The sequence below is a fragment of the Tachyglossus aculeatus genome, chromosome 2 (assembly GCF_015852505.1).
Source record: "Tachyglossus aculeatus isolate mTacAcu1 chromosome 2, mTacAcu1.pri, whole genome shotgun sequence".
NCBI lineage: Eukaryota > Metazoa > Chordata > Mammalia > Monotremata > Tachyglossidae > Tachyglossus > Tachyglossus aculeatus.
The window spans coordinates 117,916,115-117,988,203 of record NC_052067.1 but is presented as its reverse complement, the minus strand read 5'-3'; the positions used below and the strand labels follow the sequence as shown (position 1 = coordinate 117,988,203).

At 40.3% G+C, this 72,089-nt stretch overlaps 1 pseudogene; it reads right to left on the bottom strand.

The window, feature by feature from the left end:
• Positions 1-20,124: 20,124 nt before the first annotated feature.
• On the bottom strand, positions 20,125-47,111 carry LOC119942268 (annotated as a pseudogene).
• Between the last annotated feature and the right edge of the window lie 24,978 nt (positions 47,112-72,089).

The window sequence follows — 72,089 nt, the reverse complement described above, 5'->3', positions numbered from 1 at the left end:
GATTATGGACTTTAAATTCCTCCATAGAAATTCAAGGCAGCCCTTTTCCTGCAGCCAAGAAAACCTGCTTATTGTTCAATGCATGTTCCATGCTTTTATCTCTGCCTTGCATAACCTTTCCCTTGCCCTTCACAAAACATGTGCTTTCCATGCTTCATAACTCCATCTCTTCCCAAAACACTGTCTCCACATAGCCATTCTTTAATTTAGTTACTCATTTTTCCTCAGCTCTTGAGAATAATTCTGTCCAGAATGGTGAATATTTAGATGTTTCATTCATATAAACAAACACATGCACACATTTGTTTCTGTGTATTCAGGTTTGCAGGTCTGCTAAATTAAAAAACAAAACTAAATTATACTCAGAACATGGATTGTATTAAACTATACAAAAGGGCTATGAAGAATAGTATATAGAAAAAGAATACAACTGAAATGATAAAAATTATGATACAGAGAAGTAAAACAGAAAAACAGGCAGAAAATAAAAACAGAGATGTCAAGACAGAAATAAGTAAAGTAAGAAGTAAAAGTACACAGGTAACTGAAACCAAACAATGAAATGAAGATGGAAAAATAAAAAGGGAAAACATACTAGAAAATATTTTTTTTCTACCGGCACTCACATAACTGGATCAAAAAGTTTGAGATGAGTAAGTTTATTAAACCAGAAACACAAATGATATTTATGATGATGGAATTTGTTGAGTGCTTACTATGTGCAAAGCACTGTTCTAAGTACTGGGGTGGATACAAGGTAATCAGGGTGTCCCACATAGGGCTCACAGACTTCATCACCATTTTACAGAAGAGGGAATTGAGGCCCAGAGAAGTTAAGTGACTTGTCCAAAGTCACACAGCTGACAAGTGGCAGAAGCGGGCTTAGAACACACAACCTCTGACTCCCAAGCCCGGGCTCTTTCCATTGAGCCATGCTGCTTGATCCCACAATTCCAAAATAGCATTGGGATTATTTTCCAAACTACCTCAAGATGTAATGATGTGCAAAAGAAAGAGAATATGCATTATAGAATTGTGTTACTCAAGCTACATAGAAAGAGAATCCTGGATAATGAAATGACAGGTAACCTTTCTAGCATTTGAAGATGAGTCTAGCATAGCTAGCTCCAGACTGAACAGCAGTAACGATAGTGTTATGTCAGACACAAGGAATATTTCCCAATAGTGAGCCTATTTAACAGAAATACAGCCTATATGTCCCTTTTTATATCTGGCAAACCAGCAGGTCATATAAACTATTTTAGCATCAGTGAGCATCTAAGACAAACAGAACCTGAAATATTGAGTGTATTTCTGGTCACTGCTTCTTGAGAAAGATATAGCAGAGTGAGAAAGGTACAGAGAAGGAGAACTATAGTCTCTATTTCAGGATAGACTGGAGCATCTGACGGTATGGGGTAGATGTAAGACCAGAAAAGCAAGGGGGGCAACTGAAGCTTAAAAAAGGGAAAAAAAGGAAATATTTTCACACATAAAATTGAAACCATTTGAATTCATTCATTCATTCAATTGTAATTACTGAGCGCTTACTGTGTGCAGAGCACTGTACTAAATACTTGGGACGTACAAGTTGGCAACATATAGAGACGGTGCTACCCCAACAGCGGGCTCACAGTCTGGAAGGGGGAGACAGACAACAAAACAAAACCGATTAACAAAATAAAATAAATAGAATAATAAAATAGTAAATATGTACAATTGTTACAATTGTTACAGCTACAACTGTTACCTCATGAAAATTGTACAGCCACAGAAGATTCCTAGAGAGAAGGATTTGGGTGTTTAAGGCATAGCTCTCATAGTGAGAATGGGTAACTAAGATATCCGCCATCACTTTACCCCATTCCTTTCCAATCTTGCATATTTCTCAGCCATTACTCAAGAAATCTACTACCTATTCTCAAAACTACCCCTCATTCATTTAATCATATTTATTGAGTTCTTGCTGTGTACAGAGCACTGCCCTAAGAGTTAAGGAGAGTACAAGACAACAATAAATAGACACATCCCCTGCCCACAACAAGCTTACCATCTAGAGGTAAGAGCAGAAAGTGAGAGCAGTATGTATAAATTACAGATATATATACATAAATGCTGTGGGACTGGGAGGGAGGAAGAACAAAGGGAGTAAGTCAGGGTGATGCCGAAGGGAATGGGAGAAGAGTAAAAGGAGGACTTAGTTTGGAAAGGCCACTTGGAGGAGATGTGCCTTCATTAAGGCTTTGAATGGAGGGAGAGTAATTGTCTGTTGGATTTGAAGAGGAGGGTGTTCCAGGTCAGAGGCAGGACATGGGCGAGGGTTCGCCAACGAGATAGGTGAGATCGAGGCCCATTGAGAAGGTAAATGCTAGAGAAGCGAAGTGTGTGTGGGTTGTAGAAGGAGAGTAGTGAGGTAAGGTAAGAGGGCACAAGGTGGTGGGTGCTTTCAAGCCAATGGTGATGAGTTTTTGTTTGATGCACCATACAAAGTAAGGCAAAGTGACAGTTTTCCTAGCACTGGAAAAAGAAGACACATGATTTAAGGCCAAACTGGGCTTGAACCTATTTTAAGCTAAGCTATGCTTTGGGGGATTATGTTTCACAGTGCATGCCAAACGTGCTCTTCTGAGGGTAAGATAATCACCTATGTGAGATAAAATACTGATTTTATGTCATGAAAAAGATTTTTTTTTAATTTAAAAATCCTTGTAGTTTGATCCTAATTACCAAAGAGATGGGCTTGCAGACAAAATACGCTTGGTAGTGGAGGTCATCTGAACTGCCCTTGCTAAAAACTATCAAGATCTGACTATAGGGGGGTAGCATATGAACTTCATAGAACTTTGAGATTATAATTATCCCCTCCCTTGAAACAGAAGGTTACATCTTATTTTATTTGAGAATGTTTCTTGTATATTTTCTTTTTGATTTTATCAAAATGCATTTTAAGGATCAACTTAGTCTCAGTGAGGCTATTCTGGCCATTGTAGTTTTGTCTGTCTTTTATGGTTATAGCATAAATGTATTTTGAAAATTTTCTTGTGACTCAAATTACTATTAATTTAAAGATAATCCCATGGTTCAAGATATATAAACATTACTGATAAATAAATACTCTAAAATCAGTGAGCGACATTCATTCATGCATTCAATCATATTTATTGAGCTCTTACTGTGTGCAGAGCACTGTACTAATGGCTTGGGAAGTACAAGTCAGCAACATATAGAAACAGTCCCTACCCAACATGAAAATTCTGTCCTGTACTATGACAGGAAGCATCTTGAATGATTATGCCACAGGTATAAACAAAAAACTTCCCACTGACACAAATGCATAGACTGGGTGAGCTTTGAATTGGAATCCGAAGACTGGACTCTCCTGATCTGATTATCTTGCATCTCTACCAGCACAGTGCTGTGCTTGGCACAGAATAAGGGCTTAACAAATATTTTTTTTTAATTTTACATGCTTATATGTATTAATGATAACAATAATAATAGTATTTGTGAGGCACTAGCTATGTGCCAGGCACTGTATTAAGTGCTGGGGTGGATAAAAGCGAATCAGGTTGGGTATAGTCCCTGCACCATGTCGGGCTCACAGTCTCAATCCCCATTTTACAGATGAGGCCCAGAGAAATGAAGTGACTTGCCTTTGGTCACACAACAGATAAGTGATAAAGCTGGGATTAGAACTCATGACCTTCTGACTCCCAGGCTTGTGCTCTATCCACTAGGCCATGCCACTTCTCATGACCATGTTGTGTTCATGTGACTATGACTGAGGCCATAAAAGAAGAAAATAAAGCAAAATTTACTGGTAAAAATCAAAAAAAGCCTAATTTAGGCATGTACGTGGTTGTGTGTGCGAGCATGTATGTGGAAGTCCAACTTTCCCACAATTTAATCCCGTCTTTTTCTTTTTACCTCCTTTCTCTTGTCACCCTCTACTCTAAATTATCTATCTGCAGTACTAAATCCCTCCAGTCTATTTTTCCCATTTTGCTTGTTCTTTCTCTTTAACTTTTCATCTTGGGCTGTGACAGAGAAGTAGTAACGGTTACCAAACCAAAACCAAAGCAGTTTATAGGTTTTGAAACAGAAAATGCAAACTTCTAACAGAGAAAGTCAATTTATATTTCAAGGCCTACTGTGGGATGAGAACAGCCCAGTTATTACTGAAACATCCCTATCCTACCTTTAGCAAGACAGGACTATAAAATTTGGAGGAAAGAAGCTGCCCAGTGCAGGTAACGGCTTCCCAGTTCTAACTAAGCATGATTTTTGGTATTGACTAAAATCAATAATCTAATATATTTATTGAGCATTTACTGTGTGCAGTGTACTGTACCTAATTGTTGGGGGAGTACAAGACAAAAGAGTGGGTAGACATGTTCCCTGTCCAAAAGCTACTCACAGCCTAGATGGAGAGACAGTCATTTATAGAACTAAATGCATATATATATACACACACACACACACACAAATATACACATAACTACTTGAGGCTTGGGTGTATGAATATCACTAACCCACTGCCCTGTATCACTTGCACAGTCCTTCTCCCTCGATCTTGTGCCCAAGCCACAGAGTGCTGCTGGCAGAAATGTAAACATCAGGCCAAGTTTGTCCACTTCAAGTATATCCTTGCGTGTTTTAACTCTGCCCTCTTTTCTCCCTAGCAAAACTGTTTCTCCACCTTTTCTGACACCCATACCCATCACACTTGCCAGCTATACCAGACATTTAACTCTCTCCTCAGGCTTCCCCCATTCCTTGCCCACATTGACCTGGCCACATACCTTATTAAGAAAAGTGATACCATTGGGTGTGGGCTCCCTAAAATTACTCCTGCTGCTCCTCAGTCCCTCCTGAATCAGGTCCCCTGTTCAATTATCCCATCTTTTCCAGCAGTATCTCTAGAGGAGATCTCCTGCCTCCTCTCAAATGCTACACCCTCTACCTGTGCATCTGACCCCAATCCTTTGCACTTTATCAAAACTCTTGTCATCTCCCTTCTTCCCTTCGTAACAGCCATCTTCAACCATTTGCTCTCTAATGGCGTCTATCCCAATGCTTTCAATCATGCCCATTTCTCCTCTATCCTAAAAAATCCTCCCTTGACCCCACGGCTCCCTCCAGTTATCATCCCATTTCCATCCTACAATTCCTCATGGCCTAGTGGAAAGAGCACGGGCTTGGGAATCAGAAGTCGTAGGCTCTAATCCAGGCTTTGCCACTTGTCTGCTGTGTGACCTTGGGCAAGTCACTTAACTTCTCTGTGATTCAGTTACCTCATCTGTAAAATGGGGATTGAGACTGAAACCCATGTGGGACTTTTATTGTGTCCAACCTGATTTCCTAGCACTTACAACAGTATTTACCACTTAGTGCCGGTCTCAGCTCCGCAACATTGCCAAGATCCGCCCTTTCCTCTCCATCCAAACCGCTACCCTGCTCATTCAAGCTCTCATCCTATCCCGTCTGGACTACTGCACCAGCCTTCTCTCTGATCTCCCATCCTTGTGTCTCTCTCCACTTCAATCCATACTTCATGCTGCTGCCCGGATTATCTTTGTCCAGAAATGCTCTGGGCATATTACTCCCCTCCTCAAAAATCTCCAGTGGCTACCAATCAATCTGCGCATCAGGCAGAAACTCCTCACCCTGGGCTTCAAGGCTCTCCATCACCTCGCCCCCTCCTACCTCACCTCCCTTCTCTCCTTCTACTGCCCAGCCCGCAACCTCCGCTCCTCCACCGCTAATCTCCTCACTGTACCTCGTTCTCGCCTGTCCCGCCGTCGACCCCCGGCCCACGTCATCCCCCGGGCCTGGAATGCCCTCCCTCTGCCCCTCCGCCAAGCTAGCTCTCTTCCTCCCGTCAAGGCCCTGTTGAGAGCTCACCTCCTCCAGGAGGCCTTCCCAGACTGAGCCCCTTCCTTCCTCTACCCCTCGTCCCCCTCTCCATCCCCCCATCTTACCTCCTTCCCTTCCCCACAGCACCTGTATATATGTATATATGGTTGTACATATTTATTACTCTATTTATTTATTTATTTATTTATTTTACTTGTACATTTCTATCCTATTTATTTTATTTTGTTGGTATGTTTGGTTCTGTTCTCTGTTTCCCCCTTTTAGACTGTGAGCCCACTATTGGGTAGGGACTGTCTCTATGTGTTGCCAATTTGTACTTCCCAAGCGCTTAGTACAGTGCTCTGCACATAGTAAGCGCTCAATAAATACGATTGATTGATTGATTGACTAGTGAGTGCTAAACATATACCACAATTATTACCATAATTATTATTCCTCTCCATACTCACTGAGCGAGCTGTCTATATCTTTTTCTAAAATTCCTTTGCTCCGATTCACCCCTTGACCCCTTCAAATCTGGCTTCTGTCCCCTTCACAGAAACCAGCCTCTCAGAGGTCACAAACATATTTATTCTATTTATTTTATTTTGTTAATATGTTTTGTTTTGTTGTCTGTCTCCCCATTCTAGGCTATGAGCCCGCTGTTGGGTAGGGACCGTCTCTATATGTTACCAACTTGTACTTCCCAAGTGCTTAGTACAGTGCTCTGCACACAGTAAGTGCTCAATAAATACGAATGAATGAATGAATGAATGAATCTCCTTCTTGCCAAATCCAAAGGCCACTACTCCATCCTAATCCTCCTTGACCTCTCAGCTGCCTTTGACACTATGAAGTACCCCCTTCTCCTGGAAACTTTATCCAACCTTGGCTTCACTGACCCTGTCCTCTTCTGGTTCTCCTCTTATCTCTCTGACCATTCATTCTCAGTCTCCTTTGTGGGCTCCTCCTCTCTCTCCCACCCCCTAATTGTGGGGGTCCCTCTCAAGGTTCAATTCTGGGTCCCCTTCTGTTCTCCCTCTATACCCACTCCCTTGGAAAATTCATTCGCTACCATGGCTTCAACTACCACCTCTTTGCAGAAGATATCCAAATCTGCATTTCCAGCCCTGATCTCTCTCCCTCTCTCCAGTCTCATATCATCTCCTGCCTTCAAAACATCTCTACTTAGATGTCCTCCTGTCATCTCAAACTTAACACATCCAAAACAGAGCTCCTTTTCTTTAAACCCAAACCCTGTCCTACCCCTGACTTTCCCATCACTATAGGTGGCAGCACCATCCTTCACAAGCCCATAACTACTGGCCTTATCCTTGACTCCTCTCTGTCATTCAACACACATGTTCCCTTGGTGAACCCATTTGGCCTCATGGCTTCAACTATCATCTCTATGCTGATGACACCCAAATCTACATCTCCGCCTCTGCACTCTCTCCCTCCCTCCAGGCTCATATCTCCTCCTGCCTTCAGGACATCTCCTTCTGGACGTCTGCCTGCTATCTAAAACTCAATATGTCCAAGACTGAACTCTTTATCTTCCCTCCCAAACCCTGCCCTCTCCCTGACTTTCCCATTACTGTAGATGGCACTACCATCCTTCCTGTCTCAAAGCCTGCAACATTGGTGTCATCCTCAACTCCGCTCTCTCATTCACTCGACACATTCAATCCATCATGAAAACCTGCCAGTCTCACCTCCACAACATCACCAAGATTCACCCTTTCCTCTTCATCCAAACCACTACCTTGCTGGTTCAACCTCTCATCCTATCTTGACTGGATTACTGCATCAGCCTCCTCTCTGATCTCCCATCCTCCTGTCTCTCCCCACTTCAGCCTATACTTCACTCTGCTACCTGGATTATCTCTATACAGAAATGCTCTGGGCATGTCACTCCCCTCCTCAAAAATCTCCAGTGGTTGCCTGTCAAGCAAAAACTCCTCGCTCTGGGCTGCAAGGCTCTCCATCACCTTGCCCCCTCCTACCTCACCTCCCTTCTCTCCTTCTACAGCTCCGCTCCTCTGCCACTAACCTCTTTACTGTGTCTCATTCTCGCCTGGGCCCACGTCCTCCCCCTGTCCTGGAATGCCCTCTCTCAACACAACCACAGCGGACTGTGAGCCCGCTGTTGTGTAGGGACCGTCTCTATATGTTGCCAACCTGTACTTCCCAAGTGCTTAGTACAGTGCTCAGCACACAGTAAGCGCTCAATAAATATGATTGAATGAATGAATGAGAGGAAAAACGGGGCTTAGTCTGGGAAGGCCTCCTGGAGGAGGTGAGCTCTTAGTAGGGCTTTGAAGGGAGGAAGAAAACTAGCTTGGCAGATGTGGGGAGGGAGGGCATTCCAGGCCAGGGGCAGGACGTAGATTGGGGTTCGACAGCAGGACAGGTGAGAATGAGGTACTGTGAGGAGGTTAGTGGCAGAGGAGCAGAGGGTGCAGGCTGCACTGTAGAAGGAGAGAAGGGAGGTGAGGTAGGAGGGAGCGAGATAAGGTTTAATAAAACTGCACTTTGACAAAGCTGCATCTGTACAATATCTGCAGTTTTGCAATCTACGCAGCAATAAAGGCAAAAACATAAAAGACTGAGAGAAGGAATGAACTCTTTGAGAATTGAAAAAGAGAAAACCTGTGCTGTGCTGCAAGTGAGCAGTCTGTTTCTGAAATGATGTATTCACCTTTCTATTTAACACAGTGGTTTGCACATTCGTTCATTCAATCATATTTATTGGGCGCTTACTGTGTGCTTAGTATAGGACAGCACATAGGAAGAGCTAAATAAAAAGTATTGTTGATAACTTCCTTCCATGCGCAGTGTGCTTCTATGTGGGTCCTGGAAAGCATATCCACAAGAGTCATCACTCATATCCCCTAAGGTACCACTCAAAGAAAGCAATGTGTTTTGGGGATACAGGCATAGCAATCAAGCAATGGTATTCCTTAGGTGGATTGTGGTTCACTGGAGGGCCATTACGGTGCAGTTTGCTGAGTGAGTGGACAAACAGAGCTGGTGGGTGGTGGAAACATTATTGATACTTGATATTGTACTCTCATGGTTCTCCTATCTCACTGCCACTCATCCTCTGGCTAATTCATGAGCTCCTCCTCTGCTTCCCATCCCCTAGCTCTAAGAGTCCTGTAAAGCTCAGTGCAGGTCCTATTTTATTCTCTATCTACACCCACTCCCTTGGACAATTCATTTACTTCATTCATTCATTCAATAGAACTTACTGAGTGCTTACTGTGTGCAGAGCACTGCATTAAGCACTTGAGAGAGTACAATATAACAATAAACAGATACATTCCCTGCTCATAACAAGCTAAAAGTCACTCCCAAGGATTCAGCTACCATCTCTATGTGGATGATTCCCAATTTACATCTCCAGCCCTGATCTCTCTCTTTCTCTGCAGTCTCATATTTTCTTCTGCTTCAGGATATGGATTTCTTGCCGCTTCTTCAGCTTAACATGTTCAAAACAGATTTCCTTATCTTCCCTCCCAAACTCTGTCCTTTCCCTGACTTTCTTATAGCGGCAGTTAAAAACACCATCCTCTCTGTGAAAACAAAACCATAAACTTGGCATTATCCTTGACTCATCTCTCTCATTCAACCCACATACTCAATCTGTTATCAAATCTTGTTGGTTCAACCTTCACAACATTGCTAAAATCTGTCCTTTCCTCTCCATCCAAATTGCTACGACCACATTAATTGAATCACTTATGCTATTTTGCCTTGATTGCTGTATCAGCCTCCTTGTTGACCTCCCTGGCCCATCTATACCCACTCAAGTCCATTCTTCACCCTTCTGTTTGGATCATTTTCCTCCCAAACTTCAAGTCCATGTTTCCCTACTCCTCAAGAACTTACAGCGGTTTCCCCACTCCTCAAGAAATTCCCATGCTCCCCCACGTCAAACAGAAATTCCTTGCCAATGATTATGAAGCACCCAACAACCTTACATCCTTACAACAGCCTTACAACAACCTCCCATCATACCTCCCTGCTCTCCTTCTACAACCCAGCCTGCACACATCACTCCTCTTATACCAACATACTCAGTGAACCTCAATCTCATCTGTCTCATCACAACCTCTCACTTACATCTTGCCTCTGGCCTGGAATGTCCTCCCTCTTCATAGTCAACAGACTATCATGCTTGCCACATTCAAAACCCTATTAGAAGCACATCTTCTCCAAGAGGCACCCTGACTAAACCCTTCTTTCCTATCATTCATTCATTCATTCTATCCTCCTACTCCCATCTGCATCACCCTCACTCTAGTACTTGCAACCTTCATTCGTCCCTCCCTTAGTCCCACAGCACTAATGTATATATATATATCAAATGCTGTCAAGTCATTTTCAATTCATAGTGCCTTTATGGACAAATTTTCTGCAGAATGTCCTATCCTCTGACATAATCTATAACCTTGCTAATGACTCTTCCATTATTGTTGGTATTTTTTTTACCAAGAAAACTCTATGAATATACTTATGTATGTATACATAATTTATGTATATTAAAGTTTGTTTCCCCCTATAGACTGTAGGCTTATTGTGGGCAGTGAATATGTCTATCAACTTTTTACTGAACGTTCCCAAGTGCTTAGAACAGTGGCCTGCACACAGTAAGTGCTCAAAAAATATGATCATTTGATTCCAATGCATTTGAAATTTAGAATTTAGAGAAGCAGCATGGCTCAGTGGAAAGAGCAGGGGCTTTGGAGTCAGAGGCCATGGGTTCAGATCCTGGCTCTGCCAATTGTCAGCTGTGTGACTTTGGGCAAGTCACTTAACTTCTCTGTGCCTCAGTTCCCTCATCTGTAATCAATCAATCAATCAATTGTATTTATTGAGCTCTTACTGTGTGCAGAGCACTGTACTAAGCGCTTGGGAAGTACAAGTTGGCAACATATAGAGACAGTCCCTACCCAACAGTGGGCTCACAGTCTAGAAAGGGGAGACAGACAACAAAACCAAACATCTTAATAAAATAAAATAAATAGAATAGATATGTACAAGTAAAATAAATAAATAAAAATGGAGGAATAAATATGTACAAACATATATGCATATATACAGGTGCTGTGGGGAAGGGAAGGAGGTACGACGGGGGGATGGAGAGGGGGATGAGGGGGAGAGGAAGGAGGGGGCTCAGTCCGGGAAGGCCTCCTGGAGGAGGTGAGCTCTCAGTAGGGCCTTGAAGGGAGGAAGAGAGCTAGCTTGGTGGATGGGCAGAGGGAGGGCATTCCAGGCCAGGGGGATGACGTGGGACGGGGGTCGACGGCGGGACAGGAGAGAATGAGGGATGGTGAGGAAGACTGTGAGACCCCCGTGGGACGACCTGATCACCTTGTAACCTCCCCAGCATTTAGAACATTGCTTTGCACATAGTAAGCACTTAATAAATGTCATTATTATTATTATTATTATTATTATTATTATTGTTATTGTTATTAATATTAATATCCTTTAAATTGGAGACTGACCCTTTGATTGTAATTTATCAAGCTTGGAAGCACAGTTATCAAGTGGTAGTGGCCAGTGTCCTCAAATCACAGTTAACGTCTGTTGAGGTTGGAACCAAAGACTCAGAAATACCAGCGTCATTCACAGATGAAGAAGAAAATAAAGGAATAGAAATGGAAGAGAAGATTGTGAGTACACGCAGCTTTTATGGACTAAAAACAAACAAGCCAAGAGCCAGCGTGTTTAGAGCTCAGGTCTCTTGATTCCTAGGCTTGTGCTCCTTCAGTACACTCTGCTGCACTATGAGTCCAGGACCTGCCAATGGCTGGACCTGCCATCCCTTAGAGTAATACCCTGTGAAACAGATGTCTGGAAGGCACTGTGAATGGCTCAGGGCAAGTATTAATTGCCTTGGTCTGCATCCTATAGAGGAGTCAATATTCACACTCATATAGGAATTTAATTCAGAGTACAGACATTAACAGAAAAGAGAAAAATTAGCAACTATCCCCAAGAAGCCTAGTGTTTTGACTAAGCACCACCTACAAGAGCTATAAATTGAACAATATATTAAATTACTCACCCACATAGAGATCTTTTAGAGAGAGTATGGCTTTCAGCATAACCTCTCTCCAGGCACCAGATGAAGAGAGGAGCAAGAGAAGAAGCAAATATCCCATCACACCTGCTTCTAAAGAGCCTCCCCTCAGGGGCAACCAGAAGGAAGCAACTGGAAGGCCCTGTAATCAATCAATCAATTGTATTTATTGAGCGCTTACTGTGTGCAGAGCACTGTACTAAGTGCTTGGGAAGTACAAGCTGGCAACATATAGAGACAGTCCCTACCCAACAGTGGGCTCACAGTCTAGAAGGGGGAGACAGAGAACAAAACCAAACATACTGAAAAAATGAAATAAATAGAATAGATAGGTACAAGTAAAATAAATAATAAATAGAGTAATAAATATGTACAAACATATATACATACTTAGCCCTGCAGAGGCTAGGAGTTCAAGAAAGAAAGTCCTAAGCTGAAGCAGCTGAAATGGAGGGCCCAGAGGAGAAGTCCAGGATTAACCACACAATAGGAACATGGTTTAGGACAGACCCATTTTATTAAAACAATCCACTAGTCCCCTATGCCAGGGAGTACCATCCCAGCACAATCTGGTAGATGCACACCTTTACAACAAAGATCTATGCCTTTCATAGTCAAAGAAATCCAAACTCCCAAAAGCTTCTCGGATTCCTCAACTTAGTTTCCAGTCCAACAAAGAGTCCTTCACCATGAGCAATTTTCTCCTTTCTTTTGCTGATAGTTATGCAGGAACATGAGGTAATATCTTCTAAAATGAAATTCCTTCAGGGAATCTCAGAGGAATCTCAAAGGAAATTCCTCTCCTGTTGAGGCAAACAGTTCTAATTCCTTCCTTTGTGTTGATAATATATAGGGATGCTTTCCTTGAGACATCTTTGTTTTGATGCTAGTATGTATGAACCTTCTCTGTGAGCCTTTCCAGAGGTGACCAGATTGTAAGTGTGGGTATTTTGCTGTGATTATTATGCAGCTAGCACAGAATGTGCCCAGTGGCCCCCTGAGCCACTAGTAACAGATAGTACAGGATGGAATAATAATAATAATAATAATGATGGCATTTGTTAAGCGCTTACTATGTGCAAAGCACTGTTCTAAGCATGGGGGGGATACAATGTGATCAAGTTGCCCCACATGGGGCTCACAGTCTTCATCCCCATTTTTACAGATGAGGTAACTGAGGCTCAGAGAAGTTAAGTGACTTGCCCAAGTTCACACAGCAGACTTGTGATGGAGCTGGAATTCGAACCCATGACCTCTGACTCCAAAGCCCATGCTCTTTACACTGAGCCATGCTGGAAGTGAGCCATTTAAGAAGCGTAAGTCAGGGCTTGGAACTATGCTGCCTTGGAAATGTAATTCATGGAAGTTTAGAGATGGGAGGGTGGCCACAAGGGCAGCTCCATGGCAGTTGTCAGGGCAGACCAGTAGTGGGCATAGAAAAACCCTCTCTAACTAGAACAGTGTTTTGCACGTAGTAAGCACTTAACAAATGTGATTATTATTATTATTAAATGGACTTCTACAAAATACTGGGTAGGATATCATTGTGTTACACTGTGTGTGCATGGAGGAAAATATAATGCTTTAAAAATGAAACAGTAATTTTTTCCATGCATTGGGCTGGCCAAATTCTTGTAGTCCTGTAGAGAATTAAGATTTCTCATTAAATAGTTTCTAAGTACTGATGATTCTACAAGAAACCAACCCTTGTCTAGATGTCAACCTCTCTTCACTTCAGATGTAGAGCCCAAACTCCCAGCAAAATGAAAGTTCATTAAAGTTACTTAAAGGGACTGGAAAGGAGCGGGGAATCAGAAAAATGACATTAAATAAGGGATAATTAATGTAAAGATGGAGTGGCACCTGAGCTATAGCAGGTGAACTATTCCACAGACTGATATAGGTGTTAAATGAGGCACCTTCAATTGCCTACAGTAGGTCACTCCAAGAGACAGAGCCTTTAGAGGAACTGAGAAACATGAGGAGAACTGAGAAACATGAGAAACATAAACAAGCGCTTAGTATAGTGCTCTGCACACAGTAAGCACTTAATAAATATGATTGAATGAATGAGGAGAGGAAGAGGATTGAAGAAAGGCAAGGAGTGGAGAGTGAGGTAAAGCAGCATGAATAAGCAGTGTGGCTTAGTGAAAAGAGCTTGGGACTTGGTGTCAGTGGATCTGGGTTCTAATCCCAGCTCTGCCATGTTCCTTGGGCTGTGTGACCTTGGGTGAGCCACTTAACTTCTCTGGAACTCAATTGCTTCATATGCAAAAGGGGGATTCAATATGTGTTTTTCTCTTTTCTCCCTTCTTGGACTGTGAGTCTCATGTGGGACATGATTATCTTGCAGCTATCCCAGGACCTTGTGTACATATGTGCATGATTCATTTCTCCAGTGCTTGGCTATTGTAAGCACTTAACAAAAACCATTATTGTTATAAGCAACAGAAGTAGCAAAACCATGATACTGCGTTAACAGAATAAAACTGGGATAAACAAAACAAATCTATACCTTATTGAAATATAGAAGCAAAGTTATATTCTCCCCACATATTCTCTTTTCCCAATGAACATATGAATTATCCTTGAAGATTTGTGTTAGTCTGTGGGGGTCAGGAAGAAAGAAAGAGTCTGATTGTTCAAATCTTTTAAGTATACTTTTAAATTATCAGTGGGTAGTCAAGGTCATTTGGAATTTATAAAATGCTCATAAAGCATATTTTTAAATTAAATAATTATCTTCTCATTAGTTTATTGAACTTGACCTAACAGCAATTCAGAAAGCTACATCTTCTCAAACAGTGAATATGAACAAGGGCAAATGAGTAGGGCAGGGAAGAGCTTGTTCTAATATGAAGAGGATATAATTCAATAAAAATCTATGGAGTCATTTCTATTTTGGATTCCAGCAAAGGTTTAATATTTTGGAATGATGTTTGAGGATAATCTAAAAATAAGTTGTACTCAACAGGACTTTTGCTCTTCAAGGTCATGTGTCCTCCAGCCTGGCAAAATTCCAATCTTGGCAGACCAAAATCAGAACTCTGACGCTATTGCTTCATTAGCTGCTCCACAAAGGAATGAATGCCCTTTTAGAAGAATTAAATGAAAAGTCAAATAAAACTAGGGCAGACATTGCTGCCATGGATACAAACTTGGACCACATACAGTAGTTGCATATCTGAGAAGCTGATGTACCAAACTAAAGGAAAACACAATGCGTGGGCTTCAGATAGAAATGAACTTCCAAGGGCACAACATCAAGCATATATTCAAGTTTGATTTAGCTGCATTCCTGCCTCCAAAAGAGAAATAAAGTCAGAATAACTCAAAACTGAAAAGTCACATGCCATTACCCAATGCCACCGGACATCTACGATATCATGAAACATTGAAAATGTATCAATTCATTCCCAGGACAATCCATACTCTTTTTCAACAAATATTAAATAAAAATGAAAATCAATGCCATATAGAAAGGTACATACATTCCCATACAAGAAAAAAATAGACCGGGGTGCCAGAAGGGGTAAAGCAATTGCACTGCTTGATTTAAAAGATAAAGATAAAAAAGAAAAAGGACACACAAGAACAAGAGGAGCCAATATAAATCATTTTTTAGCCTGCAACCTAAATCTCTCTATTCAAGCAAAGGCGGCACTCTGGTACTTGTAGAAGCCCTCTTAAAGAAGTGAGAGAAATCACATTTTCTTTACTGCAGAAAGTGACACAATATAAAAGTGTATTTGCTTTAGGAGACAAAAGCAGTTCCAGCAGTTCCAAGGTTGCTGAGCTAGTAAAAAAGGAACTTAACACCTGGAGCCACCTTGGAGACAGACAGAAACTATCAAAAAAGAATAAGGGCATTATAAATTATTGCAGGGCACCTGAGTGAAGCATCTTTTTAGAGTCACTAAAATTTGGTTAAAATGACAAGATGTAGTAAGGCACATTTATCAAGGCTATGAACTCTGTACTCAGTGGAAATGGAATGTTTGACCATCTCTGGAGCATTTCTCTAAATTGTGTGATTGTGTGTGTTGACTAGTGGCAAGTCCTACACACTTGGAAAGGCTGCTAGAGATGATTAAGGACTTGTGCTTCGATTTGAAGAAGTCAGAACTGATGATTAATTTCAACTAAAAGCGCCTGTGTGGCCTAAAAGTCCAATGTAGCACCAACAGTCCTTGCCGCAATGTGTGCATGCAAAAAAAGGCTGTCCCTTGTGTTGTTTTATGTGATGCTTTCAGCATCTGGTGCTGATTCTTTTTTCTCTCATTTCTTGTGCTTAAAATTTAAGAAAAAGGAATTAGACACTTTGAAGACCTGGCTCTACCCTACCACTGGCTTTCTAGGACTTCTGCTTCACCAGCTCAATTTAAGTACGGTCTCCTTCCTGTAATGTGGGCATTCAAGAAGTTTAATTCATTAGCTATGAAATGCCTTTTGTTCATGAAAAACAACATAGTAAATGATATCCAGTGAATGTAAAAGGAGATGTTAACTTTAAAGAAAGCATAAATGAAAGTGTATAACATTTTTAAAATTTTGAAAATGGCCACAGTGTTTCCCCTTTTCAAGTCAGTAGAGAAAAGGCCTCAAATATTTGCCTGTGGCTTCAGATGTTTGAGTACACATAGGAAGATTTGCTTGGCAAAGTGACAGTATCCTCTGCTTTTGGCTTATTCTAGCATTGAACTTTTAGCACTAATTTTAAGTATGGAGCATAAAGAGTAATGACAATTTTATTATCAAGAAACAAACTATTTTTAACTAAAAAAGGAGACATTCTTTATTACATTACATTAGTAATAACTTCTATAACCAAATGGCATACAGATTGAACTAAAATAGAATCATAGCAAGTAACTTGCATTTTACTGACAAGAATTCAATTATAGGCAGACAGTTGGAGTCATATAGTCTGCCAAAGAAGTGTTGTGAGAAGAAAAATAAATAGTAATATGTAATGTACTGACTTGTCAAGTACTGCATGAAGATGAATATCTGCATACTGAATGCCATGTTTTTTTTGGTGTCAGGTCATACTCTACATTGAATTTCACACAGAGACTAAAATGCAATTGATTGCCTAACATTTTATATTTTCAGCTATAAAAGAAATGGTGGTACAGGCTATGTATATAAAGAAGCTCATCTATGAGTTAACTTTAATCTCAGCTTTATCAATTGGTTCCATGTGACCTTAGGCAAGTCACTTAATTGCTCTGTGCCTCAGTTTCCTCAAATGTAAAATGGGGATTAAATACCTGTTTTTCCTCTTATTTAGACTGTGAGCCTTATAATCAATCCTATTTATTGAGCACTTACTATGTGCAGAGCACTGTACTAAGCGCTTAATAGAGACAGGAACTCCAATCTGATTAATTTATATCTACCCCAGCACTTAAAACAGTTCCTGACACATAGTAAACATATAACAAATACAATTACAATAATGACAATGATAATAATAATCTATATATAAGAGATGGTGATCAAGTAAAAGATCTGCAAGTTTCATGCAGAAGAATTGGTGTACATGATTAGGTATTGGGTCAGTTGTGCGTCATAATTTAAAAGCTTGTTTCTACAGATTTTTAAAACTCTAAAAATTGTCACAGACCTTTGAATCTTCAAGTGGTTCACAGGATGATAAATGGCTTGTGAAGACGAGAAGCAACTCAGGAACTCAGAGCCATGGGGGTGGAGCTAAACCATTTTCATGATTTAAAGCATCCATGGTAGGTGGACCTATCCCAGCAAGGGCACAAATCCAGACAGCTCCAGAGTGACTACTCTAATTCATTACAATGATCCCAGATTGGTCAGAAATGAGAGAAACCCCGCTGGTGTTCAGATTCCATCTGGGAGCAGGTGGACATTGTACACTGGAAGTAGCGTAGCACAGTGGATAGAGCATGGGCCTGTGAGTGAGAAGGTCTAGGTCTTCACCACTTCTCTGTTTTGTGGCCTTGGGCAAGTCACTTCACATCTCTGTGCCTCAGTTACCTCATCTGTAAAATGGTGATTAAGACTGCTAGCCCTGTGCAGGACAGGAACTGCGCCCAAACCAATTTGCTTGCAGCCAACCCAAAGCTTAGTACAGTGCCTGGCACATAGTAAGCACTCAAATACCATTATTATCATTATTATCATCATTATTATTACTACTACAGGACCAATGCCACTAACAGACCAAGATTCACCTGAAGGCAGCAATGCAGTGGTGGATTAAGAGCTAAGAACTCACAGCCCTCAGTGTGTTCTTCTGGTGACATTCAATAATCTATGCTACTTATTGAGTGTTTTCTCTGTGCAGAGCACTGTACTAAGAGTTTTGGTGAGTACAATAGAGTTGGTAGACACGATCCTTGTCCTCAAGGAGTTTACAGTCCAACATGGGATTTAGAAACTAAAATAACTACAGATAGAAAAAGCATCAGATTATAAGGGTATGGAGCTTTGGTTTGGGGTTATGGATTATAAGGATATGTATATGGGGCTAGGGTATGGGGATTGTTTGGAGGAAGAGACATGACAAATTTAGTAAACAAATTATTAGTAAAGACATATATACCTAGGGCTTTTCCCACTAGGCCATACTGCTGTATTGAAGTGCCAGATCTGGTCCAAAATAACTATAATTGCAATAGTAATACCAAATAAGCAAACAACATTTTTTTCTGAGATTCTGCTTGAGTTGGTAATTTTTCTTTTCCATTCATTCATTCATTCATTCATTCATTCATTCTACTGTATTTACTTGAGCACTTAATGAGCAAAGCATTGTACTAAAGTGCTTGGGAGAGTACGATATAATAATAAAGACATAATCCCTGCCAGAGTGAGCTTGCATTGTAAATCTAGATGTTTTTCCTGGAAGATTTCCACTTCTGAAAGATTGAGGTGTTCATTTTGTCATGTTTATCCAGATCTTTCATATCTGATAGAGTTTGATGTCAAATTATCCAAAGTAAAAAGACAAGCAACAATACACCTATTTGGTAGACATAATAAAACTAACATCAAATTAATGTGGTTCAAAGAGTAGTCAGTATCTGATCAAACTCCAAATAGTGAGTGGTGGGAGATAAATTACAATAAAGGCATTGGAGGATATAGGGACCAACTGTTCTCTAACTCAATCAATCAATCAATCAATCAATCAATGATATTTATTTGGTGCTGACTGCTGCAGAGCACTATACTGAGCACTTGGAAGAAATCAATACAGTGGATAGACACAATCCTTGCACGCAAGGCGCTTACAATCTAGAGGGGCAGACTAACATTAAAATACATTACATATAGGGTAAACAAGTGAGCTTAAGGATATACACATTTGGGCTATGGGAATGGGGGTCAGGTGAATATCAAAGTATTTAGTGGTTATAGACCCAAATGCATAGTTACTATGGGAAGATGAATAAAGAGAGGAAATGATTAGTTAGGAAAGTTTCTAGGAGGAGATCTGATTTTATTAGGGCTTAGAAGATAGGGAGAGTGGTGATCTGATGAATACAAAAACGGGGGAGTTCCAGGCTGAAGGGAAGTTCTAAACAATGAATCTATGGCAACAAAGATGAGATAGAGGTCCAGTGAATAGTTGGGGTTAGACGAATACTGGATGTTGGTTGAGTTTAGTGGGAAATGAACAAGCAAAGTAAGAGGGGGAGCTGAACTACACTGGAGAAAAGATTTAACTTGTAAGAAAGGATTTAAATGAGTCATAAAGGAGAATTTCTTGACAATAGAAAGTGTAAAGCTACTCAGTGGTAAAACTCACTAACTCTAATTCTTCCCTTAACATCCAGAAAGACTTTAAAATTTAGGCTTCTTAGCTACAAATGGGATAAAAGGGAGGTATACATTGAAAGAAGGAAGGGGTGAGTAGGAATGGGGAGCAAAGAAGGAGTGAGTAAAGAAAAACTAGGGCAGCAGACACATGGGGCTGGGGTTTGTTTTTTTGGGTTTTTTTTTTTTTGTAAGTGCATACCCCTGAAATAAAATGGAAGAGGAGAGAAATCCTAACAGAAATTTAATTTATCTTCTGATGGACCATATCTAAACAAAAACTTTTATTGGCTTCCTTCTCAACACACAATGAGGTTAGGAAAATTTCTTAATTTTGTTTGTATGAATTTCCTCATCCATAGCATTGAATTAATCTAGACAATTCTCAAGCTTGTCTTGATCTGAAACTTTCCTGAAATTCAAAAGGAATGCAAAGATTACAAGAAATTAATGGAATGTGAATTCAAAGCTTAATTCAGCTTCATTTCCTACTAGGACTGCATGAAACAAAGGAAAGGGAAATGTCTAAAATTGTCTTATAATCTGTTGAGTGAAAATTGTCAGTATTTATTCAATTGTATTTCATTCAGTCAGCCATATTTATGGAGCACTTACTGTGTTCAGAGCACTTACTAAGCACTTGGAAAGTGCAATTCAGCAACAAATACAAACAATCCCTGCCCAACGACAGGCTCACAGTCTAGAAGAGGGGAGACAGACATCAAAACAAGTAAACAGACAACAGTATATATGTCAGACCCTAAAGTCCTATTTTTTTTAGGCAGAGCTAGTCATAGAAGTTTTTCTTCCCGAAGTATCTGGATTACTGGGACTAATGGTTTGCTCTAGTCACCTCTTTTTATATAATGTTGGTCAAAATATATAATACAAATCACTAAATAAAAAAGTGGCAACTTGTAAATTTCTTCAGGTGCTTCTTTCAACATTTCATTTCATCATTATTATCTTTATTTTTATTATAATGGGATGAAAATGTAGCTTTCTCTACTTCTAAATCATCTCCAATCATTCAGATATAGTTGCAAATAATGTAGTGAAGTAGTAAATAAAGTATGATGCTTTTCATTTACTACTGCAGCATGTATGAGATAAAACATTACATTAGATTTAGATAAATTCTGGAAATTATACCTGGATAAATTATGTCAAAGAGAAATGATAATGCATTAAATTTGTATTTTATTTTTTAACACAGGCACCAAAATACACATATAGCTATCCACATTACCTAAAGTATAGATAAAAGTGAGCAACTTTTACATTTTTTTCCATTTAAATCTCACCTTATACTTTTATGTCCCTGATGAAGAGAATAAGAGAGATGGCCTGCTCCCATGTCTAATAATGGTGTGGGGTCCAGGGATGTCTTCTTTGATTGATGTCATAATTAGAAAGTTGAAATGGCGTAATTTCTAATGACATCATTGTTGAAACATCCAGATCCACTCTGTCCCCTGTCATTTTGTCTCTGGGTTGGGAGGACAGACTGCCTAGGATCTAGGGTAAGTTCATGGAATTCAGGCAGGCTAACAATAGAAGAGCTCCCACAGCACACAGCAAATGCAGCTCACAAGACAATACTGACCAAGGGAAATAGCATTCAACAAACTAGACGATTTTATGAAACATTCCTACATCACTATGATAAAAGGTTCCACACTTTTACAAAGCTTTAACACTTAATTCAGCATTTAATTTAAATTGAAGCATTTATTGTACAATACATGATATTTTAATAATGTATATAAGTAATAGCAGGTTTATCTTATTGCCACATAATTAACCCAACTAAGCAAGCAATAATGTGCTATTGCATACTAATTGATGCATTAAACTTGCAAAGACTTTGAGCATCTAACTGGTGTTTACTAGAATAACCATTTTTCCATGTTGATTAGCATTTATTTTACTATAGTGAAGCTCATCAAACCTACTAGTCATTAAAGCCTTAAAACATTTCTTTCAGTATTCAAGAATGAAATGATTCATTTATTATCCCCTTATTTCTTTAAGGCAACTAGCAACTAGATTTATGCCTGACACATATTAAAATCTCAGTAGCTGGTATCTCAGCTACTAATATTTTTCAACATTAAAAGCAGTTTTATAAATTTAAATTAAGTATGTGTTCAGTCCTCTAAGATTTTAGACAGTCTTTGTCAGTAAAAAAATATTTTTGATGACAATTCATAAAAGGAGAACATTAAAATTGCTTTGTAATAAGGTCAGTTGTCCTACAGCCCTACAACCTTCTTAAAAGACCTTTACATAAAAGAAAAATTGCCACATAGTTACCTCTTCACTGTGCCCACAGTTCTATTTAGGCAGAAGTGAGGTGTTATAAAATCATTCCCTAATTATGCAACAGTATTTTATCAAAAAAAATTAATGAAAAGATCACTGGTAGGAGAACTGTCTTTAAATATCAACTATAATATAGTGCTGATTTACAGGTATTCAGTGTTTCAGTATGTTCTGCTCTATCTTACTTAAAACCTGCCTTTTCCTGTAGTCACCCTTCTCATTTCCTTCAGGCATACTTGAATAAGCATGGCTACTACAAAGTCACTCCATCTATTATCGCTTCACCCTTACATTTGCACTCATATACAGTCTATATATTCCATCTTAGACTACTGAAAAAATGGACTCAAACAGTTTGTAGGTATTTTAAAACAGTAACAAAAACACAATAATATGGCCACATGACCAATTTAGCACATTATGTTCCAATAATGAAAGAGTTTGAATTAGATATTTTGTTTTCATATGGAAATAAAGTGCTTATTTTTCCAGGTAATAGTTTCCAAATCCTATTTATCAGAAAGGTGTCTTGTGTTAACAGATCTGCCATTATTCATGTCAAATAGATATGTGGCCATTGACTAATGCAAAATAAAAATAGGCTTTAACTACTCTATTGTAGTCAGTCTAAATACTGTGAAGGCAAGGGAAGGGAATTGCTTAAACTGAGGTAAACATTTTAGGTTGTTGTGACAACCAGTTCCACAGATTCCCACACTTGAGAGGGAGGAAGCCAGAAAATTCACTTCTTCAGTCTTGAAGTGCAAACCAAACAAATCAGAGCAAAGGAAAGGGAAGGAGGAAGTAGAGGAGCATATTGGGAAGAAAATGGAGAACCTCAGCCTTCCTAAGTCAAGGAGGAATGAACTGAGGATGAAGGTGTGGAAGTGAATGAGCTCTCCAAGGGGGTGGATACAAATATTAATGGAAGGGACTCCAATAGTTAGGGGTGGCACCTGCAGAAGCGAATGAGAAGAAGTGGACAGAAAGATAGAAGAAGAATTAGGAAAGGACACTGTGACTGACACCAAGGTTGGATAACATTTCTAGGAGAAGGATGTGGTCCACAGACTTCTGAAAGACCTAGGATGATTGAGATGGATTAAAGGTTTTTGGATTAGGTAAGGAAGAGGTCGTTAGTGATACTGAAGAGAACAGATTTAGTTCATTCATTCATTCATTCAATCGTATTTATTGAGCTCTTACTACGTGCAGAGCACTGTACTGCTTGGGAAGTACAAATTGGCAACATACAGAGATGATCCCTACCCAACAATGGGCTCACAGTCAAGAAGGGGGAGACAGACAACAAAACAAAACAAGTAGAGAGGTGTCAATATCATCAGAATAAATAGAATTATAGCTATGTACACTCCATTAATAAAATAGAGTAATAAATATGTACAAATATACAGAAGTGCTGTAGGGTGGGGAAGGGGGTAGGGCAGAGGGAGGGAGTGGGGGCAATGGGGGAGGAAGAGGAGAGGAAAAAGGGGGGCTCAGTCTGGGAAGGCCTCCTGGAGGAGGTGAACTCTCAGTAGGGCTTTGAAGGGAGGAAGCGAGCTTGTTCGGCAGATGTGTGGAAGGAGGGCATTCCAGGACAGAGGTAGGATGTGGGCCAGGGGTCAATGGTGGGACAGGAGAGAACAAAGCACAGTGAGGAGGTTAGCAGCAGATGAGCAGAGTGTGTAGTCTGGACTGTAGAAGGAGAGAAGGGAGGTGAAGTAGGAGGGAGCGAGGTGATGGAGAGCTTTGAAGCCGAGAGTGAGGTGTTTTTGCTTCATTTGAAGCTTGATAGGTAATCACTGGAGATTTAGTGTAGTAGAGGGTATGGAAGCCAGATTTCAGGGGCCCAAGGAATGAGCTGGAGGAGAAGACTGGAGGCAGAGGGTGTAAACAACTCATTTGTAAAACTTGAAAAAGAGGTAGGGAGATGATAACTGGAGGGTGCAATGGGATAAAGGGAGGGATTTGTTTTGTTTATTAGGGGTTGTATTGTTCTTTTTTTTAGGACAAAGAATACATGGCATTCTTGAAAGCAGGTGGGAAGTAACCATGGAGAGTAAAGAGTTGAAGATAGAGGTCATGGAGAGAAAAAGAAACAGTGTAAGTGTTCTAATAATGTGAAAAATAATAAGGTAGAGAAGGTAGATTTAAAAAGTAGGTGGAAGGAATATGTGACAAGCATCAGTTTACCTAAGTGTTGTTTTTTGGAGGTTGTGTGTTTGGGTGTTGTACCACATTTATGAGTACCTAGTAGAAGGGGTTGAATTACAACCCAACATGGAGCATTATCCTCTATGATCAATCAATCAATTAACCAATCATCAAATACTGAAGAACAACCAGAACTACTGAGGGTCCTGGAAAAAAAGTATTCAACCAATCACATTTATTGAGTGCTTACTGTGCTTACACAGCACTGTACTTAACATTTAGGAGAGTACAATCTAACAGAGCTGGTAGATATGTTACCTGCCCACAATGAGTTTACAGTCTAGAGGGGGAGACAGACGTTAATATAAATTGATTATGGATAAGTACATGAATATTGTGGGGCTACAGGAGGGGTGAATAAAGGGTGCAAATCCAAGTGCAATGATGATGCGTAAGGAAGTGAGAGAAGAAGAAATGGTCTAGTCAGGGAACCCCTCTATTGACACTGACCATCTACTGTAAATTGGTCACTGCCAGAAACATAATGCAATCTGTCACCAGACTGGTGCCCACTCTGGTCTTCTCCCTGCCTCGCCAATACCCAGGCAGCCCAGTTGGGGAAAACTGTGTGCCAGAGACTCCCACCTACTGACCCTACAGTGGGGGTCAGCTCCAAGAGGACGGGACGCTGGCAGAGATATGAAAGACATAAACCAAAAGAGGATGGCTTCCTACTAATTCCTAAATAATGGGAAATGGAAAAAAGCATATTTTGAATGTTGTTAAATTACCTTTCTGGCCTGCCCTTTCTCCACCAACTCCACCTTTAATTTACTGAGGGGCCAGCCCCAATTCTCACGGCTGACGTAGAGGGAGATCTTCTTATAGTTGGCCTGGTTCCTGACTCTGGAACTAAACGTCCTACCTGCACCTTCCTGGACAACTCCCTCTGGTCTCAAGATCTGGAGATTTTGGAATTTAAAGTGTGATACAATCATTCAGGAGTAGATACACGGATAGATAGTAGATAGATAGACATAGATGTATATATATATATATATATATATATATATATATATATATATATATACAAACACATGTGAAAACCTGTTTGTTTATGGGATCATCTTGAAGGATTTCACTTGATCAGTCATAGCACAAAATGCCTTAAACTGTCATGGAAATGGTGGGAGAGCTCCTTTTGAGAAATGGCTGGGATGGATTAAATTGTCAATGCGGTAGGAGAAGGGAGAAAACAGGGATATATTGGGGAGATTTGGGAGACTTCTTGCCTGATAGTTTAAATTTTGTTGACAAAATAGATGATAGGGAGGGTAAAAAGATGGTGGTGGGCAGAGGATTTAAGGAAGGACTCAAAGGTCAGAAGCTGCGGGCATTGGTTATTGCTATGTGAGTCAATACATGAGAACTGGTGAATTTTCAAAAAGATTATTTAAGTAAGAAGTATACAGTTAATAAGAAGTATACAGTTTATATTGTGCTGGTTCATAAGGACAAACATCATGTTCCTTTCTGATCACACACCAAAGTCACACAGCTGACAATTGGTGGAGCTGGCATTTGAACCCATGACCTCTGACTCCAGAGCCACGGCTCTATTCACTGAGCCACGCTGCTTCTTTATTAAATCATATTTGCATCATTTTAATTTTCCGATGGTTTTTATTCATATCGGGATTTCTAATGGTGATTAAGACTGTCCTTATTAAATTAGCTCAGATCTGGTTTGTTTTCTTTCACACCTAAGTGGAAAGAACACATGAGTCAGGAGACCTGGGTGTTAAACCTGGCTTGGCAATTTTCTGTTTTATGACCTTGAAGACCATCCTCCTGTCTCTCCCCGCTTCAGTCTATTCTTCACTCTGCTGCCTGGATTATCTCTGTACAGAATAACTCTGGGCATGTCACTACCCTCCCCTCCTCAAAAATCTCCAGTGGTTGCCTATCAACCTTCGCATGAAGCAAAAACTTCTCACCATCAGCTTCAAAGCTCTCCATCACCTTTACCCCTCCTACCTCACCTCCTTCTCTCCTTCTACAGCCCCGCACACACACTCTGCTCCTCTGATGCTCACCTCCTCACTGGGCCTCGTTTTCACCTGTCCCGCCGTTGACCCCTGGTGCATGTCCTACCTCTGGCTTGGAATGCCCTCCCTCAACACATATGCCAAATTAGCTCTCTTCCTCCTTATTAATGACGTCTTTAATTGTGAATAATTTAAATGATACTACAAAACAAATTATTTGAACATTGCTAAATTCATAATTCAAATTTGGGAACGGCTAAACTGATTTTACTAACTCTATTCATTTGTAATTGTGGTGCCCTTTTTAAATTAGAAGGTTTTCACAAATAGTATTAGAACAAAAATCTACTATTGAGATTTTAGAATTTGTCATGGAAAATAGTCACGCCATATTTTAAATTGTTTCCATAAAATAGGATTATGCACCAATCAATAGCATTTATTAAGCACTGGCTGCAGGAGAGTATTGTATTAAGTGCTTGGGAGAGCACGAAAGAGTTAGAAGGTGTTAAAGATTTGGTTAGATCAACAATTTACTAATAAATTACTAAGAAATTCAGTTATGGGAATAAAGGTAAGAGACTGAAACCTAAATCCTAGGCTCTCTTCTATCTTGAAGGTGAGGAGATTAAGAGAAATGTTGGGAGAAAAAATGAGAGACTATCTAACCTTATTCTATTTTTCGGCATTGAAGTTGATATTCTAATGGTGATTAAGACTGTCTTTGCTGAATTAGATCAGCTCTGGTGAACCCTGGAAAGGAAACTACAGGGAAGGAAATCAGCTTCCACCTAAGTTGTAGTTGGGATTTCCTGTGGTTCAAGGTTTGGCACTTTGGATGTACAAATTTCGGATGTAGAGTATAATGAAATTCCACTCATTATTTGCCCTGAGATTCCTGACCCTTCTGCACTCCATTTAGAGGCAGATCTCCTGACATAACCAAGTCAGCAAAGCATTGGTTACAAGAAGATTGACAAAGTTAGAGCAAGCTCTAGGCCAACCTGCTGGGTCAATGGAAACTAATATGACTGATCATCAATCGTATTTATTGAGCGCTTACTGTGTGCAGAGCACTGTACTGATGCTCAATATCAGTCATATTTCTGGGTAGACAGGAGGGTATCAGGGTTGCTGGGCCTTAGGACAAACTACTCAGAATAGTCTGGGTCCCGGGCAGCTGTTTCACTCTTTAGCATGTGGGTTCTGGATATTAAAGGGAAGCAGGTCACATCTCTAAGTGTGCCAGCACTTGCTTTTGGGTATAGTTGATGGATTGGTTGCAGAGGAATTGCTCACGGTGAAGATAATTCACAAAGTCTAATGAAATTTTGGTGCACCTAAAAACTCCCTATGCTTTTGCAAAATTGAATTATGGGGATTTCCATGGATTGATGTATATCAAAGAAATTAGCTCCTTAGCCTTCTTTGGCACATAGGCAATCGATCACTTATAGATGACACTCCTTTTAGATTTTCAGTCAGATGAAAGTATAAACTGAAAATATTTGCAGAAATAAAATTATGTCAAGATGAGAGAAAACTTTAGGAAGGTCAAATAGCAATTATTAGTCTGTCAGGATTGGCAGTCTATCAATGTCTTCTCTATAGCCTAATATACAAAATTAAAGTGAATTTGACAGTATCAGATACACAGTGTATTAGTAATTTGCTTTAGTTCCAATCCCAATGATAATGTATAAACAAAAGCAATAAACTACAGTTCAATAATTTCAAATATTTCAAATATTTGAACATTTCAAATATGAAAAATTGCTTTTGGAATATTTCAACATCAGAATTCCAATAGAAAGTACTTTTGCCATGCTAGTTGAATTGTTTTATAATAATAATAATAATAATAATAATGGCATTTATTAAGTGCTTACTACGTGCAAAGCACTGTTTTAAGTGTTCTGGAGGTTACAAGGTGATCAGGTTGTCCCACATGGGGCTCACAGTCTTAATCCCCATTTTACAGATGAGGTAACTGAGGCACAGAGAAGTTAAGTGACTTGCCCAAAGTCACACAGCTGACAATTGGTGGAGCTGGCATATGAACCCATGACCTCTGACTCCAGAGCCAGGGCTCTTTTCACTAAGCCACGCTGCTTCTTTATTAAATCATACTTGCATCATTTTCATTTTCAGGTGGTTTTTATTCAGATTGATGTTTCTAATGGTGATTAAGACTGTCCTTATTGAATTAGCTCAGATCTGGTTTGTTTTCTTTCACACCTAAGTGGAAAGAACACATGAGTCAGGAGACCTGGGAGTTAAACCTGGCTTGGCAATTTTCTGTTCTATGACCTTGAATAACTGTGTCTCAGTTTCCTCATTTGCAAAATAGAGATTAGTTATCTGTTCTTCTCTATTAGCCTGTGAACTCCATAAGGGTAGTTTATCTCTATTATATAGATGAGAAAACTGAGGCCATGAGAGGTTAAGTGTCTTGCACAAGGGCACCCAGCAGGTCAGTGAAAGAGTTCTAAAGGCTGAAGTCCAGGTCTCCTGAGTTTCAGAGCCATGACCTTTATATAAGATAATCATGAGTACAATTTTCCAATCATGACATAGACAATCAATGTTATCATTATGATTGTAAAATAATTGTAAATCTATAAATCTTATGAAATAGCATGACTGCTACTGAAATTTGAATGATATGAATTAGTTATGTAGTCAACCTTGGTTTGCATACTTCTGTTGGGCTTTGCTTCTTATAATAAGGCATGCTAATAATATTTACTTTCGGTGTCAACAGCTAGTGAGGATACCTGAAAGAGTTTTTTTTAATCTCAAATCTACATCAGGAAAGAAATGACCTTTTATCGATTAGCAGTTAATTGACTTTGTCTTTCTATCAAATCTGTGATTCCTCTGACCTTTAGCAAATAAGGACTAACTGTCAAGCATGCCCTTAGCAATGTCCTTCAGAAAAATTCAGAAATGGAATCTCAGTTTCTCTTCAAACAAAAAGCAGCCAGCTAAAATATGCAATTAGAAGAAGTATTGATTTACTTTGTGTCATCTTAATCCTTGAACAATTTCTTTGTTTATGTCCTTGCAGGCATATGTGCTAAATGTCAAATCTTTTTTAACTAACTAGTGCTTAACTTTGTGTTGCTGCATGACCTGAAATTAATTTGTGGAGAATCAAACAGTCGCTACCTGCTGACTTCAAGGAAAGTGAGTAATTGGGTACTTGGTCTCATACTGCTGTTCTATTAATTTATGCAAGTATTAAGCAGGCCTTTTTCTTGTTTTTTCCTAGAAAAACGTGTTTTAAAAAAAATTAGGAAAGCTAGAAAAAATGATTTATCAAAGTCTATGTAATTAAAAGCCATTTAGGGAATTTTTAGTTCACAGATGATTGACTCAGTAAACTAGAGTCATTATGGTCTTAGAGTTCATTAGATTCCAGGCATGCATGGTAATGGCTCAATTCTGCCCTTCAAAATGAGTGGCTATATATGATCTCATTTCTGACTAAAATAGTGCAATGAATGAGAAATCAAATGGTTTCATAACACACAAGACTCTATACATACATGCACATGCATATACAATGTCTCCAAAAAATGAGTTTTGCACACAAAAGGACAGTATTGAAAGCGATTGTTTTTATCATAAAAAGTCACCCATTTTTTTCTTTCTCATTTTCCTCTGTGTCTTGACAGCACTAAGACTGCCATAATTTATCTTTTCTATTTTTATTATCAAATATTATTATTTCTATATCTCCACTTTCGCCCCTCAATTCTGTCCTTTCCTTTTTTGTTTGCAAATGCCAATCTATGTTCCTCTAGCATTTTTGCCTTTGAACTGGCTTCTTATGCATATCTACTTTCCCTATTCACCCCTTCTTTTCCTATTGTTATGACCTCAGCTATGTCTTTCTAGCCCTTGAATGTATAATGTTTTTTAGTTCACTTTTTATTTACTTATTTTTATTTTCTTTTTATTGTTTGTCAAATACTTCTTCCTTTGGGTTCCTCAATACAATTAATTGTTATTTTGCTTACAGGCTTCTTTAGCATTTTCTTAGTGGTTTCATTTTCCTGCAGTAAGCACTCTAATAGATTTCAAATGGTTCTAACATCCTTGTGCCTCACTGCATGAGCATCATTTCTTGCCTTTTATTCTACAAGGAGTTCAAAAAATTTGTGAATTTTTGGCAGCACTCCAAGTTTCCTACATTCAGCTCAATTCTAATCTTGAGCCTCAGGAACATCAACAGTAAAAAGAGAAAGAAGAGGAGAAGGAGAAGCAAAGATAGATTTGGTACTTTCTTAATAGCAGAATTGGGCTGGCAGTAAACTTTGGAGAAATATAAACAGGGTAGGCATTCATGCAATTGATTTGTTTAACAACTGGACTTTAAATACCCAGACAGAGAATTTTTTCACTTCATACAAATATGCCTTTGACCTCTGAGAATGTTCAGCTCCAACAATTATTTTCAATCTTCTAAATGTGTGGAGAGTAAAAAGGAAAGAGTAAGAAGGAAAATTGGAACTTTACAAAAACCACAGACTGAAAAAAAACAGGGAAATGAAAGTGGATAAAGAATAAGCACTTGCACCAGAAGAAGAAACCTGGATCAGTCTAATTTGTTAATGAATTAAACACTATAAATTCCGGGCTCACATTTGCAAGCACTCTCCTGGTTATAAAAGAAAGAACTGGTCGTACATCCTGAGATAAGTATGGTGTTGTATCTTTCTGTTAAATGTTAAAGTTCATTTGTGTTCTCTGAAATATTATTATATATAGGTCTGCTGTCTCAACCCACATCAATTCTAACAACACTGTTAATGAAAACCTCCAGTATCATTCATCACAATAAATTTGTTATAATGATTGAGCTCCACCCAGTGGTCAAGATAAATTTCAATTAAAGGGTGAGGCTATTTTATTTTAAATCTGCTTAATTGTTTACTTTAGAGATTGCAATCAGTATGTTATGTTCTATTACTTGTATCTGACAATTTTCCCTAGTGGAAATGCAAGTTCTTCTGAACTTTTGTATGTAAATCAAGCTAACTATAAAATGAATAGTAAATCAATAATGAGAGGGAAAGACATTCAGTTGATTATTCATTCAGTTGTATTTATTGAGCACTTACCATACCAAAAAGCACTGTACTAAGCACTTGGAAGAGTGCAATATAACAACAAACAGACACACTTCCTACCCACAACAAGCTCACGGTCTAAGGAATCCTCTCCTGGACCCCGATTTTGCCTGGTTTTGAGGAAACAATGGAATAGGAAGCCACATAAGTCAGACTCCCAGTTTTGTGAACCTAGAAAAATATTTTGCTCATGGGAAACAGTTACCTGCTCTCTGACCTGAACTTATTTTTCTAAAGCAATGTTTTGCGTATACATTTTCACTTATCAAAATCTGCACACTGTAAGCACTCAATAAATATGATTGAGGAAATGCAAAATTTTAAGTAAGCAGAAAGGCCAGGATTAGAGAGGTAGATTTGGGAATAATTTAGGGATGAGTGGCAATGGAGAATTAATGGTGATCCGGAACTGAGTCTTTAAGGGACTTTTAAAGAGAAGGAGGCAGAGGAAGAACCTGTGAAAGATACTGAAAGAACTGAGACAGAGGAGGTAATCCAAGAGAGGGCAGTGTCACCAAAGCTAAGGTTGGCTTAATGTTTCAAGAAGAAAGGGTGGTCCACTGTGTCAGAGGTAGATGAGAGGTTGAAGAGGTTTAGAATGAAGTAGGCATCATTGGATTTGGCAAGAAAGAGGTCTTCATTGACCTTAGAGAGGGCAGTTTTTGTGGATTTAAGGGGTGGAAACCACACTGGAAGGGGTCAAGAAGACAGTTGAAGGGTAGTATGTGGAGTCAGCCCTCAAGGAGATAGGAGGGAGATGGGATGATGGATAACCAAATAAGTAATCTACTGACCTTATTGTACTGTATTTTCACAAGCTCTTAGTACAATGCTTTGCACACAGTAATAAGCACTCAATAAATACTGTTTCTTTATGGAATGATCAAACATACCTCTATCAGTTCTTCTTTATTGATAAAAATGAAATGAAAAGTGAAAGGTGGTAATATTTAATTAACAGCTCTATGTGAATTGGAAATTCAAATTACACTTTTTGAATATTATCAAAGCAAAATGTAAAATGCAAATTAATCAAACGTTTCTATAAATATTCATATGAAGAATATATTCATCTATGAATACTAAGTAATCCACTTGTACAATGCATGTGAAAGGTGTCAAACAATTTATTAAACAAATTTGGTGAACGTTTCTGTGAATGAGGCAAAGATTAAAAATACCATATTCATTCCTAATGCTTAAAATCTGATTTTTTTTTGTGATATTACAGTATCCAGGGATTGTAGTATAGTTGAAGACACCTTTACAAATAGGAATGACTTTTCCTCAGTCACTGGGCAATTCACCCACTGATTTTCTGAACTCTAGGACTAAAAGGTCAATAAACAGCATCCAGTGATCCTTTGTTTGCCACTAGCATTCTGTAGCAGCTTTGGTGGTCTGAATCAATTAATCTGGGTGATTTTTGAGATTGATGCTTAGAGTATCCTTGGGGTCCTAGTGCCCTTGGATACTCATAGTAGGAATTCGGGACTTCATCAGAAGTTCATGCTATACCCTGAGATTATTCCCAACATATAATGCTACCACCCTGTGAGTCACAGATTTTGAACCCCTAAAAGTCATGGGAACAATCCACTGTTCCCCTCTTCAGTCTTACTACCTCGGGGCTGGTTGCTGAGATTGGAGGAAGGCAAAATGTCTATTCCTACTGTAAAAGAACTCTCTCCAAGTTAATTTGTACCACTCACAAACTTCACTGACCACTCTGGTTATAAACAGGTCATTTAGGAATTTTAAGAGTTATTCCACAACTAGTAAGCCAAATCCAGAAATAACTACCAAGGTCTGACAATCCAAGTATAGCTGCTCCCCTGAAGCTATACTGAAAGTTCCTTATGGGCAGGGACTATGTCTACTCTGTTGTATTGTATTCTCCCAAGCTCTTAGTACAGTGCTCTGGACTTAGTAAGATGCTAATTGACTGACTGATTGAGTGATTGATAAACTTCTCCTTATATTCTGGCCCCTCAGACACTACACAAGATAATGTTCTTTGCTCCCCATGTGCACTCCCTGCAGATGTTCAACTAGAACCCTTTATACTGCTCCCAACCCTCCAGACCCTGAGATGGAAAGCTCCCCTACCTCATGGCTCATGTAGATTCTTCCTAGGCAAAATCTTCTCATGAAATTGTTTCTACTCTAGCTGATGTTACCATAAATTACTGAAATCCTATCAAACAAGCTGACCCGGTAGAACAAGTAGTACAGGGTCAAGTAGAGAAGCAGCGTGGCTCAGTGGAAAGAGCACAGGCTTTGGAGTCAGAGGTCATGGATTCAAATCCCGGCTCCACCAATTGTCAGCTGTGTGACTTTGGGCAAGTCACTTAACTTCTCTGGGCCTCAGTTCCCTCATCTGTAAAATGGGGATTAAGACTGTGAGCCCCACGTGGGACAACCTGATCAACTTGTATACCCCTGGCGCTTAGAACAGTGCTTTGCACATAGTAAGCACTTAACAAATACCATCATTATTATTATTATTATTATTATTATTATTATTACTAAGGAGTGAGTAAGTCTCTGATTTAGAAACCTTTGGCTTTTCCTCACTTCTGTATGAGTGCAGCTAGCTTAACTTGAATCATCACAGATCCCTGTTTAATTTTAACTGGTTCCTCCAGTTCCATGACAGGGTGAGAGACTATCACTTTAGCAGCAGTCACACCAAAAACTTCAGGGTTAATTTTAGTCTCCACCCAAGACTAATATAGATCCTGGAGGTTAGGCCTGTAATGCCTTAGCACTCAGATCATCCCCTGGAGAAGGAGCCAGTGAAGGAACACGAATGAAAAAAACAGGAGAGGAAGACCAGAAGATCACGGGCATAAACGGGAAGATGGAGGAAACTATTGCGAGCCCCCGGTTCGTAACAACCAGGACCTTCCTGGACCCGGGAAGCCTCAGTGACACATAGTAGAAGTCAAACCATACCTCTGATCACCAAAATTACTGTGGAAAGATTTTTAGTTTTACCAACGTGCACGGGAGTGACCCATATACACACTGACTCACTCAACTCCACCAAGGGTCAAATACCAGTCTGTGGTCAAAGGAGACTGTTCTGCCACTGCTTCTTCTTTCTGCTTCCAAGTGCTGCCTGCTGCCTTCTGCTGCTTTCAAATGCTGCTCTCCTGCTGCTTCTGCTGCTAGCTTCTTCAATGCTTGCTTCTGCTGTGTATACCACTTGTGTGCCTCTTTGCTTGCCTCAGTTCATCCTTTGTACCTTTTTGCATACTTTTTATCTGCCTTAGGTGGCTCTACATGGCAGTCATTGATTGGTCCAGGCCTGTTACTGGATAGAAAAGGGAGAAAAAGTCAGACCTCCCACCATGCTCACCCCCCCAGGCCAGCAATCATCTGCCCTCAAGTAAAGCCCATCAGTGACTTCACAAAGTCCCTCCCTGGTTGTTTTTCGCAGGATCAGAAAAAGTCACTAAGGCAGCATGTTGTGGGCTCACAGAAATGAGAGAGCTACTAGAGATATTCAAGAACATAATATAATACAATCATACCACATTAATACCATCACTTATCCCATCCCAATTTGATTATTTTATCAGCCCCCTTGGTGACATCCCTGCCTCCTGTCCCTCCCCACTTCAGTCTATTCTTCACTCTGCTGCTCACATCATTCTTCTACAAAAACATTCAGGACATGTTTCCTCATTCCTCAAGAAACTCCAGTGGTTGCCCATCCATTCCACATCAAACAAAAACTCCTCAGCATTGGCATCAAAGCACCCAGTTACCTCGGCCCTTCCTACTTTTATGCAGCCTGCACACTTTGCTCTTCTAATACTAACCTTCTCATTGTACCTCGATGTCATCTATCTCACCTCCAACCCCTCGCCAACATCCTGCCTCTGCCTGGAATGCTCTTCTTCTTCAAATCTGACAGGCAATTACTCACCTCATATTCAAAGCCTTATTGAAAGCACATCTTCTCTTCGTTTTCATTATGCCAAAGATATCTCACAAGCGATATCTTAACATGATTGATTGACTGACAGGTAGGTGTCCAACATTGCCTTAGGATGGAAAGGAAAGGGAGGAAAAGGAAGGAAAGGTGTACAAGTGACCAGTACAGGGACTGGAAAGGGAATAATGCCAGGGATCTGGAGATTGTCAAGTGGATAAGGTTGACGGAAGAAACCTCAACATAACCTTCATGACAGTCTAACAGTTGAAAGAACAAGGTTGGGTTGAAGGTAAGGCCTGAGGCTTCAGAGATGGGTTCAGATGTAGGCCTAGCTGATGGGAGTTTCAACCTGCATGCCATGGCAGGAAGCCAGAGGGGGGAATATGGATCCTGGTACTACCCAGGCCCGATTCAGCAAAAGAAAGACTGAATTCTTATTTTGTGAACTCATGTAGTGCAAATAGCCAGTTTGAGATAGACTTGGGTTTCAAAATTCCTTAACAAAACATAAACTGACTCTACCTTGTAACACATATGTGTATAACTGTATTTTATTTTAGTGTCTATTTCCCTTACTAGATTGCTCCTTGAGTTCAGGGATTGTTCCTATTAATTCTGTTGTAGCACTTAATACAGACATTCTGGACACAGAAGGTGGGATACAAGGGAAATGCCTCTTTAGTCATAATCAAGCAAAGCACTACATCAGACAGTCAATAGACTTTATGTATCTATTAAAATGGAAAATATATTGTATATACAAATATATGTATGAATATGTTTTTCATTTTCAATGATGAAATTACTCAAACAGGGACAATTTATGCACCAGAGAAGTGAAGACAGTAGCAACAATCAGTCCATTCTGTGTGCACATGAAGAGAGCTTCTTGCTGCAACGATGTGGTTTCCTGGAACAGGAGCTGTCTCCGCTTAAAGATTGCCTCTTGCAATAAAAAGGCCTTGAAGCATCTGGTCAAGAGAAAAACTACTTTTCTGATTGCTGGACAAGAATTGGCCTCTTTTGCAGTAATTTCTCAACAGTCCACTGCCTATAATATAGTCAGGCTCTTCTTCACTGCCTACCCACCTTGCTTGCTTCTGTTAATTTCAGTTCACCATTCAACATCTGCCTGGAAATCCTGCTATTGTTCATTATCTCTGTGTGCTTAGTGATGCTGTTTTATATTCATTCTTTCAATCAATCATATTTATTGAGTGCTTACCGTGTGCAGAGCATTATACTAAGTGCTTGGAAAGTACAATTCGGCAACAGAGACAATCCCTACCCAACGAAGGGCTCACAGTCTAGAAGGGGGAAGACAGATAACAAACAAAACAAAACAAGTAGACAGGCATCAATAGCATCAATATACATAAATAGAATTACAGATATATACACACCATTAATAAAATAAATAGAATAATAAATATGTACATATATACACAAATGTTGTGGGGTAGGGAGGGGGATGAGCAGAAGGAGGGAGTCGGGGCATTGGGGAGGGGAGGAGGGGCAGAGGAAAAGGGGCACTCTGTCTGGGAAAGGCCTCCTGGAGGAAGTGAGCTTTCAAAAGGACTTTGAAGGGGGAAAGTATGGTAGTTTGGCAGATGTGAGGAGGGAGGGCATTCCAGTCCAGAGTTAGGACATGGGCCAGGGCTTGACGGTGGACAGTGGAGGTGAGGTAGGAGGGGGCGAGGTGATGGAGAGCCTTGAAGCCCAGGGTGAGGAGTTTCTGCTTGATGCGCAGATTGATCGGTAGCCATTGGAGGTTTTTGAGGAGGGGAGTAATATGTCCAGAGCGTTTCTGGACAAAGATAATCCGGGCAGCAGCATGAAGTATGGATTGAAGTGGAGAGAGACACGAGGATGGGAGATCAGAGAGAAGGCTAGTGCAGTAGTCCAGACGAGATAGGATGAGAGCTTGAATTAGCAGGGTAGCGGTTTGGATGGAGAGGAAAGGGCGGATCTTGGCAATGTTGCGGAGCTGAGACCGGCAGGTTTTGGTGACGGCTTGGATGTGAGGGGTGAACGAGAGAGCGGAGTCGAGGATGACACCAAGGTTGCGGGCTTGTGAGACGGGAAGGATGGTAGTGCCGTCAACAGAGATGGGAAAGTCAGGGAGAGGACAAGGTTTGGGAGGGAAGACAAGGAGCTCAGTCTTCGACATGTTGAGCTTTAGGTGGCGGGCGGACATCCAGATGGAGATGTCCTGAAGGCAGGAGGAGATGCGAGCCTGGAGGGAGGGGGAGAGAGCAGGGGCAGAGATGTAGATCTGGGTGTCATCAGCGTAGAGATGATAGTTGAAGCCGTGGGAGCGAATGAGGTCACCAAGGGAGTGAGTGTAGATTGAGAACAGAAGGGGACCAAGCACTGAACCTTGGGGAACCCCCACAGTAAGAGGATAGGAGGGGGAGGAGGAGCCTGCAAAAGAGACTGAGAAAGAACGACCGGAGAGATAAGAGGAAAACCAGGAGAGGACGGAGTCTGTGAAGCCAAGGTCAGATAACGTGTTGAGGAGAAGGGGGTGGTCCACAGTGTCAAAGGCAGCTGAGAGGTAGAGGAGGATTAGGACAGAGTATGAGCCGTTGGATTTGGCAAGCAGGAGGTCATTGGTGACCTTTGAGAGCGCGGTTTCCGTGGAATGAAGGGGACGGAAGCCAGACTGGAGGGGGTCGAGGAGAGAGTTGTTGTTGAAAGTAAGGCTTTCTAATAGCAAGTGTCTTTCTAATAGCAAGTGTGGAGAGAAACAGGAGAAGGGGGAATCGCTAAACAAGAACTTAGGTTCCAAAAACATAACTGGAAGAAGGAAATTTTATTAAATCAATGAATTGTTTTAGTAAGCATTCACTTGGTGCAGAGCACTGTATTATGTGTTTGGAAGAATACAGCTTAACATAGTTGGTAGACATGTTCCTGGCATTGTCACTAAATTTCTGTTCAAAATAGTATTTCTACAGTACAGAACCAAAATTTTCAGAAGTTTTACTATCTCTTTTTTGCATATTGATACCTGGACTCAGACAAGAAGCTAATAGTTGTGAAAGCCTTTTTCATTCAAAATGGACACTGTTCATGTTTCCTGAAAAAAATATATATTTGAATGATGAAACAAACCTCTAGAAATATATTTGTTATAATAAGCAAAATGCTAGGTATCTTCCCAAATGAGAATTTAATGAGATTGAACCAAGTTCAAATGTATGCATGCCGTGTGAGCTCTGCACTGTCTGGACTTGTCAGAGAGACTTTCTCTCCTCAATACTCTGGACCCATATAACTGGTCATATTAGCCCAAAGCTATGTTTGGCTGCAATCTGGGAAAGCATTGACAGACTTCCTAAACTTCTCTGTCTGCCATTTTAAGCCATGGTTCTGGGAAACAGGAAAAGTGTGGGGTTTCATTAACAGTAGCTTAGACTAACCTCAGAGGCTCTGCACTTGTGGCAGTTGTTCCTTGAACTCTGGGGCTCTTGGGCAAATGAACACGTATTACAGTATTGCGGATATGAGTTGTGATCTTGTATCAGCTCAGTTCAATTTAATTAGCATCTGCCATCTCACCACCACTGCCACTATGGGGTTTTTCTGGATAACCAAGACATACTAATAATAGTAATAACAGTAATAATAATAATAATCACAATTGTGTTTTTACATTAAGGGCTTACTATGTGCCAAATATCAGATAATCAGGTCAGACCCAGTCCCTGTCCCACAAGAGGGCTCATAATCTAGGCAGAGGGAGAAGGGTATTGAGCCCTCATTTTACAGATGGGGAAACTGAGGAACAGAGAGGTTAAGTACATTTCCCCAGGTAACTCAACAGGTAAGTGGCAGAGCCAGAACTAGAACCCAGGTCCTCTGAATCCCAGGCCCATGCTCTTTCCACTAGGCCATTACTAGAAGCCTAACAAAGGAAAGGAACATGTTGAATCAGTCACCAGAGTGCATACTCTCAGTCCACTTAGAGGCTCTATTTCACCAAAAATGTATCTTGATTATCTACAATATTTGGCACATAGGGATCACTTAATATATGTCACATTTAAATTCATTATTACCAACTTTCAGCAAACAAGTGTTTATAAGTGTTTTTTGAAAAGTAAATACCAAACTAACCAGCAACTCCTTGGTATTGCATATCTATTTCAGTAGCTGAATATAGTTCGCTTGTAAGATGTTGTTAATTTGTGGCAAGCAAAAAAGTTTTTTATGTTATTCTAAATTTGTCAAGTACTATGATTCATATTCTAAAATATTTGTAGTTATATTCTTAAATGACTTCACTTTTCTTAGTTTGTATATACATATATATATATAAATACATGTATAATATTTTAAAAAGCACAGTCAAACTTAACTGTATTCCAATTACTGTCAGCAGGTTTGAGAAAATCCAATCAATTAATGGTTTTTATTGAGCTGTTTTAGTGTAAGAGTTGGTAGACACATTTCTTGCCCACTAGGAGCTATCCAAGCTAAAAAAAAACCCTCACTTGGCTTTATTAGAAATGAGATTTACAAGTTTTTACCCCCACACATTTTGCACTGGTGAAGCAGAGGAAGTCATGCATTCCTCCCCAGTTTCTGACACCCACCTAAAAATCATCAAAACATGCTAAGCAAGACTTAGAAGTATGAAGAATTCAGCATCCAACTGAACAACATCAGAAAGAGGTAAGTGAAAGCATAAGCTAAGCCCAACTATACAAGTCAATTTCTCAAAATTATTGCCTCCTCTGACTCTAGAAGACTTGCTTATTGGATCTGTAGTGGACACTGAGGAACAGTGGGAATCATACTTCTTTGCCTGTTGCTTTCCTACTCCAACTAGTTTTGTTCACCTCTCTGCCTGGCATGGTTATTGGTTGCATGTGACAAAGTAAGTGGGTTTGTGTGATCTTGTGTTAAATAGGCATAATTGCCTTTGTCTCTGGATCTCTATTTCTCGGCCTCTCTTTGTACTCTTTCTCGTCACCATTGCTGACCTTTAACCTCTTTTCCTTTTCTACCCAACCTGTCTGGACCACTGAACCTCCTGGGACCTCTTCACCCTGCTGATAGTGCCACTTTGAGTTTGTCAAGGACCTGGCTTAGTCAGAGTCAGTAGTCTGCAGCAGAAAGGAGGGCAAAACCATGGAAATGAGGAGGTGAGCATATGATGAGTTGGTAATTGAACGATGTGGGGCTAGAGGTGGCATAGATTGTTTGGAAACAAAGTTTGGTGGCTAGGTTATAGTTCACTGGAAAGCTAAAAAAGAAGAATGTATGGTAGGAACCATCAATCAACTCTACCTGGGGACAGCAGCATGGAATTTGGATGCAGACTGAAAGGGTTTGATTTAAGTTTAGGGTAGGGTAAACTTACTGTAAGCTTAGGGTATGACTTTATAGAAAATGTGGCAGGAGGGAAAAGGAAAGAATGTTTGAGGAGATTTTGTAATTATACATTTTCATAAGCCAAGGATAGAGAAGGCATATGTTTGTTGGTGTTTGGCACAACAGTGCCATTTAAAAACATCTAACCATTGTGCAAAAGTAATTGCAGTAATTTAATCCAACCTGGACAGTTCAAGTACAAATTTACTGGATGCCTTCAGGAATGCAAATGACAGTGGTATTCAGATTTTGAGTAGAAAGTCAACATTGCATCATGGATTTAAGGATTGAAAATAGTTTTTTTGAAAAGCAACCTTTATCATTATTATTGTTATTATTGTTATTATTATTATACTTGTTTAGTGCTCATTATGTGTCAAGCACTGTCCCAAATATTGTATATCTATATACAAGACAATTAGGTTGGACACACTCACAGTCTGTGTGGGAGGGAATAAAGGATTCAATGCCCATTTTCCAGATGAGAAAACTGAGGCCCAGAGAAGTTTAATGATTTTTCCAAGGCCACACAGCGGACAGATAAGATTAGAACCCAGGTCCTCTGACTCCCAGGCCCATGCTCTTTCCACTAAGCCATGTTGCTTCTCCAGTATCAAGATCATTTGAAATGTGCTTAAAGTGTGGGCCTATGCCCCATCTTCTTCCTTGTTACAAGGGTAGAGCAGTGAAATGTTCCATGAAACTAATATAACTTTATCTATTTCTTTTATGGTATTTGTTAAGCACATACTATAGAATAAACAATATCCAACCTTGGCTTCACAGACTCCGTCCTCTCCTGGTTCTCCTCTTATCTCTCCGGTCGTTCATTCTCAGTCTCTCTTGCAGGCTCCTCCTCCCACTCCCATCCCCTTACTGTGGGGGTTCCCCAAGGTTCAGTTCTTGGTCCTCTTCTGTTCTCGATCTACACTCACTCCCTTGGTGACCTCATTCACTTCCACGGCTTCAACTAACCTCTCTACGTTGATGACACGCAGATCTACATCTCTGCCCCTGCTCTCTGCCCCTCTCTCCTGGCTCGCATCTCCTCCTGCCTTCAGGACATCTCCATCTGGATGTCTACCCGCCACCTAAAACTCAACATGTCCAAGACTGAGCTCCTTGTCTTCCCTCCCAAACCCTGCCCTCTCCCTGACTTTCCCATCACTGTTGACGGCACTACCATCCTTCCCATCTCACAAGCCCACAACCTTGGTGTCATCCTCGACTCCACTCTCTCGTTCACCCCTCACATCCAAGCCGTCACCAAAATCTGCCGGTCTCAGCTCCGCAACATTGCCAAGATCCGCCCTTTCCTCTCCATCCAAAACACTACCCTGCTTGTTCAAGCTCTCATCCTATCTCGTCTGGACTACTGCATCAGCCTTCTCTCCGATCTCCCATCCTCGTGTCTCTCCCCACTTCAATCCATACTTCATGCTGCTGCCCGGATTGTCTTTGTCCAGAAACGCTCTGGGCATGTTACTCCCCTCCTCAAAAATCTCCAGTGGCTACCAATCAATCTGCACATCAGGCAGAAACTCCTCACCCTCGGCTTCAAGGCTCTCCATCACCTCACCCCCTCCTACCTCATCTCCCTTCTCTCCTTCTACAGCCCAGCCCGCACCCTCCGCTCCTCTGCCGCTAATCTCCTCACCGTACCTCATTCTCGCCTGTCCCGCCGTTGACCCCCGGCCCACATCATCCCCATGTCCTGGAATGCCCTCCCTCTGCCCATCCACCAAGCTAGCTCTCTTCCCGCCTTCAAGGCCCTACTGAGAGCTCACCTCCTTCAGTAGGCCTTCCCAGACTGAACCCCTTCCTTCTTCTCCCCCTCGTCCCCCTCTTCATCCCCCCGTCTTACCTCCTTCCCTTCCCCACAGCACCTGTATATATGTATATATGTTTGTACATATTTATTATTCTATTTATTCATTTATTTATTTATTTTACTTGTACATATCTATTCTATTTATTTTATTTTGTTAATATGTTTGGTTTTGTTCTCTGTCTCCCCCTTCTAGACTGTGAGCCCACTGTTGGGTAGGGACTGTCTCTATATGTCACCAACTTGTACTTCCCAAGTGCTTAGTACAGTGCTCTGCACACAGTAAACGCTCAATAAATATGATTGATTGATTGATTGATTCTTACCTCTAGGGTAGGTTCGAGTTAATTAAGTTCAACATAGTCCCTTTCCCACATAGGACTGAGAAGCAGCATGGCTTAGTGGAAAGAGCCCGGGCTTGGGAGTCAGAAATCGCAGGTTCTAATCCCGGCTCCACCACTTGTCAGCTGTGTCACCTTGGGCAAGTCACCTCACTTCTCTATGCCTCAGTGACCTCATCTGTAAAATTGGAGTTAAACCTGTGAGCCCACGGGGAAACAACCTGACCTGATTACCTTGGGAGTCAGAGGTCACGGGTCCCCTCCTCATCCCCCAAGCCCCCGTCCCCATCCCCCCCGCCCTACCTCCTTCCCCTCCCCACAGCATCTGTATATATATTTGTAACAGATTTATTACTCTATTTTACTTGTACCTATTTACTGATCTATTTAGTTTATTTAGTTAATATCTTTTGTTTTGTTGTCCGTCTCCCCCTTCTATACTGTGAGCCCACTGTTGGGTAGAGACCGTCTCTATATATTGCCAACTTGTACTTCCCAAGTGCTTAGTACAGTTCTCTGCACACAGTAAGTGCTTAATATATCTGATTGAATGAATGGGTTCTAATCCCGGCTCTGCCACTTGTGTGCTGTGTGACCTTGGGCAAGTCACTTAACTTCTCTGGGCCTCAGTTACCTCATCTGTAAAATGGGGATGAAGATTGTGAGCCCCACGTGGGGCAACCTGATTGCCTTGTATCTCCCTAAGCACTTAGAACAGTGCTTGGCACATAGTAAGCGCTTAACAAAATCCATCATTATTATCATTATTATTACCCCAGAGCTTAAAACAGTGTTTGGCACCTAGTAAGCACTTAACAAATACCATCATTATGTGAAGCAGTGTGGCTTAGTGGAAAGAGCACGGACTTGGGAATCAGAGGTCATGGGTTTGAATCCCAGCTCTGCCACTTGTCAGCTGTGTGACTTTGGGCAAGTCACTTAGCTTCTCTGTGCCTCCGTTACCTCATCTGTAAAATGGGGATTAAGACTGTGAGCCCCACATGGGACAACCTGATTACCCTGTATCTCCCCCAGTGCTTAGAACAGTGCTTGGCACATAGTAAGTGATTAACAGATATTATTATTACTATTATAGGGTTCACTGTCTTAGTAGAAGGGAGAACAGTTATCCCCATTACTCATTTGAGGAAACTGAAACACAGAGAAGCTAAGTGATTTGCCCAAGCTCACACAGCAATCAACTGGAAGAGCGCGAACCCAGGTCCTTCTGACTCCTAAATCCATGTTTTTTTCACTAGCATGTGCTGTTCTACTTATGAGCAGAGATCCTCATGTTTGGCAAATTTTCTGAGTATTGTTTCAGAGGCAGTTTTATCATTGCCTTCCTCAAGTATACTAAAGCTCAATTTTGGCATTTCTAGGGGAAAGAAGCATTGTAGTGGGAGGATGTAGTGGGTGGATCCCACCTTACTGTTATCTTCTATACTGAATTTTAGTTTGGGAGATCCAGATTCCAATCCCAACTGGACACTGGCCTGTATGACCCCAGGAAATTCCTCTCCCAGGTGATTGGCAATCCATTCTCTTTCCTTTCCTGATTGGAAACACTGAGTGGGGCAAAGATTGAGTGATCTGACTATGTTGTATATCCCCCTAGAACATCTACCTCTAGCACTTTGCACATTGCTTGACAAATGTCATCATCCTTACTATGCTGCCTTCTACAGATCCCCTCTCCTTCACCCATACTTTAAAAGGGGAGAATCTCTTTTGTAACTCTCTGGTTTCTACAGTTAAATATGTGCATATTTTCCAGATTTGAGAGTATACCATGACATTCTTGGCATCTCCCATTGAGTTCATAGTGACACTTCAGGAGAAGAGAGAATTGATCTCAATTATATTGGTTTGATTAGAAAGTACTAATATGTTTGTGCCTAGATAATGTTTTGGTATCTAACAAATATTTTGATAGTTTACTGTAAATGATATCTAATGATAGGAGTAACTGTAAGTTTAAAAGTTTAAACTTGTTCTAAGCAAGCAATCAATGATAATAATTGAGCACTCACTGTATTCAGACCACTGCAACAAACACTTAGGAGATTACTATAAAATAGATTGGTAAACACAATCCCTGCCTTAAAGGTATTTACAATCCAGTAAGTGGATTGTAAGCATCTCATCTGCCTGAGTTAATGCCAAATTTTCCCAAGTGCCCAATTTCCAATAATAATAATTCTTATTATTTCCAGAAATTTTAGGCAAAGAATGAATTTAATATTTTCTGCCTAATAAAAATTCCAGTTAAATTACTTTACCTTATTTCAATGTTACATACATGGAAGAGTTACCAAAGAGAAAAATCACCTTCACCATCTAGATAAAACTATACTGTAGTTTTCCAAATGTTTAGCACAGTGCTTATCCCACAGCAGGTGTTCATCATGTCTGAAAGAGAAGCAGTGTGGCTCAGTGGAAAGAGAACGGGCTTTGGAGTCAGAGGTCATGGGTTCAAATCCCGGCTCTGCCAATTGTCAGCTGTGTGATTTTGGACAAGTCACTCAACTTCTCTGGGCCTCAGTAACCTCATCTGTAAAATGGAGATTAAGACTGAGAGCCCCCCAAGGGACAACCTGAACACCTTGTAACCTCCCCAGCACTTAGAGCAGTGCTTTGCACATAGTAAGCACTTAATAAATGTCATCATCATTATTATTATCAAATAGTGTTGATTAAAATTCATTTGGGAAAAATATAATTTTGAAGGTGAAAATTATATTTGCATAACATGATCCGGCTTTCTCAATGAAAAAAAATAATCCAGCTAAGTATATTGGTGGTCCTCAGTTTTGTGCTGAAATCATTCTTACTGATTTACTTCAATGTATATATATTCATCCATTCAATCATATTTATTGAGCAAATACTGTGTGCAGAGCACTGTACTAAGCACTATGAAGTACAAGATATATACACAGTGCCATGATAAAATATTCAAATCCCCATTTTCAGTGCCTGTCTTCTAAAATATCAACCATCTCAAGACTCTGAAAGTTACACACTCTGCCAAACAAACTTTTCACTTCACTTTCAGGAACATAAAAATGGGAATCTGCACACTGAGTTGGAAAATAACAAAGAGTTGATAGGAAGGTACTAACCCCCTTGGTCTTTAAGTGACAACATTGTTAGCATAGCATTCTCATTCACCTGAATTAATAGCAGCAAATTCTCCTCTATGCTAAATGCCATTGAATTCACCAATATTTGTTCTGGGAAAGTTAAAAATACTGCAACAAAACAACAAAATGTTCAGTGAGGTGCTGTTAAACACTTGGACTTCAGGAGTTTCTCCCATTAATTTTCTGGTGTAAGAAAGATTTTGCTCTGTAAAAAAACTCCTGCAAGGCAAACTCACTGATTTCCACTCCAAATATGCTGTGTTCCACATTAGCAAATGACTTTATCTCAGCTGATTTTCCACAAAGAGGATAAAAATATCCTGATTCCACTCATCATTAAGGAAAGTATTCAAGTGTCCTTGTTGTTGGTGGAACCAAGCACTGTTGTTCTATGGGATGTGGTTTTGTGTGGTTCATGCTCTAGACTGTGAGCTTGTTGTGGGCAAGTAGAGTGTTTATTTGTTGCTATATTGTACTCTCCCAAGCGCTTAGTATAGTGCTTTGCACACAATGAGCATGCAATAAGTACAATTGAATGAATGAATGACTGAGTGGTACTACATCTTGTTCCCCATATGTAAATTCAGGGTTAATATAGAGGGTAAAATTCATTATTAAGTTCTAGCCTCACTGTTCCAGGTGTTTCTTATACTTGAAAAGGAATTTTCTTTTTCCTTTAATGGCGTTTGATAAGCATTTCCCATGTGCCAGATGCTGTATTAAGCAATAGGATAGATTGACTCTAATCAGGTTGAACACAGTCCCTGTCCCACATGGGGCTCACAGTCTTAATCCCCATTTTACAGATGAGGTAGCTGAGGCACAGAGAACTTAAGGATCATCCCCAAGGTCACCCAGCAGACAAGTGACAGAGCCAGAACTAGAACTCAGGTCCTCCTGACTCTCAGGCCTACGCTCCATCTACTAGGCCATGCTGCTTCTACTGCCATTCATTTAGGGTAATCACCTTTTTTTCTGCACCCCAAGGTCAGTAAGATCTTGAATTTTCAGTCTAGCCGCGGAAGCATTCAAAACTTTCTGGACATGCATCCTCCAGAAATGTTTGGGGCTTGGAAGGAGCTCCTGCTGCTAATCTGGACCCTTCCCTTCTCACTGCTCCCCCTCCACTCGCTGCAGCTGGGTCATACCATGACAAGCATCCCCACTCCTATCTGCTCTTGGAAAAATGTAGATTCAAGTGGGGAGACAAGAGATGGATCCTGAACCCAGCAGAAAAGAAAGGCGAAATAAGATTAAACAAAATCGAAAATAATAAGCTAAAGGCAAAAATATGGAAGAGTTGAGAAAAGGGAAAAAATGAAACCTAAATTAGCACAGAAAGGACTAAAAGTTTGCACTATAACTATGAAAGATATAAAATACAGGGATGCAACAGACTTGGAAAAGAAAGAGGAATGAGATACAAAAAACCAGATTGTAAACACAAGAAAGCATGGAAAAGCTAAACTGTAATGGGCAGTTTTTTGTCTGTCCCCGTGCTAGATTATAAACTTCTCAAGGGCAGGAATAATGTCTACTAATTGTATTGTACGTCCCCAAATACTTAATATGGTGCTATGTACACAGTAGTTGCTCAATATACATTACTGACTGATTGATAGATTGAGAAGTATAGAGGTGATGAGTTCAGGATAATAAATATGATAGTGTTGGAATGCTTAAGAAAAAGTAATATAAGGATTAGGAAGGTCATGGGTTGGTGACCAAGAAGGTATCTTTTAATGGATTTCACTATGAAGAGAGGAACTTCAAGTGATTAATGTTTATATGCCTCAGACAAGCAAAGAATTATGTGAACTGTTTAAGGGTATGGCACCTATTTTATGGAGAACAAATAGGGTCATTCTGTAGGATGGTGGATTTAACTGTGACAAAGTATCAAGCCCTAGCATCAACTAAAAGGATTGGATGGAATGTGAGGCAGCTGGAGGCAATTTTTGAGAAATCTGGGATGAAGGATACATTTGAAGAAACTAGGAAAGTAGAAATACAAATTGGTTTTGGAGGAGATCAGGCTCCAGGAGCAACATTTTTCAGAAATGTTACCTCTCCTTTCTTGATTATATACCCTGGCTTAGGGCTGGAAGTTGAGGATTATGACATTTATTTTTATAATGAACAACTATGTATCTTGAAAAAAAGTGCATTTAATTCCTGAAACAAAACTCCAGTATGTCTTTGTTAGAGTAACAAAAAATGTATAGAATGCACCATCCTAGCCCCACAGCACTTATGCACATATCTGTAACTTCTTTCTTTTATATTGTTTGTCTCTCCCGCCTCTACACTGTAAGCTCACTGTGGGCAGGGAATGTGTCAGTTTATTGTTGCACTATACTCTCCCAAGCACTTAAATCAGTGCTCTGCACACAGTAAACACTCAATAAATACAATTCAATTGAAATTAATCTGAAATGAAAATAAAAAACTAGGGACAATTTAAGAATGGCAGAAAAGCCATAAAATGAAATAATGTATTTTAAAATATTCACATTAAAATACGAGTTTTGGGGGGATTATTTAAAAAAAAAAACGTATTTGGAGCTCCGTAGAGACCTCTCAGGAAATGAGAGATGAGCTTTCTTTAGCAATTCTCACTTGACAATCCCTATACTGACTCTGTATGCTGATTGCTCTTCTTCACCTGCCACCGGATTTAAACTCTACCTGCCTGAAAATGTCAGTGTGTCTTTAAGAAGTTGCTCAATAAATATGGGATAACATGCTCATGATGATGATGATGATGATGACACTGATGACAGTGATGACACTGATGACAATGATGATGAATGATAATAATGATGAATGAAGAAACAGTGAGACCTAGTTGATAGGGCATGGGCCTTATATTCAGAGGGACCTGGGTTCTAATTCTGACTCTTCCACTTGTCTATTGTGTGATGTTAGGCAAGTTGCTTAACTTCTCCATGCCTCAGTTGCCTCATCTGTAACATTGGGATTAAAACTGTAGGCCCCATTTAAGACATTGACTCTGTGGAACCTAATTAGCTTGTATCTACTTCAGCACTTCATACAGTACCTGGCACCTACTAAACACTTAACAAATACCATACAAAAAATTTGATAATGAGCATTGATGACATTGATGATTGTTGATGGTGATGCGATAATTTTTATGATAATCATAATGATGGTGATGATGGCACTGACAACACCATTTAAATGATTATTTCGGGCATCAGCTTTCTCTCAGGTTATTTGGTTGTACTATATTTTGATATACTTGATATAGTTTTAAAAGAATTTGCTTACTTCATCATATAAACAGTAATTCAAAAATCACATAATCAAGCAACAGAAACAATTTGGAATAAGTTTTGGCAGTTTTTCAGGACTAGTTGTTACAGGTAACAGTTTAGCAGTGAAAACTTAAATTTCTTTATCTTTAGACATCTTTAGACTTATATCTTTAAACTTATTTTACACATGTATAAAATATGTAATATAAGATATGATGTAGTTATTTACAAATCTGCAAACAAGCATAGGACACCATTATTACCAAGTCCTCAAATTATAAGTCCTCAAGTATTATAAGTATTATAAGTCCTCAAATTTTACCTTCAGAGAAAGGCCTTCAAAAACGACATCTACAATTGCCAGATATTCAGTAAAGTATTATCGTCTCTACATTGCAGTATCAAGTATGGAAGAACTTTACAGATACAAATATAAGCTGCTGTCTTGTTTTGGAAGATGACACTATTGACCATAAAAGCAAGTGTATGTCTCATAAACAACACAACTGATTCTTAAGGATGTTCAATTTTGAGGAAGCTTAGGCTCTAGAAGAGTTACATTTTTTCCAATTGGTTTCCAATAATAATAATTGTAGTATTTGTTTGGTATGTCCCTCGTTCTGGCACTGTTCTAAGTGCTGGGGTAGGTGGTATAAGATGGTCATTTCCCACATGGAGCTCACAGTCTAAGTACAAAGGAGAACAGGTATTAATTCTCATTTTGCAGATGAGAGAACTGAGGCACAGAGCAGTGAAACGACTTGCCCAAGGTCACAAAGCAAACAAGTGGCAGAGCCAGGATTAGGTCATCTGATTCCGAGGCCCAAGCTCAAGTTGGTCTGTCTACTGCAGTGACCTCCCAGCAGTCCACCATTTTTTCGCATTGTTTTTGGACTGAAACCAAAGCAGTAACTATGTGGTGAACTGAAATGTGGAATTTCCAAGCAGTAAGTGAGGAAATGACTACAGCCGACACCAGCAAATCATGACTCTAGAGTAATCTGGAGGTTTGTTTTCCAGAAGTAGAAGTCTAATGATGCTTGGGAAACTAAGATACATTTTAGATACAATTGTAAAGGAAAATGATACACATAATGAGGACCAGAGTGGTGATCAAGCATAGGTTTGTTCAGTCATACCCATATAGTCAATCAATCAATCACATTTATTGAGAAATTACTGTGTGCAGAGCCCAGTACTAAGCATTTGAGAGAGTACAATATAAAAGAATTGGTATAAGAGTATCAGGGTGGCCAATGAGAAGCAGCATGCTCTAGTGGACAGAAAACAGGTCAGGGAGTTAGAAGGACCTGGATTCTAATCCTGGCTCCACCACTTTTCTACTACGTGACCTTGGGCAAATCACATCACTTCTCTGTGACTCATCTACCTCATTGTAAAATGGGGATTAAGACTGGGAGTCCTATGTGGGACACAGACTGTGTTTAACCTATTTAGCTTATATCTACTCTAGCACCTCTAGAGAAGCACCGTGGCTCAGTGGAAAGAACAGGGGCTTCAGAGTCAGAGGTCATGGGTTCAAATTCCGGCTCCACCCCTTGTCAGCTGTGTGACCTTGGGCAAGCCACTTAACTTCTCTGTGCCTCAGTTACCTCATCTGTAAAATGGGGATTAAGACTGTGAGCCCCACGAGGGATGACCTGATCACCTCGTATCCCCCCCAGCGCTTAGAAAAGTGCTTTGCACATTGTAAGCACTTAACAAATACCATCATCATCATCATCACATCATTACCTAGTACAGTGCCTGGCACATAGCAGGAGCTTAACAAATACCATAAAAAGAAGGAAGAGTAGGTATGTACAGGGGGATGCATATACAGGAGAAGCAGCATGGCCCAGTGTAAACAGCACAGACCTGGGAGTTAGGAAACCTGGATCTAAGCTTACATGACATTGGTGTGAACTGCCTAACTACTTCTTATTGGATTACTGCCATCCTGAGTACTCCTATCTCACCTTCCTTCAAGAGTTCATTTACAGCATAGATGTGAGCCACCTCTTTTGATTGATTCCTGTTGACATTAGCCACGTATTTTTTTGGTTCCTGCTGTCGGAACCTGAGTCAGTATTATTACTTTAAATAGAGATGGAAAGAATGTTGCTGAAAAATCAAAATCAATATTCTTACCCATCCCTAACTCCATTGCCCATGTTGGGAGATGGTTTGGAGGCACAGCTTCACCATCAACAGGATCTGAAAATTAATTAAAACTTTATTAGAGATGAAATACGATTGAATGAATGAATGAAGAGAATGTTTGTGAAAAATAAAAATTAGTACCCTTCTCAGTCTCAACCTCCAATGCCCCTCCTACAGGAGGGTTTGGAACTCGTGTGCTGCTTCTCTGCTTTGCAGAGCCATGGAGGTGGACAGAGAGGAAGAAGAGGTGAGAGAGGTGAGTGGATCGATTTTTTATTTATTTTTACAGTAAAAGGCCATCCACAGCCACGTCCTACAGCCAATAATAGCCACAGACCAGGGATTTAGGACAGCAGTAGAAGCAGCTCTCTGACTCCTTCCCCTCACCTCCCACAGTCCCCAGAGCAGCAGTGGTGGCAGTGGCAGGAGCAGCAGCTCTTCACAACTGGCAAGAAAACCTCTGACTACAGCGGCCCAGGCTGGGGTCCTCCCAGTAGCAGGGGTCAGCTCACGGTTCACCCACCTGCACTTCGGTTTCAGAGGAAACCACGATTGCTACCTCAGCTATCCTGGGTTCCCTTCTCCCCAGATTCATGGAAATTCCCACCTTCTTTAACCCCAGCATTTCCCACTACTCTGCAGATTGGGTCACCTAGTAAATTCAAAGTATGAAACAGATAGCCCCAAAGACATCAAGACATCAGGTGTACCATCTGGAAGGATTTCACCGGAATAATGTAGCATAGTGATAAATGTGCCATTCATTCATTCATTCATTCATTCATTCATTCAATTCCTTCTATCATATTTATTGAGTGCTTACTGTGTACAGAGCACTGTACTAAGTGCTTGGGAGAGTACAGTACAACAATAAAACAGGCACATTCCCTACCTATAATTAGCTTACAGTCTAGAGGGGGTGAGACAGACACCAGTACAAATATATCTATATATATATATATCTATATATATATATATATCTATCTCTATAGATATATATATAGAGAGAGATAGATATATATATATATACATACGTGCTGTAGTACTGGGCAGGGAGCAATCAGGGTGACATAGAAAAGAGTTGGAGAAGAAGAAAGGAGTGGCTTAGTCTGGAAGGCCTTTTGGAGGAGATGGTCCCTCAATATGGCTTTGAAGGGGGAGAAAGTAATTGTCTGTCAGATTTGATGAGGGAGGTCGTTCCAGGCCAGAGGCAGGGTGAGGGTTAGGCATAGGTGGTGAGATAGGCGAGATCAAAGCACAGTGAGAAGGTTAGCATTAGAGGAATGAACTGTCACAGAACCAGTTTTTATCCTCATGCTGCTGTATGACCACACTGGGCAAGTCAATTAATTGCTTTGTGTTTCAGTTTCCTCATCTGTAAAATGGGGATTGAATGCCTTTTGTCCCTTCTACTTAGGCTGTAAGCCTCACTTGGTACAGGGACAGGGATTATCTTCTATCTACTAGAGTGCTAAGAACAGCTTTGACACATAGTAAGCACCTAACAAATTGTTATTATAATTATTATTAATAACAATTATCATTAATAATAATGAAATAACATAAGTGGATTTAATCACACTGCCTATACCATCATCTGCTAATATAAAGGATGGTAGGTACTTTTCCGCTTACTCTCTTGTGTTTTGGGGGAAGCAATACATCACCAATACTTTGAGAACAACATAAGCATGCAGTACACAATGCGTAAGGAGCAAGGACTATGCAGGACAGAAAAGAGAGTGATGAGGCTGAAGAGATTAAAGGCTATGCAAACTGAAACTAAATCAAGGTCTCCCATGCATCCCTAAATAGTAGAAAAATCTGTATGCACTGTATCAGAAACTCTGAGGAGCAGAAATGGATCCTCATTCACCATAGAAGAAATCTTCAAGGTATCACAAAAATATACTTTCTTACCACATATTCACTGCCCTACTTGTTGCCTGTGCCAAAACTAGGTTTCCTAAACTAGCAATGTGATTTTGTGTTGCAGTCTAATATGCATTTATGTAGCCATAAATCTACATAAATTTATGTAGAATCAATGGCTATAGAATCACATTACAAGTGTGGAAAAGACAAACCAGTAATAATGGAAGCTTCTGTCACTAGCAAGAAGACTCTTCTTTCTTTTATTCAACAGCAACAACAATCACTGCTGCTGCTTGCTCCCACCCTTCTTCTTCAAACGCCATCAAGTCGTTTCTGACCCATAGCAACTCCATGGACACCCCTCTTCAGAACATCCTATTTTCTTTCATAAAATCCTCTGGTATGTGTATCTATAGAGTTTTCTTGGTAGATATGGAAATGGTTTACCATTGCTTCCTATATGCGGTAAAAACCTGAGTCTCTGCCATTGTCTTTGATCGACATTTTGATCACTTTATCATCTGCCTCTGACAGCTGCGCTGCAACTGCTGATTCATTCATTAAATCATATTTATTGAGCGCTTACTGTGTGCAGAGCACTGTACTAAGCACTAGGGAAGTACAAATCGGCAACAGAGACAACCCCTACCCAACAATGGGCTCACAGTCTAGAGAAGCAGAGTGGCTCAGTGGAAAGAGCACGGGCTTTGGAGTCAGAGGTCATGGGTTCAAATCCCAGCTCTGCCAATTGTCAGCTGTGTGACTTTGGACAGGTCACTTAACTTCTCTGTGCCTCAGTTACCTCATCTGTAAAATGGGGATTAAGACTGTGAGCTTCCTCTGGGACAACCTGATTACCTTGTAACCTCCCCAGCACTTAGAACAGTTCTTTGCACATAGTAAATGCTTAATAAATGCCATCATTATTATTCTTATTAAAAGGGGGAGACAGGCAACAAAACAAAATGAGTAGGCAAGTATCAATAGCATCAAATAGGATGACAACTGCCGCTGTTTCCTTAAAACCACTGACCTCAAATAGAGGGATAAAAGAAATGGTGTAGAAATAAAATCTTAATAGCTTTTAATTGCATGTACTCCTGTGATTACTATCAAGAATAAGAATAAGAATGGCACTTGTTAAGCCCTCACCATGTGCCAAGCACTGTTCCAAGCACTAAGGTAGATACAGGTCAATCAGGTTAGATGCAGTCCCTGACCCACATGGGGCTCACAATCTAAGTAGAAGGAAGTAGGATTGTCTCCACAGTGCCTTCAATAAGGCTTTACAAATGGGAAGAGAGGAACTGTCTGTCAGATTTGAGGAGGAAGGGAGCTCCAGGCCAGAGGCAAGATGTGGGCGAGAGGTCGGCAGCAAGATAGACACTGATCAGCACGGGTAAATTGACTTTGTCTGACACTTCCCCTTATACCTTTCCATCATGGGTAGCCCTATAAGGCATAGCTCTAAGCATCATCACCATACACAAACTCTCCTGCCATGATAAGGTGCCAATTCATAGGAGAAGCTGCTCCCAGTACCACTGACATAATTGCTGAGGTATTTTCTTCTGGCACTACAGCCTAAAATTGATCCTTAATCGATCCTGTTTAGAGTTTTAGAGAAGGAGGAGAAAATCCTTAAATGGTTCACCATTCCAGGAAGTCTGGTTGCCTTAAAATACAGATTTCCATTCATTCATTCATTACTGTGGGCATTCATTCAGTCGTATTTATTGAGCGCTTACTGTGTTCAGAGTACTGTACTAAGCACTTGGGAAGTACAATTTGGCAACAGAGACAATCTCTACCCAACAATGGGCTTACAGTCTTCCCCCAGATTTTAATTTCCAATATTTCATATTCATTAATGCAAATCAAATACTGAGATATACTTCTGCAAAATTTATACATCTGTGGAAAGTAAATCAATCAAACAATCAATGATATGTACCTTTAGACTGTAAGCTCATATCTGTTACATTGTTATAGTGCACTCTCCCACGTGCGTAATACACTGCTTTGCATACAATAGGTGCTTAATAAATACTACTCACTAAATAATTTATTCAGTACCTAAAGTGTGCAGACACTATACTAAGCATTCATTCATTCATTCATTCATTCATTCAGTTGTATTTATTGAGTGCTTCCTGTGTGCAGAGCACTGTACTAAGTGCTTGAGAAGTACAAGTTGGCAACATATATAGACAGTCCCTACCCAACAGTGGGCTCACAGTCTAGAAGGGGGAGACAGAGAACAAAACAAAACATATTAACAAAATAAAATAAATAGAATATGTACAAGTAAAATAATAGAGTAATAAATACGTACAAACATATATACATATATACAGGTGCTGTGGGGATGGGAAGGAGGTAAGGCAGGGGAATGGAGAGGGGGAGGAGGGGGAGAGGAAGGAGGGGGCTCAGTCTGGGAAGGCCTCCTGGAGGAGGTGAGCTCTCAGTAGGGCCTTGAAAGGAGGAAGAGAGCTAGCTTGGTGGATGTGGGGAGGGAGGGCATTCCAGGCCAGGAGGATGACTTGGGCTGGGGGTCGACGGCAGGACAGGCGAGAATGAGGCACGGTGAGGAGAGTAGCGGCAGAGGAGCGGAGGGTGCGGGCTGGGCTGTAGAAGGAGAGAAGGGAGGTGAGGTAGAAGGGGGCGAGGTGATGGACAGCCTTGAAGCCGAGGGTGAGGAGTTTCTGCCTGATGCGTAGGTTGATTGGTAGCCACTGGAGATTTTTGAGGAGGGACATGCCCAGAGCGTTTCTGGACAAAGACAATCCAGGCAGCAGCGTGAAGTATGGATTGAAGTGGGGAGAGACAGGAGGGTGGGAGATAGGAGAGGAAGCTGATACAGTAGTCCAGACAGGATAGGATGAGAGCTTGAACGAGCGGGGTAGTGGTTAGGATGGAGAGGAAAGGTGGATCTTGGCAATGTTGCGGAGGTGAGACCGACAGGTTTTGGTGAAGGCTTGGATGTGAGGGGTGAACGAGAGAGCGGATTTGAGGATAACACCAAGGTTGCGGGCTTGTGAGACAGGAAGGATGGTAATGTTGTCAAGAGTGATGGGAAAGTCAGGGAGAGGGCAGGGTTTGGGAGGGAAGACAAGGAGTTCAGTCTTGGACATGAGTTTTAGGTGGCAGGCAGACATCCAGATGGAGATGTCCTGAAGGCAGGAGGAGATGTGAGCCTGGAGGGAGGGAGAGAGAGCATTTGGTAGAGTACACTACATCAATGTTGGCAGACACATTTCCTGACCACAGTTATCATTTAAAATTGAGGACATTTATTTTTCCTGTGACTTTACAGGGAGTTCTCAGACCTACTCCTGCCAAAATACCCCATGCCCCGCCATGTCACTTTAGAAGCCCCTGGATCCTTGTTGTCCTCTGCTGGGTCTAAAGCCTTCTGTACCTTCCCTTTAAGGATGGCATTTATTAAGTGCTTACTATGTGCAAAGCACTGTTCTAAGCACTGGGGAGGTTACAAGGTAATCAGGTTGTCCCACAGAGGGCTCACAGTCTTAATCCCCATTTTACAGATAAGGTCACTGAGGCAGAGAGAAGTTCAGTGACTTGCCCAAAGTCACACAGCTAACAACTAGTGGAGCTGGGATTTGAACCCATGACCTCTGACTCCCAAACCCATGGTCTTTCCACTGAGCCATGCTGCTTCTCTAATAATAATAATAATAATAATAATAATAATAATAATAATAGCATTTGTTAAGTGCTTACTGTGTGCCAAGCACTGCTTTAAATGCTGGGGGGGATACAAGGTAATCAGGTTGTCTGATGTGGGGCTCACAGTGTAAACCCCCATTTTACAGATGAGGTAACTGAGGCCCTGAGAAGCTAAGTGACTTGCCTAAAGTCACACAGTTGAAAGCAGTGGAGCCATGATTAGAACCTATGACCTCTGAATCCCAAACCTGGGCTCTTTCCAATAAGCCACGCTGCTTAATGTAAGGGATAAGGGAAGTTGGAAAACATCTGATCAGTGTATCCCAAGTCCCTTTCCCCCACCACTGCCCCTGGTCTGAATTTCAAGTGTCTCCCTGAAATTGAGAGTGTCCCTTGGGACTACCTTACTTCCCCCATCCTGGGGCTTGATTCAGGAAGTTCAACCCTCTCCGCTACTCTCCCATCCTTCCCAGCAGTATCCACAGAATAGATCTCCCTTCTCTCAAGTCCTACTCTGGCCACCTGTGCTTCTGACCCCATTCCCTCTCATCTTATGAAATCTCTCGCCCCTTCCCTCCTCCCCTCCTTAACTTCCATCTTCAACCGCTCACTCTACACTGGTTCCTTCCCCTCTGCCTTCAAACATGTCCACGTCTCCCCCATCCTAAAAAAACCCTCTCTTGACCCCATCTCCCCTTCTAGTTATCACCCTATCTCCCTCCTACCACTCCTTTCCAAACTCCTTCAATGAGTTGTCTACACCCCGCCTTGAATTCCTCAATGCCAACTCTCTCCTCGACCCCCTCCAATCTGGCTTCTGTCTCCTACACTCCACTGAAACTGCCCTCTCAAAGGTCACCAATAACCTCCTTCTTGCCAAATCCAACGGGTCCTACTCTATCCTAATCCTCCTCGACCTCTTAGCTGTCTTCGACACTGTAGACCACCCCCTTCTCCTCAACATGCTATCCAACCTTGGCTTCACAGACTCTGTCCTCTCCTGGTTCTTCTCTTATCTCTCTGGCCGTTCATTCTCAGTCTCCTTTGCGGGCTCCTCCTCCCCCTCCCACCCCCTTACTGTAGGGGTTCCTCAAGGGTCAGTTCTTGGTCCCCTTCTGTTCTCTATCTACACTCACTCCCTTAGTGAACTCATTCACTCCCATGGCTTCAACTATCTTCTCTATGCTGATGACACCCAAATCTACATCTCTGCCCCTGCTCTCTCTCCCTCCCTTCAGGCTCATGTCTCCTCCTGCCTTCAGGACATCTCCTTCTGGATGTCTGCCCATCTAAACTCAGTATGTCCAAGACTGAGCTCCTTATCTTCCCTCCCAAACCCTGCCCTCTCCCTGACTTTCCCATCACTGTAGACAACACTACCATTCTTTCCATCTCACAAGCCCGCAACCTTGGTGTCATCCTCGACTCTGCTTTCTTGTTCACCCCTCACATCCAATTTGTCACCAAAACCTGCCAGTCTCACCTCCGCAACATTGCCAAGATCCACCCTTTCCTCTCCATCCAAACTGCTACCCTGCTGGTTCAATCTCTCATCCTATCCCGACTGGATTACTGCATCAGCCTTCCCTCTGATCTCCCATCCTCCTGTCTCTCCCTACTTCAGTCTATACTTCATGCTGCTTCCTGGATTATCTTTGTGTAGAAATGCTCTGGCCATGTTACTCCCCTCCTCAAAAATCTCCAGCAGCTACCAGTCAACCTACGCATCAGGCAAAAACTACTCACTCTCAGCTTCAAGGCTGTCCATCACCTCGCCCCCTCCTACCTCACCTCCCTTCTTTCCGTCTACAGCCCAGCCCGCACCCTCCACTCCTCTGCAGCTAACCTCCTCACTGTGCCTTGTTCTCACCTATACCGCCATCAACCCCTGGCCCACGTCCTGCCCCTGGCCTGGAATGCCCTCCCTCCGCACATCCGCCAAGCTAGCTCTCTTCCTCCCTTCAAAGCCCTCCTTCCCCTCCCCACAGAACCTATATATATGTTTGTACAGATTTATTACTCTATTTATTTTACTTGTACATATTTAGTATTCTATTTATTTTGTTGATGATGTGCATCTAGCTTTACTTCTATTTATTCTGATGACTTGACACGTGTCCACATGTTTTGTTTCGTTGTCTGTTTCCCTCTTCTAGACTGTGAGCCCATTGTTGGGTAGGGACCGTCTCTATATTTTGCCAACTTGTACTTCCCAAGTGCTTAGTACAGTACTCTGGACACAGTAAGTGCTCAATAAATACGATTGAATGAATGAATGAATGAATGAATGAAGCCCATAGAGATAGTGCTTCCTTCCCCTCACACAGTCCCCCAGGTCTCCACATCTCCCCAGCTCCTGGAGATTCTTCTCAAGCCCCTGCCACAGACAGAGACAAAGATCTGACACCATGTATGTTTAATAGTACCCTTAATTTGTTAACAATAAAGCAGAATTCTAGTTCAAACAGCTTTTCTTTACTTCTAACTCTTTTTCCCCAGGTCTCTTTCCTGTAGATGTCCTTTCTCCTCTTCTCTCAGGATGTCTCAGAATCAAATCCCATTCTCTCTGGGTCTTCCAGATGCCAATGTCTTCCCTGTAGGAGCCACACTTCCCTGGAGTCCTAAATCTATACCACAAGTGCAAAACTTTAGGATGTCTTAACCATAACCTGTATTATTTCTGATCTCTATGAACATCCTATTAATCAATCAATCAATGTCAGTGGTATATTTATTTTTATTGAGTGCTTAGTGTGTGCAGAGAAGCAGCATGGCATAGTGGATAGAGCACAGGCCTAGGAGTCAGGCTGTCATGGCTTCTAATCCCAGCTCTCCCACTTGTCTGCTGTGTGACCTTGGGCAAGTCACTTCATTTCTCTGGGCCTCAGTTACCTCATCTGCAAAATGAGGATTGAGACTTTGACCCCTACTTGGGACAGGGGCTGTGTCCAATCCAATTTGCTTGTAACCAGTCCAATGCTTAGTACTGTGCTTGGCACATAGTAAGTTCATCCATTCATTCAATTGTATTTATTGAGTGCTTACTGTGTGCAGAGCACTGTACTAAGCATTTGGGAAGTACAATTCAGCAACAGAGACAATCCTGCCCACAGTGGGATCACAGTTTAGAAGCAGAGATACAGACACCAAAACACATAAACAGGCATCAGTAGCATCATTATAAATTAATAGAATTATAGATATATGCATCATTAAAAATAAATAGAATTATAATAATTATAAATATGTACATATCAACAAAAGTGCTGTGGGGAGAGGAGGAAGGTAGAGCAAAATGAGTGATTCATGGCAATGGGGAGGGTAGGGGGAGCAGAGGAAAAGGGGGGCTTAGTCTGGGAAGGCCTCCTAGAGGAGGTGAGCATTCAGTAGGGCATTGAACAGGGGAAATGGGCTAGTTTGGTGGATTTGAGGAGGAAGGCATTCCAGGCCAGAGAAAGGATGTGGGCCAGGTGTCGATGGTGGGACAGGTGAGAATGGGGCACGATGAGAAGGTTAGTACCACAGGGGAGGAAGGAGTGTGTGGGCTGGGCTTTAGAAGGAGAGAAGGGAGATTAGATAAGAAGAGGCAAGGTGATGGAGAGCTTTGAAGCCAACAGTGAGGAGTTTTTCGTTGATATGGAGGTTGATAGGCAACCCTTGGAGTTTTCTGAGGAGGGGAGTGACTAGTCCAGAGCTTCTGAAGAAAGATAATCCAGGCAGCAGAGTGAAGTATAGACAGAAGCAGGGAGAGACAGGAGAGAAACAGTAAGTGCTTAACAAATACTATTATTACTAAGTGCTTGGGAAAATATGGTACATCAGAGTTTATAGACATGTTCCCTGCCCACTAATAGCTTCCAGTCTACAGTGAGAGACAGATGTTAAAATAAATTACATATAAGGGAAATAGTAATAATAATAATAACAATAATAATAATAATGGCATTTATTAAGCACTTACTATGTGCAAAGCACTGTTCTAAGCGCTGGGGAGGTTACAAGGTGATCAGGTTGTCCCACGTGGGGCTCACAGTTCTAACCCCTATTTTACAGATGAGGTAACTGAGGCCCAGAGAAGTTAACTGACTTGCCCAGAGTCACACAGCTGACAATTGGCGGAGCCAGGATTTGAACCCATGAACTCTGACTCCAAAGCCCGTGCTCTTTCCAGTGAGCCATGATAGTAGAGTATAAGGATATGTACACGAGTACTGTGGGACTGCGGGGTAAGTATCAAAGTACTTAAAGTATAGACAGCCAGGTGCATAGTTGATGCAGAGGGGAGGAAGGGGAAATGAGGGGTTGAAGATGATATAATTTTAGGAGGGCTTTGAAGATGGGGAAAGTGGTGACCTGTCAGATATGATGGAATTAGAGAAACAACATGGCCTAGAGGATAGAGAATGGACCTGGGAATCAGAAGGACCTGGCTCCTAAACCCAGATCCACCACTTACATTCATTTATTCATTCAATCATATTTATTGGGGCACTTACTGTGTGCGGAGCACTGTACTAAGCGCTTGGGAAGTACAAATCGGCAACATATAAAGACAGTTCCCACCCAACAGCAGGCTCACAGTCTAGAAGGGGGAGACAGACAACAAAACAAAACAAGTAGACAGGTGTCAATACTATCAGAATAAATAGAATTATAGCTATATACACATCATTAATAAAATAAATATAGTGAATAGGTACAAATAAAATAAGCAGACTTACATGCCTGCTGTGTCACCTTAAACAAGTCACTTAACTTCTCTGTGCCTCAGTTACCTCACCTGTAAAACCATGTAAGACCACGTGAGACATGGACTTTGGGCAAGTCACTTCACTTCTCTAAGCCTCAGTTACCTCATCTGTAAAATGGGGATTAAGATTGTGAGCCCCCCATGGGACAACCTGATCACCTTGTAACCTCCCCAGAACTTAGAACAGTGCTTTGCACATGGTAAGCACTCAATAAATGCCATTTTTATTATTTTTATTATTATTATTTTTATTTATTATTATTATTATTATTACATGGACTGTGTCCAGTCTGATTATTTTGTATCTACTCCATGGCTTAGTATAGTACCTGGCACATAGTAGGCACTTTACAAATACCATTGAAAAAAAGAAAGATCCAGGGCAGATGGAGGACATGGGCACAGAATTTGTGATGGCAGAGATGAGACTGATGTACAATGAGTAGGTTGCTTATATATATTGAGAGAGAGAGAGAGAGAGAGAGAGAGAGAGAGAGAGAGAGAGAGAGAGAGAAATGTATAGATTGGTTTTTAGTAGTAGATTGTCAGCGAGGTAAGATAGGAGTGAGAAAACTGAATGAGTGCCAGGGTCACAGCAATTTCATTTCTCTGAGTTCTGCTTTCCAACACAGCTTGTGAACCCTCACTTCAAGATGTCCAGGGGTTTTCTTCTCCAATTTTCTGATTCCCTTCCACCACCCCTGGCATCCATTTCCTTCCCAAACTTTCCCTCTGATTGGCTCAGTTATATATCCCTCAGGGAGAGGAACCATAAGTGACTCTCTCTTCCCACTCTTGCTTAAGGGGGCTTTGCATTCATAATAATAATTGCGGCATTTGTTAATGGCTTAATATGTGCCAAGTGCCATAGTTCCCTCAGAAAAACCTTTTCCAGGAACAAGGCAATAGAATAGGGGACAAACTAGTGTAAAAATAAGATGTTTCGAAGCCTTAATTAGGCTAAATTAAATGTTTAAAAGATCACTATCAGGGTTCATTCATGATAGTTATGATAGTGAACATTGTTTCAAGTTGAACTGAGAAAGAAGGGTTTGAATGTAATGCCTCTTGTTGCCCACATGTAAATTCAAGGTTAATCTAGAGAGTACAATTCAGAGTGCTGGCCACACTGTTCCTATAATGTGAGAGCACTTTGGTAATAAAAAGTGCTATAACAAAACCTCCTTTCTGATCTCCCAACCTCCTGTCTCCCTCTGTTTCAGTCTATACTTCACTCTGCTGCCCAGAATATCTTTCTCTGGACATGTCACACCCACTCCTCAAAAATCTGCAGTTGCCCAACAACCTTCGTATGAAGCAAAAACTCCTCACTATTGGCTTCAAAGCTCTCCATCACCTTGCCCCTTCCTATCTCACCTTCCTTCTCTCCTTCTACAGCCCATCCTGCACACTCTGCTCCTCTGCCACTAACCTCCTCACTAGGCCTGTCCCACCGTTGACCCCTGGCCCATGTCCTACCTCTGGCCTGGAATGTCCTCCCTCCACACATCTGCCGAACTAGCTCTCTTCCTCCCTTTAAAGCCCTATTGAGAGCTCACCTCCTCCAGGAGGCCTTCCCAGACTGAGCACCCCCTTTCCTCTGCTCCTCCTCCCCTCCCCATCGCCCCTACTCCCTCTGCTTTATCCCTTCCCTGCCCCACAGCACTTGTGTATATTTGTACATATTTATTATTCTATTAATTTTATTAGTGATGTGTATATATAATTCTATTTTGATGTTATTGATGCCTGTCTACTTGTTTTGTTTGTTGTCTATCTCCGCATTCTAGACTATGAGCCCGTTGTTGGGTAGGGATTGTTTCTCTCTGTTGCCAAATTGTACTTTCCAAGCGCTTAGTAAAGTGCTGTGCACACAGTAAGTGCTCAATAAATACGATTGAATGAATGAATGAATGAATGAATGTCCTATATTTAGAAGTGTTTTTTTAATGTAATTTGTTAAGTTCTTACTACATACATACCAGGCACTGTACTCTCACTATGTTCCAGGCACTAATACTATAAACTCTGGGGTAGATACAAACCAGTTAGGTTGGACACAGTCCATGTCCCACAAGGGGCTCACAGTCTTAATTCTCATTTTACAGATGAGAGAACTGAATGTGAGTGACTTGCCCACAACAGATAAGTGATGGAGCAGGACTAGAACCCAGGTCCTTCTGACTGAAAGGTCCATGCTTTATCCATTAGGCTACACTGCTTCTTAGAATTTGGAAACAAATCCAAGCCCCAAATAATTCAAATAACAGAAACTGATTTAGTTGGATTGTTACTTAAATAAACAAAATATATACTAATGGGACTCTCTCTCTCTCTCTCTCTCTCTATATATATATATGGGTGCATTATCTAAAATGAATATATACACAGATATATAAATTTATTTTCTAAAGCCTTGTATTCAAATGGAGTTAAAATCTTTTTGAAGAAAATAAACATAGATGAACTACAATAATTATTGATGTGATAACTCTCTGCAGGTATTTGGAGGATACAGATTAATAGAAGAAAATTTGGAAGGGTTCAAAGATTATTGCACAGATATTGGGTAAAAGATGAAAGCATGGACTGACTAATAGGAAGGAAATTCTAAGACTAACATTTTATACTATGAAGTAATCTCTCTGCAAAAACCACACTAATAACATTATTTTTTAAAAAAATTGTAACAGGGAAAGAACAGTGCAGTAACAAACATTCTCTTCCCATGATATTATATGTCAAACGACCAAAATATTATTTGTCTCATTATTAAAGTTATAGAAGATAGATATATACTATAAGAACTCAAAATTTTATGTTTTTATAATAATAGTGAATTATTGGGGCTGCTATACAAGTAGATTTATTCATCATACTACACACTCAGCTTTCTACACCTAAAACAATTTATCAAACTGCATTTAGCAGCATTCTGACAAATCTGCATTGCTTGTTATTTGATTACTCAAAATTGAAGTCTCCTTGACATGGCAGGTGAAGATAACAAAAATGCATTTGACTCAGCAAAGAATATCACAAGTCAGTAGGACAAAAACCTTGTAAACCTTTAAGACAATTAAATTACATATCAATTTTTAGACCTGAAAGCTATATAAATCAATGGATAAAATGATTCGAAATGGCAATGTAGTATTATTTTGTTAAAATGTTTGATGAAGACCAAAAAAATCCCAAACAAAAACAGTTAAACATAGCTTGAGCCCTGGAAAAAGGAATCTGGATTTTTTTTAAAAAAGAAAAAAAAACAGGAAAATTATTGACGCATCTATCTCATTTTACAGTTTTTGATTGGTGCGAGTTGCACCTTTTTTCTACCACTGGAGAACCTTAGCTCACCCCATCACCTGAAAAAAACACCTTTCCTTTCTTCCTCCACATTTACACTAGGATATCCTAACGGTTCAGATGATGTTTAAATAATTTCTTATCACTTAGTATAGTTCCTATTACAGTGCAAAATAAATAAAAATAAAGTGAAAATAAAGCTTCTTCCTCTAGACTGTAAGCTCATTGTGGGCAGGGACCATGATTACCAACTCTGTTATACTGTATATACTCTTCTAAGTACTTAGTACAGTGCTCTGCATCCAGTAAGCACATGATTTATCAGAATAATAGTACACTTCTCTTTTTTTCTATTAAGGTTATTAATCACTATATACAAGATGTTTTCACTTGATGCCATGTTTATTGCAAATTTGCATTTTTCTTCTTTTTCATGTTTCAATTTCTAATGCATGTGCTATCTTATTTTAATAACAATTTGCTGATATAAACATGCAGAATTGTCATTTAGATCAGTGAGGCTATTTTCCAAGCTTCCAGAAGAGCAACTTTTGAGTCACCAAGTTTTCATATCAACTTATTTTTAAGATTTCTTTTCATCCAGCTGACTTCCAAGAATGTATTGTTCATTAAAAGCTACCAAATATCGTGTAGCTTCGGTCCAAATGCATCAATTGCCCAGGAACAGATTTTCTTAAAAGGTTTGGCAGCCTCAGGAAACTGGCCATATCTTGGTGCTCATTCAAATGTGGAAACCATACTATCGGTAACTTGACTTTTCATAAAAATGGTTCATTCTGCTCTACCTGAAACTATGAAAATACCTTTCTAAAAACAGTTGAATCCAAGTTATTTTGTTTCATTTTGTGGGTTACTAGCCACTGTATAATGCATATTCCCTTCACTAAAATGCTGTTACCATTTTTTCTGATTCAGTGAGAGAAAAGATATGAAATGACTGAAATGAAGGCTTCAGGCAAAATTTAATATTGTTTTGATTGCAGTTCACACTACAGAGAAGCTTAGTAGTTCCTGGAAACACAGCAAGGAAACTATGTTCTACATATTAATTGCCTAAATTAGATGATAGGATCCCATGTTAAAAGCAATTAACATTAAATAACCCATTTTCATCATAAACATGACCATAACAGAGTTCTTGCCATCACCCTTTACTGGAATACAATTTGACAACAGGAAATGAAAACATAACATGATTCTAGTATCTAACTTTTATTACAATTAATGTTGGGCTAACATTTTAACAAGATCATCAGTGTGGGATTTAAAATTGGAATCAGTCTATTAAGTATTTCTCATTAAATTTTATAGCTCTGCTCTCATATTGCTCTTATTTTCTTTCTCCTTTCCAAATTCATTAGCATCTATGGTCACACTCCTTTCTACTCTTCCCAAACAAAACCATATCAGGGTGCATTGTAGCTATTTCATAGAGGGTATGTGGCTAATTGTTTGTTTCTTAATTGACAATTTCACAAATGTTATAGGATGAAAAAAGAGTATGGAAGAGATGACTTTTATTGGGTCTACAGGATATAAAACCAACCTGGTTTTCCTTTTTACTTTTGAATAGAACTTTAATTCAGTTATTAGTACCTTAAAATGCCCCAACAAATCTTTTTAAAATGTATGAAATGATGATGCTTTTCTGTCTTTCTGCAGCCTTATGATGAGCATCATTTATGAATAATTTTGGATTAAACTTTGTTTCTCACAGTTCACCCAACAATCACAATTGGCCCCACATTTCCTGCTGTTAAAGCTGACTTCTAGGTAGGCGATCTGGTAATCAGACTTAAAACTGGAAGTAATGTGGCTTAATGTAAAAAGCATGGGCATGGGAGGTAAATGACCTGGATTCTCATCCCAATTCCATCTCTGCCTGCTGTGCAACCTAGGGTAAATCTTTTAACTTCTCTGTGCCTCAGTTTCCTCAACTGCAAAAAGGGGATATAATGTCTATTCTTCCTCCTACTTAGCTGCCCAGATAATTTTTCTGTAAAAACTTTCAGGGCATGTTTGCCCACTCCTTAAGATATTACAGTGGTTGCTCAGCTACCTTTGCATTAAGCAAAAACTCCTCTTCATTGACTTTAAAGCACTCAATCACCTTGCCTTCTCATACTTCACCTCGCTACTCTTCTACTTCACCCAACCCAAACACTTCATTTCTCTAATGCTAATCTTCTCGCTGTACCTTGGTCTCATCTATATTTCCACCAACCCCCACCCACATCTTTCTTCTGGCCTGGAATGTCCTAGCTCCTCAAATCCAACAGACAATTACTCTCCCATTCTTCAAAGCCTTGTTGAAGGCACATCTCCTCCAGGAGGCCTTCCCTGATTAAGTTAAGCCCTGCTTTCCTCTTCTTCCACTCCCTTCTGCACCACCCTGACTTGCTCCCCTCTATTCAATCCCCCCATCCCCACAACACTTATGTACATATCTATAATTTAAGGCTCTCCATCACCTCGCCCCCTCCTACCTCACCTCCCTTCTCTTCTTCTACAGCCCAGCCCGCAGCCTCCGCTGCTCTGCTGCTAATCTCCTCACTGTGCCTCGTTCTTGCCTGTCCCACCGTTGACCCCCAGCCCACGCCCTGGCCTGGAATGCCTCCCTCCCCACATCTGCCAAGCTGGCTCTCTTCCTCCCTTCAAGGCCCTACTGAGAGCTCACCTCCTCCAGGAGGCCTTCCCAGACTGAGCCCCCTCCTTCCTCTCCCCCTCCTGCCCCTCTCCATCCCCCCCGCCTTACCTCCTCCCTTCCCCACAACACCTGTATATATGTATATATGTTTGTACGTATTTATTACTCTATTTATTTATTTATTTTACTTGTACATATTTATTCTACTTATTTTATTTTGTTAATATGTTTTGTTTTGTTCTCTGCCTCCCCCTTCTAGACTGTGAGCCCACTGTTGGATAGGGACCGTCTCTATATGTTGTCAACTTGTACTTCCCAAGCGCTTAGTACAGTGCTCTGCACACAGTAAGTGCTCAATAAATACAATTGAATGAATGAATGAATGAACTAAAACTACTTGGTTCTGCCTCAGTAGTGCTTAGAACATTGACAAAATAAATGCTTGAAAAATCTCATAACTATTAGTAGTCAGTCAATCACATTTATTGAGTACTTCCTGTGTGCAGAGCATTGTACTATGAACTTAGGAGAATGCAAAATAACATTATTATCATCATTATTATTCATTATTATTAAAATCTTTCAGCTTTATTGTCACTTAGCAAACCTCTCCATCAATATTCTGTGCTGCAAGCTCTCAATTTGAGTTACAAATTAACTAACCTTGCTAATCTTTCTGTGTTCAGCAATCGTCTTATATATAAAGATGCTTGGAGGAAGCCCTTAATTCAGTCTCCCCTGGATGGTTTTGAATTTGGGTGCTTAGTTATCTTAGTCCCTGTTTGATAATATACAGCAAAGCACAGTGGAAGTCATTCCAGAGAGTAAACACCACCTTTTGATTCTAACAGAACTCTGGTTCCACTGTTCACTAGGAGGGAGGTACACACAATAAATTAAAACACGTGAGCAAATTATTAGGCTGGAGATGTATAAATTTACAGATAAATTCTGACTGCTAGAAAGCCATTGTCAAAATGCACTCCAAAGCTCCAATACTTCCATTTCTGGATCATATTCCACTTAAGAATCTTGCTACCACTTCCCTGGTTACCCAGTCGCATTGTGATCCAGAAGTTGACATTCTGGCATATTTTTCCTTTTAATAAAAAGCACTAGTCTTTGGTCTCAAAAACCTTTGATTTTTCCATGGAGTTGCTTATCGATATGTTTCTTTGATTTTTGTTTACTTTGAAGGAAGGGGCAAATCAGAATGATTATCTGGATCAAAGGGTAGAGGTATATTTTTAAATATCTTTCATCATCTATGGACTAGGTTCATGTATATAGTCAGTTTCAAATGAGATAGAATAGCTGTAGAATTTTGGAAAGTATCAGTACCAAATTCATCATTTAGAGCTCAGACACTTAGAACCTCAAGAGCTCTCTGTGCATGTGGAAGCAGCATGGCGTAGAAGATAGAATCCAGGCTTGGGAGTCAGAAGGTCATGGTTCTAACCCCAGCTCTGCTGCTGTCTGCTGTGTCTCAGCTACCACAGTTGTAAAATGAGGATTGAGTCTGTGAGCCCCATGTGGGACAAGGACTGTGCCCAGTCCAATTTGCTTGTATCCACCTCAGTGCTTAGAACAGTGCCTGGAACACAATAAGTGCTTAGCAAATACCACAATTATTATTATGATTGATTATAAACATAGCAAAGTTATAAGGTGTAAGGCAATATTCTACAGATAAAAACCATCAGCAAACCTCTTGCAATCTAGATGCTTTAAAGTTTACTAAATAACCCTTCACTTATCATTCAGGCCGTATGGGACATATTCTCTTCAACAATGTGGTTTGGAATAGTCTCTCTGTCGTCCTTTCCTTAATGATGAAATTTGGAAAGCTCCTTGATTATCTTTCATTTTTTTTTTCTCTTCTTACTAGCATTCTATCTTCTAACACTATTTCTTTCCTTCCTAGCCCTACTAAAAAATCTCTGGTCTTTGTTTTCCTCACCCCAGAATATTTTCCCCAGTCTTTACTCCGATTTATCTTTCTGAAAGACTTAGAGTCTTCTCTTTCCTTTTGTACTTTACCCTAATATTTGACACAAGGTAGCCTCTTAAAACCATAGTATGAGGAAAACTTCAAAAAGAATATCAAATATGACAAAATGATGAAAATTTACTTTGCATAATAACTATGCAAGTTCACTGATAAAACCAAATAACTTTTCCCCTCTAACAATTGTTGCACTGACCTCAGTCCTCCATTGGAAAATCAAAAGAATAGTAAATGTGACATATATCTGCCCAAAAGATTATACATAAAATGATGCCATTATTGTATCACATTAAAAAAAGTGAGAAATAGAGTATAACTTGCAGTCACAGTAAAACTTTAAATTACTTTATTTCTTAAAACAGAGTTCTGAATGATTTTCCTGAATTTCAGATTTTCATTGTTTGTTGTAAAATTATTCATTTTAAATGACAAGGGATTAATAATAACAGCAAGGTCTGCTAATCCACAGATAAGCATGGAAGGTGGAAAGAAATGCAGGATCCTCAGAACTTCTTTCCTAATCCATTTTAACAATGACCTAGACATAGAAACATTTCCTCTAAGAATAATTCAATTTCTGGGAGACAGTAATGCTGAAATATCCTTGATGAATGCAGCATTTCAACATCAAAAGGGCTGTTTCCTCATAGAAATTAGCTGTGACTTCAACTAAGTACTTGTATATTGTCATTACTTTTTGTGATCTGGTTAGTATCTTAATTTCAATTTATGAGAATGTTCACCTTAGTAGTGTTCAGTAAATTAGTCGATGTATTGGAGTTGCTGGCCCAGGGCTATTAGGATTAATAAATAGCACGGGAAAGTAAATTTAACATATTTGTAGCAACAAGGACTACTTGATAGAGCATAGGCCTTGGAGTCAGAGGGACCTGGATTCTAATACCAGGTCTGCCACTTGTAAACTGAGTGAGCTTGAGCAAGTCATTTAAATAATCTGTACCTCAGTGATTTTAACTGTAAAACGGATTAAGACTGTGAGCCCCATGTGGGACACGATCTACGTCCAACCTGATTAGCTTGTATCGATCCCAGTGCTTAGTACGGTACCTGGAACATAGTAAGCATTTAACAGATACCATTTCTATTTGACAATTATCAATAAATATGATTTTCATAAGTTCATTCATTGTTGACTGTAAAATGGGAATAGGCTATATTTATCTTCTAAATGTTTAATTACGTAGATAGTATAGTCAACACTGAAAAAAACTAAATTTTATTTAGATGACTTTGACACTGTAATCCGACTACTGGGCAAGAACCACTGATTTCATAAAATTGATGAAAGAATCCAGATTGGTTAAAAGAAGGCTGATCAATTAATTTTATAAATTGGACTGCAAGTCAACAAAATGTCATGAGAAAAGAGTGGTTGTGACACAAATCATCATTATTGCTCAAGATTAAATTTTTCAGGTAGCTAAATACATTTTTAATTTTCATAAGCTATTACATTTTAATCACAAGATGAGTGACATTAAATAAAATGAAACCAAGCCAGCCATTTGCTATTTCGATTCTCATTCTAGATTTCTTTGACTACACTATAATGTGAGAGTGAATACCAAAACAATCAACACGAACAAAAAAGAGATATTATTAGTACCCTGGGATATAGCTTCAGAAAATCTGACAAGTCATGATGTTTAACAGGGCCCTACAGTGCCAGTGCCACAAGGGAAGGGAATACCAGAATATTCGGGAATGCCAGAATCTACCTTCAACTTGCAGAATCTACGTAAACTTGCAGTTCATTTAGATGCACAAATACCTATTGGTCAATCAAATAAGTACTTATCATTGAATAATTTTGCTTGTTCAAGCTATGTGAAAGGGTAATAGGAGGAAATCACATTTATTAATTTTTTGGGTCCTAGCACAGAACGTGCTAAGTTGCATAAAATTATAAGATTTATGGTATTTGTCAAGAACTTACCATATTTGTCAAGAACTTACTAATATGCCAAGCACTATACTAAGCACTGGGGTAGATGCAAGATAATCAGATCAGACACATTCCGGATTCGACATGGGGCTCAAAGCCTGCTTCAAAGTGCTCTTTGTACACAGTAAGCGCTCAATAAATATGATTGAATGATTATAGTAAATTCTAGCTTGGTCAATTTCCTCAGGTTAAAAGTAACAAGTACTTGTGATGTTCATCAGGGGTTTTCAGCCCTAAATTCTGTACAAAAGAGCCCTGGGAGTCTGTAGGAATGCTGAGAACCTGGTTTACCTCCATTCTGTCCTAAAGCCCAAAGAT